Source organism: Antechinus flavipes, chromosome 4 (assembly GCF_016432865.1).
Source record: "Antechinus flavipes isolate AdamAnt ecotype Samford, QLD, Australia chromosome 4, AdamAnt_v2, whole genome shotgun sequence".
NCBI lineage: Eukaryota > Metazoa > Chordata > Mammalia > Dasyuromorphia > Dasyuridae > Antechinus > Antechinus flavipes.
The window spans coordinates 3,602,527-3,674,615 of NC_067401.1; the positions used below are offsets into that span (position 1 = coordinate 3,602,527).

At 44.3% G+C, this 72,089-nt stretch overlaps 1 protein-coding gene across 1 annotated transcript; it reads right to left on the bottom strand.

The window, feature by feature from the left end:
* Window positions 1-27,726: 27,726 nt before the first annotated feature.
* Window positions 27,727-49,837, bottom strand: ASB1 (ankyrin repeat and SOCS box containing 1). Its single transcript, XM_051998726.1, has 5 exons — window positions 49,633-49,837; window positions 45,400-45,541; window positions 44,733-45,035; window positions 41,189-41,574; window positions 27,727-36,004 (listed from the first exon to the last, which is right to left on the bottom strand). Exons 1-5 carry the CDS (start codon window positions 49,763-49,765, stop codon window positions 35,871-35,873), a joined length of 1,098 nt encoding a protein of 365 aa, XP_051854686.1. The 5' UTR covers window positions 49,766-49,837; the 3' UTR covers window positions 27,727-35,870.
* Between the last annotated feature and the right edge of the window lie 22,252 nt (window positions 49,838-72,089).

Sequence of the window (72,089 nt, forward strand, 5' to 3'; positions counted from 1 at the left end):
AAATGTTTATCAAAATGTCATATGCAATGGGAGCTTGCCATGTTCTATGTTTCTATCCCAGACCTTCAAACACTGTCCCATTGTTCCAAAAAAAAAAAAAAAAACCCTTAAAGTCTTCTGGCAATTCTGAGATGTTGGCCAACAGGAATTTGACTGAATTGGGCTGGGAAGCATGACAGTAAGATTATGCACCAGTTGCCAAACAAATCACAGGCTGAGGAAACTTCCCTATCCCTTGTGAAAGTGTCTACACTAACATTCATTATATACATTGAATGCCATGTCAGTTGTGTGCAAGTCTATGAAAGTACATGAGCGTGAGGGGGGAGCGGTTGTGGGGAGAGACTATTGTGACTGGCATCAATGTTCCGTATAGTAAGACTGGTGAAAATGAAGCTACTTATACAAATGTAAAAGTTCATATGATTCTACCAGGCACTGGGAAGACCAGTCCTGAAGAAGTTCCCTTTTAGCCACCACATTATAGGAAAGACACCAGTTTACTAGAAAGTATCAAAAGGAAGACCATCAACATGGTGAGGGGACAAGAGTTCTTGCCATATGAAACTTGGTGGAAGAAACCAAGGGCTTTCTCTAGATAAGAGAAGATCTGATTGCTATCTTCAAGCATTGACAATCATTTAGCTCCCTTTCTGAGGTTATACCTCCTCACTTGCACTCACAGATTGAGGTCCCCAGATGGTGGCTCACTTTCCCATTTTTAAAGTTCTAGGAGTAAATAACCTTGATGAGGTGTTATACTAGTACTGTTGCTCCTGAGCCCCTACCAGTGTCTGACAGAACAAGAATCAATCGGTTGATCTTTAAGAAAATGGATACACTTAGAAAATGCAGCAAGAAGAGTTGGTAGAAAATAGATTCCCTTCAAAAAGGGTGTACTCTGCTGTTGTACACTGACGGTTTCTAGGGAAACTGAGCTCAAACTTGAAATAAAAAGGCAATCTACATATGAAGGAAACAGAGGGCAGTTGGGTACCTCACAACTCCAAAACTAGGGACACATTTCCCCCTCTTTATCAAGTTGCTTTTAGCTATAACTCCTGGCTAGAAAATTATCCCAGCTGGCCTCAGAGGGTCTATGTCTCTTGAATCCACAGCTGATACTTCTTGAGGGGGTCACCCACCCAAAAGCTATCTTTGCTCAAGTGACTATGTCTCTGCTCCCATTGTAGCTGCTTCTCCTGTGACTGGCCACTGCTGCTTCAGGAATTGCTATGACCAAGCCATTCAGCTCCAAGGGTCCTTTGATGGAACCTGTTTTCCCACACTCACAAATTCTTCTGTGTGTTTTCCTCTCATAATAACTATTCACCTAAGATCAAGAAAGAATAAAAACTGAAATGGCCATATGATCACAGCTACTAAGGCCAGGTGAGAGACAGAGCTGTGCCCTCTCCTAACTGACTGTCGGGCCAACTTAGTACAGCCCTGCCTCCCTGGAAGCTAGAGTTGGGTGGCTCCTTTGCATGTTCACTCAGTTCTGGCTCAGCATCCCTGAGTCACTGGGTCCTCTGGCTCCATCACCAATTAGAAAACATTTTGTCCTTATGCAGTACAAGTTCCTTAGTCACAAATGACTGACAAATGACTCTCCATCCATCTCGGAGACTTTGTAATTCTGCAGCTTCAAGGGAAAATCATCCAGAATTTCAAGGACATCAAGGGTAAACCAGGGCCTTGTTCCAATACATGGCAGCAAACACACAGACCTCTCAATGCTTTGGTCAGAGAATGAACAATGGGAGTCACCATTGAAGTAGAGGAGATTGTAGGGGGGGAAGGTTCAGTCATAGACTGGCCCCCAGGCCATTCCTTCATCATGTCTTAGAATGCCCAGCTTTCTCCAGTTTACAAGTCAAGCATTGCCCTGTCTCCCTGCAAGGTCTTTCCTATCCCCCTCCTGCCTTCTCCCCAATCACTAGTGCCTCCTCAGAACATATATATATATATATATATATATATATATATATATATATATATATATATATACACATTTTCTTGCCTTCTTTGCAGACTTTGAATCAATATTTGTGAGCCTGCGATAGGTCAAGGGCAGTTTTACCCACGTGTGAACAGTGGAGCAGACAAATTCTGATTTCCTTTCCAGCCATTAAGCCTTTCAGGGGGAATAACTTAGAGAAAGAGATGTCCCAAGGGGAGTGTGTGAAAACCGAGGACTAAACCTTCGATTTCCCTTCTTGTGGCACTGAAGTGTGGGATTTAAATTCAATTGAAAGGAGAATAGGTCATTCTTCCTAACTCCTTCCTGTCCTGTCCCGGCTCCATCCTTGCAGCCCTCAACTCCATGACAAGTGTGTGATGATTTAGGAAGCATTCCTCTCTTACTCTGTTATGAGAAATAGAGGCTTTGAGAAGGAGCTCTCCTGCAAAAGCCATTGAGAACATTTCCTCAGGACTGTGAAGGATATCTGTGCAGATCCCGAGCCTTTCAGAGGAGTGGTAAAGGAAAGAGGGAAGGAGAAACATGGAACCGCTGCACTGGGGCTGTTTCTCCAAAAATGGCCAAAAACGCGATTGGATCCCTCCCCAAACCACACGTCCTAAATGACATTCCTGCTCATGTTGTCCTTTCCACAGTGTGGCTTCCTGGCCTGGGGGACGGAAAAGGGAGGGAGGTTCAGCATGGAGAGGGGACTTCTCTTCTAGCACACTTTGGAATCATTGCTCTGTCTCCCATGAATGTCCTGGATAATGAAGGCCGGAGTCCCCACTGGATTGCTAAGCTTTAAGCCCCTCTGTTGTCGCAGGAGATAATTTGGATTTTTTTAAATCAGTTATCTGCTACCTAACAATAGCTCTGCCTGTTCTGTTCTGTGTGATGTTGCCCCTAAAGTAAAGCCATTTCTGAACATTGCTGATTAATCTTTTCAGTCCTGTTTGATTCTTAATGAGCCTATTTGGGGTTTTCTTGATAAAGATACTGCAGTGGTTGGTCATTTCTTTCTCCAATTCATTTTACAGATGAGAAAACTGAGGTAAACAGGGTTAAACCATTTGCCCAGGGTCACATAGCTAGTAAGTGACTGAATCTGGATTTCAATGCATGTCTTCCTGACTCCAGGTCCAGGGCTCTAAGTCATTGGCCCCCTAGGAAGGAGGAGGAGGAGAAGGAAGGAAGGAAAAAGAAAGGAAGGGAGGAGGAAGGAAAATGAAAGAAAGGAAGGGCAGGAGAAAGGAAAGAAGAAAAGAAAGAAGGAAAGAAGGAAGGAAAGAAGGAAGGAAGGAAAGAAGGAAGGAAGGAAAGAAGGAAGGAAGGAAGGAAGGAAGGAAGGAAGGAAGGAAGGAAGGAAAGGAGAGAAGGAGGGAAGGATGGAGAGAGAGCTAAGGGAAGAAAAACAGATGGGGAAGGAGAAAAGGAGATTTAATCTTTGTTCTTCCTTTCCTAATGCAGCACCCAGGACCCATTTTTCTTTCTGACATCTTTCACTTTTGTACATGGGGCACAGTTAGCAGAATAGCTATTCCTGAAGACAGACTTTATTTGGGCACTATAGGTTTTTTTTTTTTTTTAATGCTCCTCACAGCACAGACCTTTCCCTCATATTTTTATAAGATTTCCTGTACTAATAGGTCTGCTTCCAGGTGAGTGATATCAATAACAGTTGAATTTGTTTTCAAGTCTCAGTTTGTTTTTTGATTCGACAGAGAGACATTTCCATGTGTTCTCTCCCTCCACCCCCTCTCTCTCCATTTTAACACATACCTACAGTGGAGACAGCTGAAAAATATGATTTCCCTGTAGGACCTGCCAGGAAGAATTTGCAGGCTACATAATTCTACAGGGAACCAAGAAAATATCTCTTACAGTCTTCAGCAGGAATGTTCCTTGCTTTTCAGTTCCTCCCCTGTTTGTGTTATTTCATTGATGACAGAACAAACTCACAAGTTATTAAAAGCTTAACAGTGTTTCTGTTGGCTCTGTTCAGCAAAGCAAAGACTCGGCCTTTGTTAAATTCTAGAATAAAAAGAAAAGCAACCCAGGGCCTTCTCGTCCCTCCAAGGGCTTCCCTGCTGTCCAGCTTCCCAAAGTCTTAAAATTAATCAATAGAAGCAATGGGGTTTTGGTTGTTTACATTTGAATCATGGTGGGAGACAAGAGAACAGCATATTTATCTCCTTACAAAAGGGACTTAAGTGAGTAAGAAAGGGCATCTTAAGTGATTGGAGCATCGGATCTGTGGTCAGTGGGCTGAATTTGTGGGAAAAAAAAGTGGGTGTCCATTAATTAGGGAATAGTTTAGCAACTTGCAACATGGGAATGAAATGACATTATTATACACTGAAATAAAATGGCTGAGCTCATCCCTTGACAAGAGAGGTAAATATTTATATAGCATCTGTTATATGCCAGGCACTGAGCTGAGCGCTTTACAAACATCATCCCATTTGATCCTCACAACAACTCTGGAAAATAAGTTCTCTCATGATTCCCATTTAATATTTGAAAAAAACTGAGGCAGAGAGAGCTCAAGTGACCAGCCCAGAATCATACAGCTTCATATTTGAGTTCAACTCTTTTTGACTCCAGACCCGAGCTCAATTTCCTGCACCATTAGCTGCCTCTGGTAGATTGACCTACGCTTATTAAACACCACATGGTACAATGGTTGGTGTACTAGATTTGGGCTCAGGACAATATAAGTTTGAATCTGGTCTCAGACACCTACTAGCTGTGTGACCCCAAGGCCCAAAGCTTTCTGGAAATGGGGGGGAGGGGATCTGAATCCCATATTCTGAATTATGTGAAGCAGTCCTGTCTCCCTCAACAGCGAGTCAACACTGATCAGCCCTTCTGGATCTCTCTCTCTCTCTCTCTCTCTCTCTCACACACACACACACACACACACACACACACACAGAGAGAGAGAGAGAGAGAGAGAGAGAGAGAGAGAGAGAGAGAAAGGACCTTAAAGGCTGGCATTGAGAAATAAGCCCGGGGAGGTGAAATTATTTTCTTAAGGTCATAAGGTAATAAACAAGAAAGAGAGGTTTACAAGGTAATAAATAGGAAAGAGAGGCTTTTAAATATACATATATATTTGTTTCATTAAATATTTTCCAACTAAATGTAAAAAATATTTTAATGACTTTTAAAAATTTTGAGTTTCTTCCAATAGACTTGAGATGGAAAGTGCCATCCCCATTCAGAGAGAGAACTATGAAGACTGAATGTAGATCAAAGCAGAGTATTTTCACCTTCTGTTGTTATTTGTTTGTTTTTCCTTTCTCATATTTCTTTTTTTCCTTTTTGATCTGATTTTTTTTTTTGCCCAGCATGATGAATATGGAAATATCTTTAGAAGAAAGAAATGCACATATTTAACCTATATCATATTGCCAGCTGCCTTAGAGAGGCGGGGAGGGGTAAGGAGAGGGAGAAACATTTGGAATGCAAAGTTTTGTGAAGATGAATGTTGAAAACTATCTTTGCATGTATTTGGAAAAATAAAATAACATTACGATTTATTTTAAATATTGAGTTCCAAATTTTCTTCCTCCCTCCTTCTTTCCCCCTTGTGAAGGCAAGTAACTTGATATCAATTATATCTGTGAAGTCATACAAAACATTTCCATATTAGCCACTCTTCAAAAGAAAACACGGACCAAATAATAATAATAATAATAATAAATAAAACAAGAAAAATCAAGAAAGAAGTCTGCTTCAATCTGTGCTCAGAGTCTACTGGTTTTCTCTCTGGGACGAAAAAAAACCTTTCCCTTGGGTCTTTTGATAATGTCAAAGGAAAGATTTGAACTCGGGTCTTCTGACACCAGCTCCAGAGCTCTTTCTACTGCATTGTACTTTCTCTCTTCTTTATAGGCACTGTTTTACTATTTTCAGTCCCTCCCTTAATAGTGTAAAACAAGAAAGTGCTTTGCAAACCTCCACACACCCACCCAAATATGAATTACTTTAGCCATTAATCTCATTATTGGCTAAGGTGTTGTCCCATTCTCCAGTTGCTCTGAGTCTGCAAACCTTCTCTCCCAAATGAGAATGGAAACTCCATTAACCCTGGGCCTTGGCTACAGCACACACTTAATTAATGTGTGTTGACAGGCATGGAATGGAAGTCAGATCCTGTTTGGTGCCCTCTATTGTGCTTCCATAACAGCTAATGATGGGCTAGGAGCTCAATAAAATGGGGATGTAGCGGGATGTAATAGGAAAGGGACCCTAGAAGGAATATTTAGAACCTGGTTCCATTCCCAAATCTAAGGCCAATGTGAAAAATCATGTAATTTTCCAAGACCTCAATATCCAGTCTCTGTTATCTCTATGTCTTAGAATCCCTACCTCCCTTCCCAGCTCAGCTTATAGCTCAACTCCTTCTGAAGGGCTTCCGGCTACAAAAGCCTCCTCCACCTCCCCACTCCAATGACCCATTGTCTATCTATTGTTTTGCATTTTCCCTATTTATTTATATATTTGAATTTTGTTTCCTTAGATGAAAAAGAAATGCAAAAATATTGAATTGAATTTCTAAAATCTTCATGCCCCAAACCAAGTGGACCCAGAAATGTGGAGACACAATCTCAAAGCCACTGTACCTAATCTTTGAAAACACAATTTAAGAATTTACTAAGTACCTATTATTTTTCAGACATTGGGGATAACTAATGGGAGATGTATGAAAGCTGAGGAAATGAAAGTGACCTACCTAATTTTGCCAAAATGTCAAGAATTGGATCTCATAAAATATATCCAGTCAGTCAACAAATATTTATTAAGCATTTACTATGTTCCAGGCACTGTGTGCTAAGCACTAGGGATACCAAAAAAATAAGATTATAGACCAATAAAAGCTTGACATAGCACACCAAGAAAACTGTAAAAAAATGTTTAGAAATTTAGAAATGAATGTGGTAATTGTTATGACACAAACTGGAGTCACTCAGAACAAATCAGGGAAAACTCACTGCACGGCCTTCTTTGACAGAACTACTAAACTCAAAGTTCAGTTAAGTTGAGGCTCTGTCTGTACACAACTATGAAGAACTTACTTTCACTCATTATAATATGGGCAGTTTCATTCTTTGTGATTTCTTCATAACCATTGACTTCCATCTTTGTTCTTAAAGAAGGTATTCATGAAATTAGAAGACAAGAAGTTTTAGCTAAAGGGAAATAAGACTTAATAGTTTTCTTTGCAAAGGCAAATAAAGAGGCTGGTAGAATTGGTCTTCTTATGCATCCAAGGGTAAAAAGAAGCAATGTTTCAGGGGATACATGGCCATCTCATATTGCAGTGCTCATGATGAACATTTGAAAGACCATCCCGAAGATAAGTGCAGTTTATGTAGAAATGTCTAAAAACAGTGCTTTAGAATCAAGAATTGGAACTGCATTGGTGGGAGACGGTTTAAGGTATAAGAATATCATGCTCTTTTTCAGAAAACAAAGGCCAGTAAGAATGAATTAGCTCACTTTGACAAATCTAAGTAAACAGAAGAGGAAGAGCAAAACATTCTCTGTATGCCCACTAAATCAGAAATCATAAAGAGAAGCTACAGAATAAGAAGAAGGCCAGTGTACAAACGCTACAAAATTCACAGGCGACAAATCCAAGGAAGAGGTTAGTGAGAACATCTATTATCTTATAGGCATGGACATAAAATATGAGTAAAAAGCAGGTGAATTAGTGTGTAAGGTCCTTGAAAGCCGGGACTATCTTGTTTTGCCATTGGTGTCCCCAGAGCTTAGCAGTACTTTGCACAAAGTAAGTGCTCAATAAATGCTTTTTCCATTATTCACTCACTAACTCACTCATTTACTCTTTACAGACTAAAAAGAGCAGCCAACAATTTCTTGTCTTAATCATAATTTTATCCTCCAAATAATGATAGAAATGAAAATAGATCCTCCAGCTTTTCACCAACAGGAAGGGATTGGTTATTTCAGTAGAAATTACTGGAATTTTGGAAGCAAGTGATCAATCCACTGTAGAATTCTTAAGAGAGAAGGAGAAATACAGATGTAGTCTGACACAGATCCAAAATTTTGGGTGGGCAGATAATAAGGGACTAAAATTTTATGAGAGAAGTCAACTCAGGAGAGTTATTCTCTAAAGAATAAAATTCCAAAGGTAGAGAGAAATGATTCCAATGAAGATTACAAGTAGGAGCACTCTCATTTTCCTCTCCTGCCAATCCTCAGCACCAAGACCATCACACAGCATCCAGATCTCTGGTCCTACTCTTATTCTGTTGATCACCTTTTGAGTAAATCATGCAACCAAGCCATAACAGACACATGTTATCTCACCTGCACTGCCGAACAGCAAATCCTGACTCCCCCTCCAAGTCTCTATCATTCCTCCTAGCAGCCATTCTAAACTTTCTCCACTCTTTTCAAGCCTCTATAATCTCCACAACCCATTTGAAGTTTACTGTATTTCTCTATCTCTCCTTCACTGAGAAAAATCAAAGCAATTTATCATACGTTTCCTCCCCTCCCCTATGTCACAACTAAAAAGCTCCTGTGTATAATCACCTGCCCTCTTTTACTTTGTTCTAATCTCTAGGAAGGATGTGATTCTATTTTATATCAAGGTAGCTCTCTACCTGAACCTGGGATTCTCTTCATTCCTATCTTTTCTAGGATCTTTTCTGAGCTATCATTCCCTAAGTCACTCTTTTCCATAATACTTTTCTATGATCTTCAGGCCTGGACCTCACACATCCATTGATTGGGGTGGGGAAAGGCCCTTCACTTGATCTTGTTCCTCTATATCTCCCACTATTTCTCACTGACAAATAGCAGAAACATCTACAGCCACTGATTGTAATCATTACTCATTTAGATTGTGATTGACTTTAGTAGAGGCTCCACTCTAGTATATCTGCAATACTATCACTTCTTACACCAATTGACTTCTCCCAGGCTCCATCATCAAGAAAATTGGCAGCTTTCAATTTATTGACTATGTAGCCCTTTCCTGAACTCAGCCCTTTTTTACACTCAAGGCATGACTTCCATGATCCTCCTGGCCATTTCTTTTCAGTCTCCTTTTCTGGATCATCATCCAAGGCCCACTCACTCAAAGCGGATGTTCCTCAAGGCTTCGTCCTGGGATCTTTTCTCTTTTTACGCTCCACTCTTTCTCGGTGAGCTCCTCAGCTTCCATGGTCTTAATTTTTACCCTTAGGCAGATGAAATCCAAACTCAGAATCCAGTCCTAGTCTTTCTCTTATGCTTCTCTTATGCTTTGTCAATTGCCTGCTGGACAGCTCCACCTGGGTGTCCTATCAACATCTCAAACCCAAAATGTCCAGAAGGAAACTCCTTCCCTTGTGAATTCAGCCCATCTCTTCAAAGGCCCATGTGTCTATAATAGACATCATTATCTTCCCAGTTTCTTCCCAGACTCTTCTGTCTGTTTTTTGCTATCTCCAAATTCTATAAAATTCTCACATCTGTTTCAAATTCACCTCTACAACTTTTCTCACATCCATTCCTTTTGTTCCATTCCTCTAGCCACCCCCTAGTCAACTTTGGATGTCCTCCTCCCTGGGCTATGAGAGTGACCTTCTGCTGATCTCCCTAACTATCCTCTACAGCTTCCAAATAGCTGCCCCAATAATTTTCCTCTGACAGAACTTGCCATGTCACTGCCCTTACCCTTCACAGTAGGGTCCAAACCACTTCTCCAGACTTGTTTCATAGTCTATATTCCAGGCAAACCAATTAATTAATTATAAGCTTCTTGAAAGTAGGAACTGTTTCATTTGTAGCATTGTATCCCCAGATAATGAATACACACACACACACACACACACACACACACACACACACACATATATATATATGTCATGTCCTGTGTACTCACTATTATCTTGTACTTGCTTATTTTTTATCTTCTTATTTGGGTTCACATTGTTTCTGTGCTAGAATATAAGCTTCTTGAAGGTAGGAATTGTTTCATCTGTAGCTTTGTATCCCCAGATAATGAATATATATATATATATGTATATATATCATGTCTTGTGTACTCATTATTATCTAACCCTAACCCTAAATTCGCTTGCTTTCTACTTTGTATCTTCTTATCTGGGTTCATGTTGTTTCTGTGCTACAATATAAACTTCTTGAAAGTAGGAATAGTTTCATCTTTAGCTTTGTATCCCCAGATAATATATATATATAATGTATGTATGTATCATGTCTATTATTATCTAACCCTAACCCTAAATTCGCTTGCTATCTACTTTGTATCTTCTTATCTGGGTTCATGTTGTTTCTGTGCTACAATATAAACTTGAAAGTAGGAATTGTTTCATCTTTAGCTTTGTATCCCCAGAACCTTGTATATTCATTACCATGTCCTATTTACTCACTATTATCTTGTACTTGCTTGGTACTTACTTTGTATCTTCGTATCTGGGTTTGTGTTGTTTCCCTGCTAGAATATAAGCTTCTTGAAGGTGGGAATTGTTTCATCTGTAGCTGTGTATCCCCAGAACCTCACACGATACACAACATTTAACAGATGTCTGTTGTTTGATTGAGTGACATGGATGGAGCCGGTGAAGGGAATTCCCACGCCAATTTTCCCTTTGAGGGAATAATTGCTAGGAGGTGTGTTTAACGAGATATCAACAATCAATTTCAGTTGCTGGCAAGCTTGCATGCCTCAGTTTCCTTGCACCAAATCAGTCGCATTCTTTCCCTAAGAGTCAGACTTAGCATTGGATGAAAATAGAGTAACAGAAAGCATTAAATAAGCTGGAGAGCAGGATGCATTAAAACCAAGTCATTTTTCATTTGGAAAAGAAAGCCAAGTATTGAATTGAAATGTTACTTGTATGGTGAAGGATGCTGAGCTGGACATATCTTTACCCCTGTGAGACTCAGTGTGTGAGGCTGGAAAAGTGTGTGAAAGTTTGTGCAAAGCTGCTGGGAAGCTGAATATAGGGCAGTGCTCCTCGAGCTCTGCGTGCTAGTCCGTCAATATGAGAGCTCGGGAATAAGGCTCCGGTTACATCTGCCAAAGATTAGCACCCAAGGAAACCCAGGAGGATTCTGCAGCGAATTAGGGAGGTGAAGGTGCAGGCAGCCTGAAGCTCATGAGAAATGACACTCCAGCTCTCCTTGGGCAGACACGGCTGCGGGAGGAGGCCTTTGGCTAAGGGATGGCAGGGGCCCTCTCAGCTCAGACATTCCGTGGCCTCTGCTCCAAGAGCCCTTGTAGTTCAAGTCGATTTAACACAAATTTATTCAATATTTATAACGAGCAAAACCCAGAAATCCATTCTGGGGATAGAAACACTCCAGTCTCTGCTCTCAAGGATCTTATAGTCTGTGCTCATCAGACATGCTGTGCTCTGTGTTCCACAATCAGTAATTCTGTACTAAGCACCTATGGGAAACACTGTGTTTAATGTTGGGGACCCAGACAAAAACAAGACAGTCTCTGCCCCGTACAACTTTATTTCTGATCTGTCTTTTTAAGTTCTTTGGTGCCTCCCAGTTTAAAGTAATTCACGCTGCATTTATTAAGTGCTTTTATGTATGAGGTACCAAGTTCAGAACTGAGCAGCGTGCAAAGGGGAAAACCAAACAGCTCCACAGTCACTTTCTTCAAGGAGTTTGCTCTGGTCCCACTCCCTCAGGGGCAAAGCGGCAACAGCTCTCCCTCAAGATTCTGGAAATACCCCTGGGAGTCAAAGGTTAATGGCTCAAGTCTCCATTCTGGTGTGGTCTCCAGGAAGAGGGAATGGAGAGAAAGATAGAGACAGAGACAGACTCACAGAGAAACAGAGAGAAACACAGAGACAGAGAGACAAAAAGACAGAGACACAGAGAGACAGAGACAGATGGACAGACAGAATGAGACAGAGACAAAGAGAGACAGAGATAGAGAAAATCAGAAAGACAGACAGAAACAAAGAAACATACACATAGAGAAACAGAAAGATACAGACAGAGAAACAGAAAAAGACAGAGACATAAAAACAGAAAACCAGAGAGACAGACACACATGCAGAGACAGAAAGATAGACACACTAAGATAGAAACAGAGACAGACAGATGGAGAAATAGAGAGGCAGAGACAGAAAAAGACAGATTGACACAGAGAGACAGAGACAGACAGAGAGAGACAGTGACAAAGAGATAGACAGACAGAGAGAGAGAGAGAGAGAGAGAGAGAGAGAGAGAGAGAGAGAGAGAGAGAGCCAGTGACACAGTGCAAAGTTCCAGAAATCTGGAAGATCTGAATCATACCTATGTCTAATCTCCACTAACTTAAAACGATAAAGAAGAGCTAAGGAGAGCCTTCTGCAAAAAGCCTGTGGGTTCATGGGCCGTGTGCTGGGAACCCTAGTGGGACATGAGTCTCAAGACCTCTCTGCCCAATAAGGGGTTTTAGCAGGTTTCGCCTCCTCCCTGGAATGTGCCCGGAAGAGAAAGGCCCTCCCGCCCTTGTTCAAAGGCCAGCTTTGTCTTTTGCCAACATCTACATGGTCTGTCTCTTGGTCGTGTGCCTGGAAGACTGGAAGCAGCTACAGAAAGTCTGTGTGAGCTCCAGCTAGAGGAACAACCCTTTCATGAGCCCTTCTGAAATCAGATTCTCCATTTTCTTCCACGTGAGGACTACATGTGGTCCGGACGTGGCAGCTGCTCCCCAGCTTCCCCAAATATCCCCCATGAAGGCACAACAGAGTAGATTTCATTCTAAACATTCAAATGTTCTGAACAGGTCAAGAGGGGGATGGACTGCTTGGGAAAGGACACGGTTCTCCCTCTTTCTTGGATGTCTCCTTGTCAGAGCCTCTGACCACCACTCAGGTACGTTGCTGAAGAAGATTCTAACCAGATCTGGCTTGATCTGGATGAACTTTAATATTCCTTCTCATTATAATTCTGTGAGCATCAGATTTAGCTCTAAACCAGTCCTGTAGGCCAACACTATCATGGTCACGCTAGGGCAGATTTTATCCTGCTATAACGGCATAGATTACAAGGCAAGGGAAGATTGTTTTGACTCCATTCCAAACCTCCAACATGGTTAGAGAGTTAGTGGGTGCTTTGGTTTTTGTTCTTTTTTCCTCATAATATCGAAGTATTTACAGTTGTCTGGTAAACTCATGATTTTTCACTTGAACCCTTCACCTCTTGTACCTCTCTGTCATTGGAGAGAGCATCCCCGTCTTCCCACTCACTCTTCCCAGTCAACCCAGGAGTTATCCCGGACTTTTCATGCTCTCTCTCATCACCCAAATCCAAATTGGTGCCAAAACCTCTTACTTCTACCTTCCTAATACCTCATATACACCTTCCCCCATCTGTTGTGGAACCTCATCACCTCAGCTCCAGACTATTGCAATTACCTGTGGGTGGATCTACCCCAATCCATCCTCTACTCAGTCACTAAAGTGATTTTCCTAAAGCACAAGTCTGACCAAGTCTCTCCATCTCTCTCTCTCTCTCTCTCTCTCTCTCTCTCTCTCTCTCTCTCTCTCTCTCTCTCTCTCTCTCTCTCATACATACACACACACACATAGTCAATAAACTCCAGTGAGTGACTCTTTATTACCTCAAGAATCAGATACAAAATCCTGTTTGACATTCAAGCCTTTCATGACCTGCCCCATCCTGGTACAGTGTCTTCGTTTTCTGAAAGAAGAAAGTGAGATTCAGAGGAAGGGTGTGGCTCACACCAATTCCTCCAAGTGGAAAGTTGTAGAACCCACATCCTCTGACTACAAATCCAGCACTCTGGGCATTGCCTGATAATGTTCATGGAGACCCATGAGGGAAGGCAGAAGAGAAAAGTTGGCTGCAGGTAGAGAGGCTTACTAAAGAATCATTTCTGCAAAGTCTCAACTATCCCTTTATCCTAGCTCCAATGTCCTGGTACTTTATGGAGCATGAACAGCTAGAAGGTTGCTAGGGAACACAATGGGTATTCTGGGCCTGGAACCAGGAAGCCCTGAGTTCAAATCCAGCTCCAGACACTTCCTACTTATGTGTCCCTAGGAAAGTCATTTATCTTATATTTGCCTTGATTTTCTCATTTGTAAAAATTGAGGTGATTCCAATAATCTGTCTCTCAGGATTGTCGTGAGAATCAAATGAGATAATAAGTGTAAAATGTGAGGCAGCTAATTGGTATAACAGAGAGAGCACCAGCCCTAAAGTCAAGAAGACCTTAGTTTAAATCTGGCCTTAGACACTTAACACTTCCTGGATGTGTGATGCTGGGCAAGACACATGGCATCAATTGTTTCAGCAACAAATAAATAAACAAACAAACAGATAGATAGATAGATAGATAGATAAATGTAAAATGCTTAGTGCAGTGCCTAAGATAGAGTAAGTGCTATATAGTGGTTAGCTTCTGTTGCTGTTGTTAGAACTCAGAGATAACATTAGTTTCGATCTAATTTCAAACATTCACATTAATTATGTGAGTTTGAGCCACTTAATTTCTATTTCCTCAGCTGTACCGACAAACCAAGGCTCAGCCTTTTACTTCACAAGCATCCAATGAAATAATGGGCGTGAAAACAATTTAAGCATTTTACAATGCAAATGATGGTTATTATTTGGAGAAGAAAAGGGGCAATGAACAAAAGAGAGAGGGGGTCCCTTCAGCACTCCGATGTTTGGGGAGGCCGAGAGGAAGCTACCAGAGAAGAAGCAGCAGTCTGTGTGTGTATCGAGTGACATCCAGGTCTGGGACTCCTTTTCTGAGATTCCAGGATGAGGGCCCTTCCCATGAATCTCACTGGGAATCAGTCTCCAGCCTTCCCTAAGAAGCTGCAGAGATGGAACAAAGATCACAGTTCCTTGGCCGTTTTGTCAGCAGGAACTTCCTTTATTCGCGTGGAATCTAACTAGTTGACTCAGCAAGGTAGTGCTGTTTGTTTTCTCCTAAACATAAGACGGAGCAGGGGGCTGAGTTTCTCAAGATTGGGGATGCTGAGCAGGATTAAGAATCAGGCCCAGCTATTCTCTGAAAGGCTTCAGTGAAACAGGAAGGGGACTCTAGATCAGCATGGATATCAACATAGCACCACATTGGGACCACCGGAAAATCTTCAACACCGGATTCCCCCACCCCCAGCTGGATAAACATGATCCTGGGGCTGGACATAGAGAGGATGCTGAGACAGCCAGCACTTCAGCAAAGCAAAACAGAGAACTCCTCCAGTAAATAAAAGATCCATTTCATGGGAAATGTTCAGGCCATTCAATCACTCACCTGCCTTGGGATATCACGGACAAAGGCTACAACAGTGGGACTTGCAGTCACTTCTCTGATACTGTGCCAAAGCCGACTCCTTCTGTGATGAGCTTTGACCGGTCCATTGAAAGACTCATCCTTGCCCGAGAATCAGAGTAGCTAAGTTTTTCTGGATGATGTATGATCATGGATTTTAGGGCAGAATCATGGATTTGGGACAGAGCTTAGATGTCATCAAATCTATGTCCCTTCGCCCTTCCACCCTCATGAATCCTAATCATGAAGAATCCAAATTGTATATGACATAAAAGGAAATTCACAGTAGATGTAGAATAGTCTAATGTAGCTTAAGTGACCTTTTATGACTAGAATTCATATTTCTTGTCTTTGTTTTTTATCATTTCCCTTTGTATTCTGTCATTCTTTTTTTCTCTCTTCTTCCTTTCTTTATTTATTACTCCCTCTCATTGTTTTCTCCATCTTTTCTTACTTCTTCCAAGTAGCCGATCTGTATCCCTTAAAGTGTTTCCCAAAGAAACAACCTGAACAGCCTTTCCCACAGCTTTTGGAAATTTTATGCAATAAAAATGTCAGAGTTGAAATAAGACAATGCATTTTCTCAGCCCTGCATCAGGCCAAATCTCATATTAAAGAAGCAGAATTGTAATATTGAAATTCAGGTTAAGAGGAGTCTTTAGTTCTCTGGAATGCTGGCTGAGTTCCAGATGGAAACAGCAAGGGGAATCACAAACGGTTTTTTCAGTCCAAAGACTCCTTCTGTGGGCCAAAGTCTCATTGGATAAGTTTCCATTCCATCCTGCAAAAATCCCCTCACTACAGGTAATGAGACTTCTGCTGCTGCATCGTATAAAATGCTAATGAGACACGACATTGGGAGAGCATTGATTCCCATCAGAAATAAGTGACTGGTTTATTAGAGGAACGCGAATATCCAAAATTTCATTCAACATAATGGCGGATGATGAAAGATTCCAACCTCTTGCCCGCAACCATATTGAAATCCTTTGGGTCCTTATGGCCAGGAACCCTGTTGGAGATCTTTCTTATAAGCAGATATGGCCATATCCTATAGTTTGTAATCATATGATTCATAAAAGTGTTGAAGTCCCTCCAGCATTTAGTATGTACCCTGGGATCTTATGTAGTCTCATTGGATTTATGCCCTCTATAGCCTAGTTCTGTGCTACCCAAGTCAGATTGTTTAAAAATAACTTAACACTTTCAAAATCACTAATAGGTCCAGTATGAAGATAAATGTTTGGTTGACAGTCATTTTGTTACGCAAGTTCTACTAAATTACTAATGTTAAAAAAAGTCCTACATGGATTTTCTCTGTTTAGACTTTAGTCTCCACCGTAGTCTTCCCCAATGATAAACATTTATTAAGCATTTACTATGTGCTATGGATTGTACTAAGCACTGAACACAGAAATAAGGGGGGGAAAGGATATCTCTTTCTTTTAAAAGCTTGTAATGTGGGGCAGCTAGGTGGTGCAGTGAATAGAGCACCAGCCCTGAAGTCAGGAAGACCTGAGTTCAAATGTGATCTCAGTCACTTAATACTTCCTAGTTTTGTGACCCTAAGGAAGTCACTTAACTACAATTGTCTCAGCAAAAAAATAAAAGCTTATAATGTAATGGCATGGATAGGGAGGTGAGAGGGGAAGCAGTTTTTAAAAGGAAGTTGAGAGAGAAGTGGGGCAGAACTTACCAGAAAGGGGGCATAACAATGGTGGTGCTAGAGTTGACACCAAGCAGAGCAGCTTGAAGCAAATGAAGAGATGAGGGGGTTTCTGATGGTTCAGAGGGTCTCATATTTTGGGCTAGATGTTGCCTTAGAAATCACTTAGGATCTTTTGCGCAGGTCTTTGTTGCCTTACAGGTCACCTTAGGACCATAAATGCACAGATCTGGACCTGGAAGTAATCTCAGAAACAGAATCCAAAGTTATTGTCATTGTCATTGGAGTTGGTGGTAGTATTTTTGGTAGTATTGGTGTTGGTGGTTTGGTGTTGATGTTGGTATTACTGTGAGTCGGGGTAATTTGTCAGATGAGGAAATTGGACATCAAGAGGTTAGACCAGTGAGCTAGGATTTGAATCCAGAAACACTGACACCAAATCCCTACCTCCTTCCATTATACCAGGCTATCTTCCTTAAAGTGCTTGAACAAGACTCATTGAGAAGAAATTCCCTCAGGCTTTGGGGGATGAAATTGGGAATACAATCTCTTCCAGTAGCTCTGGATATAAATTTTCTTTTACATTTTAATTTTTTTTTCTCAATTACATGTAAAAAAATTTTTAACATTCATTTAAGAAAATTAGTTCCAAATTAACTCTGTTCCTCTCCCTCTCCCTTCTCTGAGATGGCAAGCAATTTGAAATAGGTTATACATGTGCAGTCATGCAAAACATTTCCATTTAACCTTGTTGCAAAAAGAAGCACAGCCATGATATTTTTAAAAGGTTAAAAGGATGCTTCAGTCGACAGTCAGACTCCATCATTTCTTTTTCTGAAGGTAAATAACATTGTTCATCCTAAGTCTTTTGGAATTGTGTTACTAAGAATAGCCAAGTCATTCTCAGTTAATCATTAGACAATAATACTTTTACTGTTTCCAAAGTTCTGATTCTGTTCATTTGCATCAGTTCATAAAAGTCTTTTCAGACTTTTCTGAAAGCATCAGGTTAAATCATTTCTTATAGCACCAAAGTATGCCATCAGCCCATCCCAATCATCCACGACAGCTTGTTCAGCCATTCCCCAATGGATGGATCCCCTCAATTTTCAATTACTTGCCACCACAAAAAGAGCTGCCATAAATATTTTTGCACATATAAGTACTTTTCCTTTCTCTTTGATCTCTTTGGGATATATTATTAGTATTGCTGAGTTAAAAGGTATGTATATTTTCTAGCCTTTTGGACATAGTTTCAAATTGCTCTTCAGAATAGTAGGATCAGTTTACAATTCCAGAAACAGCACATTAGTGTCCCTATTTTCCCATTTTCCCTCCAACATTTTATTTTTTCTGTCATGTTAGCCAGTGTGATAAGTGTGAAGGTACCTCAGAATTATTTAAATGTTCATTTCTTCAATTAATAGTGATTTAGAATATTTTTATAATTGCTTTTTGCTTTTCCAAATACATGCAAGATAGTTTTTAAGATTCACCTTTGCAAAACTTCACGTTCCAAATTTTTTCTCCTTCCCTTCTTTCCCTAGACAGCAAGCGATCCAATAGAGGGTAAATGTAACAATTCTGATTTAGAGCATTTTTTTTCACATGGTTATAGATAGCTTTGATTTCTTCTCCTGAAAAATTCTACTTTGTATCTTTTGACCATTTATCAATTGGGTGATGGTTCACATTCTTATAGACTTGACTCAGTTCTCTCTAAATATATTTGAGAAATGAGGTCTTACTTCATTTTCAAATATGCACCAATCCTTTGTGAATAGGTCTCCCTGACCTTGGATTCAAAAATATTATCATATAGGCTTTAATCTCATAGACGGTCCTTTCCAAGATAAATAGGCTGTAAATCAGAAGTTCTGGAATGAAAATAAAGGCAACTGACAGCTATAGGTCTCTAATCAGCCAGGGTGAACCCACACACTTTTCAGCCTAAGAAGATCCAGCCCACTCAGCCTTCATAAAAGGGAAATGTCAGAATTAGCCTCATTCAGCAATGCAAGAGTGGGTTCATACCTTGATGACAAGCCCTCCTCTAGAAGAGTTCATTTTCCTTTGAATAAGAGTTCTAAAGTGAGCATGGTTTTTCAGATGGAAATTAATCTGTTTTTAGGTTTAGGGGAATAGAAGCAGAGAAGAGATAAAAGAATACAAGCTTTTATTAGGATGAATCCAGTTTAGAAATATGCAAAGAAAGCAGACAATGATTTATGGGCACCAAAAATCTTATGGAGCTTTCACGTGATTTTCCGTGACCTTGAAAGGTACCAGAAGAAAAAAGCCATTAACCAATCATCATTCATTAAATGCTGATTATGTGCCTAGGGGGAACACAAAGAAAAAGGTGAAACAGTCCCTGCCCTTAAGGAGATTACATCTAGCTGAAAGAGACAAAATATGTGTGTGTCTATGGGTATATGTATACACATTAGGGGAGGGCATCAGCACCGGTGGGCAGGAAAGTCTTGTAGTAGGACAGATAGAGCTAAACCTTGAAAGCAATAGAGAGAAACCTTGTCAGTTCAATTTGCTCCAAGCAACATTTATTAAGCACCTACTATAAGCTAGATACTGGATCTAGAGACAGAAAAATGAAGCTCTTCAGAGAATGACCTGGCTTCAAAGAGCTTCCATTGTACTCTCTATAGCCTGCACATCAATCAAGGCTGGTTGACTAAGATGATAAAATGATAAATGCAATAAAAACCAGGGATGAACAAGCTCAAGGTTAAACCCCTATTTTAGATGATTGACTCATCTTCCTCATCAGCACTCTTATAAGCTAAAGGCCATTATCATCATAGAGGGCAAGAACCTTTCAGGTGGTTGGTTACTGTCCTCCCTGATGAAGTAGTTGTCTGCCTCCAGGTCATAGAATTGTAGCTTTTAGAGTGAACAGGGACCCTGGAGACACTTGGTCCCATATGATCATTTTACAAGAGACCTTTCTAAAACCATACAGCTAGGCAGAGGCAGAGCTGTGTCACATGCAAGTCTTCCACTTTCCCATTGACAGCCATCAAACTGTGACAGAATGTCCAGATAGGAAGACATTCCCTCAAATCCCACCTTCTGCAGGAAGCCTTTGTTTATTCCCTCTGGGCTCTGGAACCCTTCTCCCAAGTTACCATATGATTAAGGTATTTCCCATATACTTAAATATATACATATTGACTTTTCCAGTAGAAGGTCAATTCCTTAAGGACAGAGACTGTTTTCCATTTATCTTTGTATCTCCCAAAGCAAAGTGCTTGGTTCATGGTTAGTGCTTAATAAATGCTTATTGACTGATCAAAAAGAATCCTAGAAATCATTTATTCTAACAGCCTTGTTGTTGAAACTGGTTCAATGGAAAGGACACTAGATTTGGGATAAGAGACCCTGTGTTTGAATTCCAGTTTCTCCACTTACTGCCCGAGTGACTTCAGAAAAGTCACTTTTCTCTGGGTCTCAGTTTCCTCATCTGTAAAAATGAGAAAATTCCGTTAGAGGAGGAGGATCTCTTCCAATTTTCAATCCATGGTTCTACAAAGCAGAGAGCCAGGGAGATAGAACACTTGAGGTAGTGGGGTAGGTACAATAGAAAGAACACTGACTTGGGAGTCCAAGTAACTGGTTCAAATTCTCATTCAAACTCTTATAACTAGTGGGGCTTTCAGCACATCAATAAACCTCTCTGAGTTTCTGATTGCTCATCTCTGAATAGAGTGGGTTGGACTGGAATGACTTCCAAAGTCTTTTCCAAGTATAAAGAGAGGACCAAGATAAGAAATGCATCCATAAGACGTATAGTCCAATATGATTTCTCTAGTGAATTACTTTCTTCCCTAAGAGGATATTCTGGCTTTTTGAAAAGTGAAAATACTCTTCTCCCTTGCCATCACTCATTCTGTAAATCACTGCATCATTATCCTCAATTCGTTCATAAATTATCGTCTAAATTCCCTACTATGTTCTAGGCACTGAGCTACACACTCTATCCCTAAGTATTTAGTACCTACTATGTGTCAAGCATTAGGCTAGGCACTCAAGGAAAAAAAAAATACCACTATCCTGCTTATACACACACACACACACACACACACACAGACTTTTCTAAAACCATACAGCTAGGCAGAGGCAGAGCTGTGTCACATGCAAGTCTTCCACTTTCCCATTGACAGCCATCAAACTGTGACAGAATGTCCAGATAGGAAGACATTCCCTCAAATCCCACCTTCTGCAGGAAGCCTTTGTTTATTCCTGAGAGAGAAAGAGAGGGAGAGAGAGAGAGAGAGAGAGAGAGAGAGAGAGAGAGAGAGAGAGAGAGAGAAAGAGAGAGAGAGCGCTAAATGGAATCATTTTCTCAAGTTCTCTCTAACTCTGCTGCCCAGTTTACAAGAACTGTGGGGAGAAAGGGAAGAAAGAAGGAAGTGGGGAGTGTCCTAAGGAGTGCAAGTGAATGAGTCTCTGGCCAGCAGCTCATACAACATGGAAGGGGATATGTTTCACAGGCAACCCGGGGCTACTTGCCTAATAATAAGCTGAATATAATTTTACTATTATTTCAAAGCTCATTAATCTCACACCTGGAGGAAGGTGAGAATTCATAAAATAAAACTTATGAAACTAACTCAATGGGAGGCTGGAAGTACGATGGGAGGGATGTTGGATTAAAGCCTAGTACGTTGATGAGACCTCAAAAACAGGCAAAACTTAGACTCTGGTCCTGCACTGTGGTCTTTAATAATATTATAATAGTTAGCATTTACACAACACCATAAGGTTTACAAAGTGCTTTATAGCAGTTATCTTTTTTGAATCTCCCAAAAGGCCTGAGTTCAGTGATATTATTATTTCCATTTTATTAGTGAGGAAATTGAGGAACAGAGAAATAAAGTAACTTGTTAATAAGCATTTAAGGCAGGATACTAACTCAGGTGTATTCCTAGGTCTGGGTCCACTCTGCCATCTCGAAGCCACTTTATCTCGGTGGATCAATTCTCTCAAAAACAATAATGAGGACTTTTAGTTTGGATATAAGAAGAACATGTCCATTGGACTACCTGCCATCTAGGGAAGGGGGTGGAGAAAAGGAGGGGAAAAGTTGGAACAGAAGGTTTTGCAAGGGTCGATGTTGGAAAATTACCCATGCATATACTTTATAAATAAAAAGCTTTAGTAAACAAAATAAAATTTAAAAAAAAAGAAGAACATGTCTAAGTCATTAATTGTCCCAAGGAGGAATGGGCTATTTGGAAGGGAGTGAGCTCTCTGTCCCTGGAGGTCTTGAAGCAGAGGCTATGAACACTGGGTAGAGCATTGTGGGAATTCTCATTCAGGTTAGGGTTACACTGAATGATTGTTGAGGTCCCTTCCTCCTTTGGGATTCTGAGACTGTGTGAACAAGCCATTCCAATTCTCAATCTCCAAGCACTGTCTCCATTCCTCCTATACTGTGTAGTCAGGCACTGGGCTCCTTTGGATCTCTTCCAGCTCTTATGTACTGGATTTCAAGTATTTTCTATCTCATTGATTTTCCTAATCTCATTAATAATGGTGATGATGATAATGATGATGAGGAGGATGACAAAAACATTTATGTAGCACTTACTATGTGCCAAGCTCTGGATGAAGGACTTTCTATTTTTTATCTCATTTTATCCTCTCAAAGTTCCTGAGAAGGAACTTTATCCTGATTTTAAAGATAGAAAACTGAGGCACAGAGATGAAGTGTCACATAGGGACACACAGCTAATAGGTGACAAAGACCAGATTCGTACGCGGGTCTTTCTGACGCTAGCTCTGGCGTTCCCTATACTGCCTCTTCCATCTGTCTAGCATAGCTATGGCCAAGCATTTCTTTTTCTTATAACAGAGTGGCTCTAGAATGGAAGAGCACTGACCATTCATTCAGCCAGAGTTCCATCTTCAGGGAACAAAAATCTCCAACTAGCTAGTCAGAGGCACGGCTTCCTACTCTTGCCGCCAGAGAATATGTTATTAGTTATGTGTACTTAGTTTGTCCATCCTCCCTGTCCCCCTGTCTCATCCAATTCTGGCTCAGACTTGTAGAGAGTTTAAATAAGTACAAAACACAAGTCCAGAGAGTTGTTTTAAAACACAACCCAAGACAAAGAAGTGGAAATTGAGTGGATGCCCATCAATGGGGGGATTGGCTGACCAAGGTGTGCTATACGAATGTAATGGGGTACTGTTGTTCTATAAGAAATGATGAACAGGCAGATTTCAGAAAAACCTGGAAAGACTTACATGAACTGATGCTGAATGAAGTGAGTTGAACCAGGAGAACATTGATGATAAACTTTGATAGCCTTAGCTCTTCTCAGCAATACAATGATCCAACGCAATTCCAGTAGACTTTGGATGGAAATTGCCATTCACATTCAGAGAAAGAACTATTATGGAGACTGAATACAAGTCAAAGCATTCTATTTTTACTTTTTTTTTTCTTTTTAAAAAACTGTTTAGTTTTTTTTCCCCCCCTGAGGCAGGTGTGTGTGTGTGTGTGTGTGTGTGTGTGTGTGTGTGTGTGTGTGTGTAAAGGCCCAGGGTCATACAGCTAGTAAGTCTTAAGTGTCTGAGACTGGATTTGAACTCAGATCCTCATGACCCCAAGGGTAGTACTCTATCCACTGTATCATCTATCTGCCCCTAAAATTTGTTTTTTAGTTTTTTTTTAAATTTCTTGTGGTTTTTCGCTTTTGTTCTGATTCTTTTTTCACAAAATGATTAATGTGGAAATATGTTTCACATGATTGTACATGCATAGTCCATATTGGATTGTTTACTTTCTTAAGGAGTGCAGGGAAGAAGGGACAAAAATTTGAACCTCAAAATCTTACAAATATGTATGTTGAAAACTATCTTTACATGAAACTTGAAAAAAATACTATTAAGTGAAAAAAACACATGCAAGTCAAACATTGCCTTCTGCATGAAGCTTTTCCAGGTGTTCCTACTGCTGGTGCCCTCTTTCCCTTACCACCCCACCATATATATATAATCCAACAAATTATATATACATTAACTTATATGCTGTATATGTACTGTATATATAACAAATATAAATTCAACTACTCTGTAGACATTTGCCTTTATTAAATTTATATTCATGCTGTATATTAAATTTATGTTGACATTAAATTTATATTTATGTTATATATACACATAAATTATATTTATGTGTATTTACACATATATAGCATAAACATAAATTTAATAAGGCAAATATCTACAGAGCACATATAGATACCTATATACACACATATATGCTCTGAGGTATATGTATTGTAGATAAACACACACAGATGGGTATATATATATATATATATACCCAAGTCAAGAATTAGTTGGCAGGAAATCTCTCCAGGTGTTCCTTTCTTTTCTGGTTCATACAAAAGAACTTTCAAAACTCTGAGATTCCTGCACCATAACCTGTTTTGCTGAATCAAAACTTTTAAGCCTTCTCTTTCTTTAAGAAAGTTCTGTGTTTGTGTAGCTAACTAGATAGATACAAACATATATGACTACTTATTGCCTCTCCTGTCAGATTATAAGATCCTTTTACATAGGAATTATTTCCTTTTTGTACTAATATAGCCAGTGCATAGTATGATTCTTGTTACATAGTAATAAATGGCAATTTTATTTCATTTGTTAGTTTATTTGTTCATTCTTCTCCAGACTCTGCTTTTCCTGAACCTCATTCTCACACCTCAGCTTCTTTCTCACTCTGGAAGAACCCTCTACCCTGTAGCATTTTCTTCCTATTGATGAATTCTTCCTAGAACCTCCATTTTGAAAAAAAGTCCAGGACAACAATACTTCATTTCTCTTCAAGCCCTCCTTCTGACTCGTCAGCCTTACCCACTATGCTTCTGCCCAGATACTTTTTCGTCTCTACCCTCTGTTTAGTACAGTGCTTAGAGCATAGTAACAGCTTAATAAATGTTTGTTAAATGACTATTTCTCAGACTTTGATGTGTACCACACCATGACCAAAAATAACAAGTCTTTCCATGTATGGCCGTGATTGAAGCCTGAAGAGTTAACTTGAAATAATCTGCCCATAGACAATTTGTTCTCCATGCCATATTTAGTGTGGTTATATCAGAAATTTCTATTAGTTTGGGGATTCTAAAATTTTGTGGCTGCTCACCAAAAATATAGTACTGTCTGGAAGAATGTGATCACAAAATAAAAAGGAAGGAAGAAAGGAAGGAAGAAGGAAGGAAGGAAGGAAGGAAAGAAGGAAGGAAGGAAGGAAGGAAGGAAGGAAGGAAGGAAGGAAAAAAGAGGATTAAAAAGAAAGAGGACAAAAAAAGAAAGAGAAGAAAAAGAAGGGAAGGAACAAAGAAGAAAGAAAGGAAAGATTTGTGTTTATTTTGGGATGACACATTTTGGGAAAAAGAATCCAGAGAACAACTATAATAGTGATGGTTTTCAAGATCTAAGCAACAGATTATAAGGTTTTAGTTTCTAATTCAATCCCATCAATTTTTTTCTTTTTATTAGATTAATTAATCCCTTTGCATTTAAAGTTACAAGAGTTGAGTTGTTATTCTTCTTCATCTGTCTCTAATATTGCTTTTAAAAAATATTTTTATCCCCCCCCATCTTTTCTGTTACTAGGGATACAAAACAGAAATTAAAAGATCCCTGAACCCAAGAATGTTATATTCTACCGAGAGAGGTGGCAAGATAGGGTCAATATGTGCAAAATAAAGTAAATATAAAAGAATTTCAAGACACAGGGAATGGTTGGTGGATTCAGAAAAGACCTTGTATGGCAGGTGGCATTTGACCTGAGCTAGCAATTTCAAGAATTGGGGACAAGGAGAGAGAAGGACTTCAGACATGGAGGACAAGTAAGGACACAGTAAGGGGACATGGAATTGGTGTATTGTAAGTAATTCAGTTGGACTATGTGAGGGAGAATAATGTACAACACATATGAAAAGACAGGTTGACATTTAATCATTAGTGAGCATTCTGACTCTGGCTATTCAACCAGTCTTGTACCTACCTGTGACATAATCATCCATCCCATGTCTCACCATCTTTTCTACAAGAGCATTAGAGACTTTTTCAAATGTCAACTACTGAAGTTCAGCTGATCATTATCTCTAGTATCTTCCTGTTCCACCTGCCCAGGTCAAAAAAAGGAAGGCAATCAATCTGGCAAGTCTTGTTTTTGATGGAATCAAGCTGGTCCTTTGGGATCTCCCTGTCACTTTATATCACTAATAATACAATCCAAAATTAAAGTCAAACTCAGTGGCTCATAGTTTGCAGGCTGCATTTTTAGGAGATTGAAGAAAGTCAGAAAAGGTAGCTGAGCAAAGGCTATGATAATCCCAAAAGGAAGAATCATTCTTCACATGAGTTCCTGGACCAATCTCCAGCAGAAAGGAGTTCTGCCTGAACATCAGAGGAGAGCTTCTCCTTCTCGGGTGGGAAAAGAAGAGGAGAGGAGCAGATAGTCCCCAAAACTGAAGAAGCCACAATGTCCAGAGCTTAGTTTTTCCATCCTCAAAAAGAAGAAATTAAACGAATTTGCCCCTAAAGTCCTTTGGCTTTAGGATTAAATTGCCTCTAAAGTTTTATTTTGCTTTATCACTAAGTCTATAGATAACCGAAAACATGAAAGGATAAATCTACGGGAACTTGGCCTCCACTGATTTGGAGTGTTTGGGGTTACTGTGAGCTATGTGGACTACACGGGTGGTTCACTCTGTAGTAATCCTAGGTCTGTCCTATTTTTGGAAGAACCTTGTTTGGGTGGCAGGGCTCCCTTAAGACCAAGAGTGTTTCCCTTTCAGAAGAACACCAACCTTCTCCCATCACCACCATAAGGGATCTAGATGATCCTTCACATCTACATCGAGAGTCATTAGCACCAGATAGCTCACTTGGAGCAAACTAACTTTCATCATCATGCTTTAAGGCCATTAATTTAGCAGCATTTCTTAGCATCCAACTGTTCTTATTTGGCTAACATCTTCCTGCTGTAATCACAGAGTTTTCTCTATTATCACTTACTCCAGGAGTTCTTACTGTTTTGTATGAACCCTTTTGTCAATCAACCTGATGAAGACTATGGATCCCTTCTCAGAAAGATGTCTTTACTAATTGAATAAAATGCTAAATTTCAGTAGCAGATTAGTGAAAATAAAGATGCAATGTTATTCTTATCTAAGTCCATATACTTGATGAAATCTATTCATGGGCCCCAAGTTATGAAGTCATAGTCTAACCCTAACCAAAAGAAAATCTTCTCTATTATCTGAAAACTGAAGTGTTTTGGGTTTGGGTTTTTTTTGGGAGACTAAGTCTCTCCATCTCACTAGAAATGCAGTTATTATTCTCCACTTCAGGAGCTTTGCTCAGCTCTGTCTCTAACCTGAAATGGTTCATCTCTCCTTAGGCAGCTTGGTGACCCTCTCCATATTTTAGCTCAGACCCCAATTTGATATAACCCCAATTCAATTCAGAACCCCCCAGCTGAAATGATCCACGAGCCTCCCTATATAGTTGGGGTTATATGTGTATATCATCATTTCCAATTGAAGATTTCTTCTTTTCCCCCCAAAATAATCTCAGTCAAGGATCAGATTTGAGTATATTAAAGTCCTTCTCTTTTTTAAACTAGAATTTTCTTTAAAATGTCTTTTCTAGTTGAAATGTGTTCACCAAGCACTTGCATAAGTATAAGCATGGTTGTCTGCCTAAATGAATGGTCCCAAGAACAAAGGAGGTTGGCAGCAGCAGTTAGGGAAACGCAGCCTTTATTGAGGTGACAGCACGTTAACACACAGAACAGGCAGTCTTATCCTTCCGAACGGGGTGCCAGAAATAGTGAGAACGAAGGCCGAGGAAATGCAGGTTAATCGGCAGAAGGGAAATGGACAATTCACCAATGGGTCACTCCTTCATCTGATGACCAACTATCTTATTTTAAAATTACATCATTTACTCAGAGCTGAATATTCACCGGGGAACCCTTGAGACCCGGCACTCCAAGACCAAGTAAATAAGAGAGTACAGAGTATGTGTTCAAACAGAGGCAATAATTGTATGATAAATTACTATGATATATGATGAAGATGTATTAAGCGCACACTCCCCAAATCAGGGCACCCGCAATCTTATTTTCATAGGCCACACCCTCAAGATTGTCTCAGATCAGACCCTTAATAGAAGGAAGTGGGACTCATACATTGCAGAGGCAACAAATTCATTTTAAGGCAAAATGAGCCATCTACAGAAGAGCCTCGGCTTCCCAGAATTCCTAGTTCAAGGTGAGCGGGACTAAACTTGACTCCAGGATAATCATCTCTTCTCCCCCTCCCCCCATATTCCCCATCACCTCCAGGAGAAGATCGTAACATTTTTCCATCTCTACAGCTTCACACATATCTTATATTTACTTCTCTGTGCACATGTAGGATTGTCCCAGTAAAACAGAAGCTCCTCAAAGGCAGGCACTGATGCATTTCTCTCAGTGTTTTTCCAGAGAAAGCAGAGTGGCACATAGTAGGTGCTTAATAAATGCTTGTTCGTTGACTTGTGTCTCTGAGAATCTAATACTTGCTTCAGGCCTCAGTTTACTTGCTCTCTCTAAAAATCTCCTTGATCCCCTTCCCCCAGTCAGATAACGTATTCCCATCCCTGCTTTTGAAGGTCGGGATGGCTGATTTGTTTGGTGGCCTTCCAAGAGCTTAGCACAGTGACTGTCCCATGCTAAGTACTTGTTGAATTGGACGGGTTTGAGATATCTCAATCAGGCAGCCGGGAGCTTAGATTGAGATCAGAGACCAGGAAAGGTTAATGTGGAAACTAGGGAGCTTCAGGGAGTGCAGATCTCCTTTGGGGTCAACTTTGGATGACCACAAGGTCGCACTAGGGGCTGGACATTGGAAGAGAGGTGGGCACGGGGGCAAAGTCACGGCTCCATCTACACAAGAACTATAAAATGGGCTAACAGGTTTGTCAAACTATATTTTTAAAAATTCAGTCATGGAAGGAGAGATCTAACAGGTGGCCTCAGACAGGAGAACTAAGGTTCTGGGTGATAAGAGACCTCAGGACAGTGGATCTCATGGATAGAAATCCAGAGTGAAGGGAGCAGAGCAAAAATAAGTTTGGTTCCTTAGATGAAGAAATTCACCCCTGGAGAGCTCACTAGCTTAATTCTGCTTGTTGAGTAGAACCCAAATTCAGTAGTTTCTACTTCCTAAAAGGATTCAAATGTCACTGGCACCCCTTCTAAATTTTGGCACCCCTGAGCAAAGTGCTTCATGCCCCACCTTGGCTTTTGGTGGGGTTCAGAAACTTTCTGCTTTCATCTAAGACCGTGGCTGAAGCCAGGGTCCAAGAAAAAAATGATTTCTGGGCTAGCCTGGGATCCCTGCATGGTACTGAGGCCCAAATCAAGTTACCAGTGCTAGGATGGGAGATTAGAAGCTCAGCATGAGCATCACTGGACAGAACTCAGCTTCTGTCTGAAAAATGAGGGCATCCGATTAGATGACTTCCGAGTTCTTTCCAGCTCCAGAGAGAGGACCCTGTGATTGCCCTCATCCCAGCAGAGCATCCCCTGCAGAGGCAGATTCGGGGGCCTTCCTGCTCAGGCCAAAATCCCAGGGAAGGCTATTGTTCCACAGGATAGAGCCTGGGTCAAATAGAAGGGGAGCAGCAGCAGAGATCACCCCCCGCCCCCAAGCTGAAAAGAGCTCACTGTTTGGAAGTCGATCCCCATTGGAAGGTGAGAAAATGAAGAGCTCCCACATGTATTAGGGGAGATCCCTTTGAGGAAATCTCATAGTATGGACAGTCCAGACTTTCCTCGGACACTTCCTTGCTTCTTTATAAGCTAGGAGGGGCAGCGCATCTCACAGAATTCATTGATCTGACTTTGAACAGCTGTGATCCTGGATACAGTTTTATCCTCTCTGTCTCAGTTTCCTGATCTGTAAAAGGGGGATAATGCTAGCACCCATCTCTTGGGGTTGTTGTGAGGTTTAGTAATGGTAATAACAATAATCAAAAAAAGCAGAATGGGACAGTTGAGTCCCATTTAAAGTCAGAATGTCTTTTAAGTCTTGCTTCTGACCCATGAGGGTGGTCTGACCTTAGGGAGTTATTCCCCTTTCAGTTTTTGTTCTATAAAATGACAGGTTTGGCTCCTAAGGACCCTCCCTGCTCTAAAGCTTAGAATGCTATGTAAACATGGGAGTTTGAGCCATAGACATGCCCTGCTGTGTATCCCACTGAGGTACCACCAGGCTCTCATGTTCCTGAAAAACACAAGTCATTTCTGGAACTATCGTCTTCTCATAGAAAAGCTTAAGGTCCCCGCCAGCATTGATGGCAGCCCCTGACATCCCCTGATCACTCCCGCTCACAAAGATCGTCCCCCAAAACCATCACCTCTATCTGATCTTCTTATTCACAGATGAACAAACTGAACCGACCAGCTAACGCGATGTCTCTGAGGGCCATAGATTTGAGCTCAGAGGCTGCAGGTCTTGGCTGGAGGGTGGCCGAGGGGCCCTCATTTAAATCCAGCATGGACCTGCTGTCTCTGGTTCCCTCCAGTCTGGAGCCTCTGTTTTCCAGTCATGTCATCCACTACATGTTTCTTTCCTCCCTCTCTCACTATCAGCCTTTTAGAGTGTCAGCCTGCAATCGGAAAGGCTCAAACACCTCGAAAAGTTGGCCTTTCGCTCAATAACAGGAGCTGGCACCAAACATTATAGACCTGGGAAACGGCGAGGGTTGGGCAGGTTCACAAAAGGCCCCAGTTTTGAGGAGTCGAAATTTTAATTAAATTTCCCAAATGTCCAAACTGGTAACGAGGTATAAATCACCCCAAGGTGAGCAGGGGATGCTGGATTCCTGACCACCCAAAGCCTGGAACCTTTTATAAAATAAAAATAGCCCGAAGGGGGGATGCTGCCATTTAAGCTTGTCGGTTCCCAGGGATTAAGAACTAACTGATAGGTTTTAATAAAATATTGTTAAAAGAATATGAATGAATGAATTGGAAGGAAATAGAAGTAAACTGAATACAGTTTGACATTGTGAAGAGAGGACTAGGCTCATATCCCCATGTTCTTGCTGATTTTACTGATTGAATGACACCAAACAAGTCGGTCATCTCTCGATGGACCGGGACACTCTCTTGGACCATAGGGTGCAGATGAGTGGCTGATCTGTCTCAGGGAAGTGGGGGTCCACACATCCATGAAACCATATGTACAGACCAAAATCAATACAAAGAAAGAACCAGAGACCAGATCTAAGGGATTCTTGGATGAGGAAATTCCCAATAGAGCTTGGTGATTTTTCTACAATTTTTAGTTTTGGAGGGAAGCTTAGAGCATGAATAAATTAGGGGACTTGTCACCCCAGCCCTGTGTATGTCAGAGTTAGAATTGAACCCAGGGATTCTTGACTTTGGGGCTGCTCCCTACTTACTCCACAATTACATGACTAAAAAGGAGCCCCCTGCACCCCTTTTTGTCAGTCAGCAACATGAAACCCCAAAGTTTGCAAAATCTCAATTCCAAGCACCCCTATCATCACCCAGTGCATTTATAGTGCCCATCAATCACAAGCGTGCACTTGGGAAGGTCTCCAGCTCTCCCTCAAGGTTTCGGGCCAGTGGCCCAGCTGGACCATGTGCTCCCTGAGGGCACATTGACAGTCTCTCTTGGGCCTCTCATAGGTGACCCATTCGCTCCCTCGTCTCTGCATCTTGTCTCCCTCCATGTGAAATCGTTCACAGCCACCACAAACAGGATGTATGTCTATGGGCCAATTTTAATGGTTTCCAGTTTGTTTGTGCAGCCTGAGATGGGAGACGCAGGACCTTACCTGCCTCCCAATTCATTCACCTAGAAAACCAACATCTATGGCAAACCTGAGGTGTCCAGGAAAAGAATAGGGGGTGGGCTAGGAGGAGGTCCCCTCACAATACTTTGCTTGAGGACCCAGAATTTAAACTTGGGAACTTGGTAATGAGTTAGTCATGGCCCTGGACCCCTTCAAAATTTGTTAAATGTATTTTTTGAATGAGTTCATTTGGATTGAATCTTTCTCTTCTTCCTGAATCCTTACTGAAAATCGAATCATCCAAAGAAATATTTATTAATCGCCTACTATATGTTAGGTACGGATTAGGCGATGAAGATTGGAGACCAAATGAAGACCGAAGACCAAAAAAAGTGGTGCCCGTCCTTGAGGAGAGCACCTTCTAGACTAGAGAGAAACAGAGGCAATAGAAAAAAGACATAGATCATTAAGTCAAAATGCGGACAAAGTAAACATGAAGTAATTTCAGGGAAGAAAGCCCAGGGGAGGCTCCATGGAGATACAGCCCTTGAACTGGGAAGAGATCAAGGTCTAGTGGGAAGAATCTGGGTTTCGAATTCATGTTCTAGTATGGCCAACAGCAAGTGCTTATGGTTCCATAGGATCCAATTTCTCCATCTCTTAAATGATCATATAAAAGAAGGGCTCTGGATCTGGAGCCAGAGGGTCTGGCTTCAGAGCCCACTCTGTGGTACCATCAGCAATTCCCCCCTCTCTTAAATCCACTTTCTTCATCTGGAAAATTAGCTAGGGAGAAGAGACACTGACAACCATTCATGTCCTGGCCGATTGTATCTTTCCATCCCTGCTTACGATGGACCAAGAGCATTTTATTGAGTAATGGGGCCAATGCCATAGGCAGATTTCAAACCCGAAGAGCGCGGTAGAGTGGAAACTCCTCCAAGGCAGCGATGATTTTGGTTACAGTTTTGCATCCCCATTACCCCAGCGCCATCGCATTCCTAATTAAGTGCCTGCAATGGCCATCACAGCGACAGCTACTGGGGATATAATGACAAAAGAAAATGGCCCCATTGCCCTCGAGCAGCCTATATTCCTTAGACGCTGAGATCCTTGTCCATGTTACCCGAGGCACTTGATGAATGTTCAGTGAATTGAGCTAATCCCAAGGAAAAATCATAAATATCAGCCTGGAAAGAACCTCCAAGCTCAGCGAGATGTGCACTTTGTGGGGTGGGGAGGGCTTGTGACTTTTGACCGTCCCAACTAAAGAAGAGGCTCTACTTTTCTGCCCACAGTGACCAGTTCAATTAAATAACTGGCTTGATTGACTTTTTTCCCTCTCACTGGATCAATTGAATAAATCACCATTTGCTTTCACGCTGAGCAGTCCCACCCTCAGAGACTCAAAGGTACCCAAGGATACCAGGATGCCCCCGAATCCATGCACAGCAATGAAGATCAAAGAATCATGGTTCCCAGGAAAAGAGAAAAGAATTTGGGGGCCGGTCACCCCCTCCTAGCAAGAATCTGCTTGTCAATAAATCCAAAGAGCAGGATATGAGTCTGAGAGTCAGAGGGAGAAAGGCTTTCGTTGACGACATTTATTCCTGGTATGACTTCAGGTGGGTCACTTATATTCTCTGAACTTCATATTCCTCCCAGTAAAACAGAAGTGCTCCCTCTAGTATCTGTGTACCTCAATGGGCTGATGTGATCATCATGTGGGCTAATGTACATGAAGTGCTTTGTAAACAGTACCTGAAAGTATCATAGAAATGTCACTATTACAATATCGTGGGTGTCTGGGAAAGTCTCTTCTCCCTTCTCAGCCTCAGGAGCCACCCTTTGCCCTAGTAAAATGCTTCAGAGATTCCCTCAGAGATCAAAAGAGGATCCTGTAAGCTTGATCTCATCACTTCTGCCTTTGCATCCCTAACACTAAACATAGTAGGTTCTTTTTATTTTGTATTTTTTTTTTTTTTTGCTGAGGCAATTGGGGTTAAGTGACTTGTCCAGAGTCATACAGCTAGGAAGTGATAAGTGTCTGAGGCCAGATTTGAACTCAGGTCCTCCTAACTTCAGAGCACATAGTAGGTTCTTAATCAAAGCTTGTTCCTTGACTGATTGTCCTATATGTGATGGCAGTGAATGCTGTTGATATAACACTTGTTCCATCCATAAATAGGTGCAGATGGGAGAATCCCTACATGATGAAAAGTTCTAGAGGGTGGGTATTGTTTCATGTTGTTATTTTATATGCTCGGCACTCAGGGCAATGTTTTGTATACAATAGGTGCCTAATAAATGCTTAAATATCGATTCATTTGTTTAGTTATAGCCTCTGAAACTGACCCACCTGTTCTTGAAATCTGCCGCATCTGGGGCATGGAAAGTGGAGAAATTGAGAGGTGTTCTAGGCCCTCACACTTGGACTGACAGGTCAGTGTTGTGACTACTCCATGTGTGAAATGAGGGGAGACTGAGATCAAGGTTAACCTGCAATAAATACAATTGACAAAGGATCTTTGAAAGGACATTAAAAGTGAGCAAAGAAAGTTGGTCTGACTCACTCAGGAAGAGAAAGATGATAAAGGAGAAAATGTCAGCGTGGGAGGGGCCTGGAGATGCTGCTGCATCCAGTCCACATCTTAAAAGGAAAGCCATTTCGAACCTCACCCCAAAGTGGCCAATCAGAAACTACGTAAAGACCTTTAGGAAGAGGAAACTCTCCACCTTTTATGAAATCCCTTCCATTTTGGAAGAGTTGCATTTCTTATAAAGTTTCCCATTAACTGAAGGTAAATTTGCCTCTTCAAGTACCACTCATTGGGCCTTGTTTGGACAAAGGGAACAGGTCAATCTGCTCTTCCATGACCTCCCTAAGGTTTCTTTTTTCCAGCCTGAACATCCCCAATTCTTTAAAATCATTGTCAGATGGCATGGGATTCAACGCCATTTCCGTCCTGGCTGCCCTCCACTGAATATATCCTACTCTGTCTGTCTTGTCCCTAAAGTATTTCCCCAAGAACCGAACTGAACCCAACCTCCCAACTCCACCTCTAACCCTAAATATTCCAACTGGCCTGAACAGGGCTGAGCTTGTGCTGGGCCTTGGTCTCCCTTCATGACATCTCTGGCCGTCACTATAGGTGTAGCTGGAAGACGCATATTGGTTGACTATGTGCTAAGAAGGATTCCTTGGAGGTATGACTTGGATGATCCACAAGATCACCCACGAAACGATTCCTGACAACTCCCACATTGTGATTTTGTGATATGTGGCGCCTCCAAACACCAAATGCCAGGGAATCTCTCGACCGAAGACGAGAACGGCCTGTTCCTGCTCGTCGGCCCTCTAAGATAACCTTTGACCTATTCTGCCTGTATCTTGCTTGTCTTGCTTTTTCCAGGTGATCTCCTCCCTTAGAACATAAACGCCCCAGACCAAGACTGAGTTTGCCGGTCTTTGTGTTCCCAACACAGTCCCTGGGGCAGAGCAGGTATTTAATAAATGCTTGTTGACTAACATTTACCTTTGGTTAAATGTATTTCCCCAAAATGAAGTATTTTCCCCCATCAGATGTTGAAGTAAATATTTCACTTTAGAAATATAAATATATATACAGAAGACTATACATCAGGAGGTTGCTAACTGCCCTATCCTTACGGAGATGTTCGCCGACCTCTAGAACCCGACCCTTGATGCACCATCCATCCCCAATTTGAACATTTGCAGGTGGGTGTAACTTCTCAGCTAGGAAAATTCCCTATAGGGAAATCAAGGGAAAAGGAAATCATACATCACAATAGCGCCCTCCCCCCAACACTGAATTATTAAGCCAAGGCTAGCTCAAAGCCCCCGAGAGCTCCTCCACAAAATACAGCGCATCGACAAAAGCACCGGAGCTGGTTAACGACAGCGATAACCAAGGCAGGCCTTTACCAGCAGCTACTCGGGACACTTCCTAACGGTTCCAGGGGCGATCGAGAGAGTAATGAACGGACACCGAGTTGGTTCTTTAGATCGCCTGCGTTCCCCCTTGAGAAGCAAACCCACAATCCCGTCCTGCCTCTTAACTCTGCTCATAAAGTAAAAACTGTTTGATGGCGTCGGGGAGGGGGAGAGAGGATATAAGGTACAGCCGACACTTGCCGAGAGCCTTCCTCACGGACACCCGGCACAAACACAGCAAGGTCCTGGGGGCACCTGGAGGGGAGCAAAAGCAAAGAGAAAAGAAGTCACTTAACTGAACCTGGGCATTACTGTGTCCCTAACCCTAAACCAGACTCAGCCCATCTTTCCCTGAAGCTCAACAGGTTTCCTGAGTCACAAAAAAGTGCAATGACTGTCCCAGAGTCATGTCATTAAGAAATGGCAGAAGCAACCCTGGAACCCGAGTCATTTTCAGTCGTAACCAACTCTTTGTGACTCCATGTAGGGTTCTATGGGCAGAGTCCGCCATCTCCTTCTGCAGCTCATTTTATAAAAGAGGAAACTAAGGTGAAATGAGTTGCCCAGGGTCACATGGCTAACAAGTGTATAGAGCCAGATTTGAACTCGAGAAAATGAGTCTGACTTTAGAGGGAATGTTCTGTGTATTATGGCACCCCTAGTGGCCCAAGTCTTACCGACTCCAAGTTAAATGCTCTAGCCGTTCCAAGCTGCTTCTCAAAATTAACATGTGTACGATGTATTAATATACTTATATAGTCTGTATACATGGAGACAGAATTTTGCTTCTAACAATGGTTTTACTTAGTACTGAAAACAATACTAGTGGGAGATGATTATTTAATTATCATTCATCTTTTTTTAGAATAGAGTTCAGCTAGAATGGTCTAAGGAGAAGTCTTTAACCCGTTAGCATTTTTTTTTTAAATGCAATGTTCTGCACACGGCAGCTGAAGGGAGAAAACGACTATTAATAATGGAATGAGAACGGAGGCTCCCTGAAATTGCCTTTGGGAGAAATCAAGGCACTAGGAAGGACCCAGGGACCCACAGGTGCCAGTGCTTTCTACAAGGTCTTATTATGAAAGTTTTTCATTTTGTATGAGTCTTAAATTGGGTCTTAAAGACCTTTGAAAGATGGAAGAACTCTGAACAACGCCATAACCAACCACGCTTCCAAAGGGTTTGTGATGTTAGCCACCTCTCAGGAGAGCACTGAGGAGCTCACACTTCATTTGCACTGCTCAAAGCATTTGCACTGCTTTTTCTTCTCCCTCAGCCCAACAGCTATGTGGGATATTTCTTATTAGTTTCTTCCTTCCTTCCTTCCTTCCCTCCTTCCTTCCTTCCTTCCTTCCTTCCTTCCTTCCTTCCTTCCTTCCTTCCTTTTTTCCTTCCTTCCTTCCTTCCTTTCTTCCTTCTTTCCTTCCTTCCTTTTTTTCCTTCCTTCCTTCCCTTTTTCTTTTCCTCCCCTCTTTCTCCCTCCCTCCTTTTCTTTCCCTTCCTTCTGCCTTCTCTCTATCTCTCTCTGTCTCTTTCTCTGTCTGTCTGTCTGTCTGTCTCTCTCTCTCTCACACACACACACACACACACACACCCCATGGTTGATGAAGAAATGTATTCAGCATGATCCTCCATTTCTGTAATGGGCTTTGTTTTTCTCCCCTTCTCAGTGGGTGGGACAGAAGAGGAGAAGAGGGAGGGAGAGAATTTGGAATGGAAAATAAAATAAAATGGAATTTCAAGGGAAAAAAAAGAAGTGGAGTCTTTAGTATGATGACATCTGTTAAAAACGCTGCTCCTAGTTTTTCTGGCCCCAAGTCCCATCTGAGCAGCAATTCTAATGGTCCTGATCCTTTAGTTCCAGTTGGGTTATTTACTCACCGAATTCTTAAGACTATTTTTTTTTTTTTTTTGCAGTGTGGAGATTTGTCATCTGCTACTTCTGCTGTCTAATTCTCACAAGCTGACTATGGTTCTCTGGGCATCCAATAGATGAGAACTTTCTCTTACCTACTGTTCTACCTTACATAATTCCCGCCACTTTATTGTATAATCTTCAGTGACTGATGAGTCAGATCTACATAAGGATACCTCCTTTGTAACGTCTGGTGACAATGATATAATCATGAATTACCATCCTGAGTCTTTTTATTTCCACAAACAAATATTCATGACTCAATGAATCCATCATCAAGCATTTATTAAACACCTACTATGTACCAGATACCGGAAAGATAGGCATTTCTTCAAGATTTCTTTGTCGAAATGTTGTCAGATTCTATCGTTATTATTATTGCAGACCTAAAGTTGAATGGTCCATGGTTAGATTCAACTGGATGGCGGATAGAGAGCTGGGGCAGAAATCATGAAGACCTGAGTTCAAATTTCTTCTCAGACTCTTACTAGCTGTGTGATCCTGGACAAATCACTTAACCCCGTTTACCTCAGCTCAGTAAGATGAAGATAACAATAGCCAGTGCTTCCAGGATTGTTATTAGGATAATAAAAACAATTCATGTAAAACACTTTGCAATGATGATTATTATTAAAGTCATCCTCAGGCCCTCATCACGGAGCGGACAAAAACCTACATTGAAGAGGTGCATTCTGGAAGGCCTGGCCAAGTCAGGAAAGTTTCAAGCAAAGGTCTATTGATGTGGCTTGGTGCCTATGATCCTCCTGTCTAAGGCCCAGCCTCGCCAAGTTCAGAGAGGGTGAGCCCCAGGCTGAATTCTTCAGCAACTAAACCTTAGGAGACCATGGACTATGGGGTAGGGGGGGTAGGGTACAATCTGCACCAAATGCTGCTGAGATCATAGAACTTGGGAGTATGTGGGATTATTCTTCTCATTGTTATTGTTGTAGCAAAAAGAAAACAAAGTAAATCACTGATGGTCACAGGAGAACTTTGAGTCTTGGTCAGAAGGAGAAGCAAGGCTTTCTTTGGCCAGCTGTAGGGTTCTATGCCTGTTTTCCCCTCCTTACCCTATGATCCTCTGGATCTACTTCATTTGTAAACATCACTTACTCACTGAGAGAATCCACCATCAACACCCTGGCCAACACACACACACACACACACACACACACACACACACACACACACCATTCCCTCATCCCCAAGGAGACCAGTTCCATTTTTACAACATAAATGATGTTCTGTCATTTAGAAGGAAACCATTAGGAGATTTGGTTCTTATTCCAAAAAAGACAAATGAATGGTCATGTCTGGAAGGGGAGGAGGTCCAAGATGGGAATCTAAAGGAGCTAACCAGACTTAGAGAATATACATGAAGAAATGCACCTGCTAACTTGCAAATACACATCATAACCTCTGGCTCACCAAAAACCCAAAGATTTGCAAGGGAAGGGCCAGCAGGGCCAGCTTTAAGGAGGAATTAATGGACTTCTCTGGGGTGAGTGATTATAACCCTATTAGCCAAGGCAAAGGAGAATCCCTCGTGGAATAACTGAAGCACAAACAAATAAAGGGAAGGCCTCTAGGGTCAGCCCAGCAATCTTATTTACTTGAATAACAGCCTCCATCCTAACTACCGCAAAGGTCAACAAACCCAACCCATAGGCTTTTCTCACACAACTCGAAACAAAGGAGTTGGAATTAAGCAAGGCTTCCATGCAGAGCTAGTTCAGAGGGATCTTTTAAAAGTAATAAATTAGTCTGGGGAAAGATTGGAGGGAGAAACAGAATTTGAAACTGAAATTTTTAAAAATTCATTTAAAAATAATTTGGAAAACCAAGCGTGTTTTGGTGAAGACCACTTCCGCAGAACGGTGTGGATTCGAGAAATTTGAGAAATAATAAAGCAACCGAATACATAGATTGCTCTAGAAACTGAGGAAACTGTGGCAAGCATTCCCTCTCTCTCTCTTCTCAGTCTTTAGCTCTGGAAGTGGGAAGATCTCATGGAAACCTCAATGTAAGGGTTCTGTGTCAAAGAAAAAACGAATTTCTTTTTCATTTCCAAGGTCACTTTGCTTGGTGTTGTTTTGTAAAGAAAATATTATTTGTTTCATTTATGTACAATTTTATAATGACAATCCTGCCATTCAATGTCCTCTACAGACCATTCATTCAGTAAAGATTATTTCTTTTTATTTTGTTATTTATTATGATGACCGTTTATTATCAGAGACCGGGGAATTCAAAGTTTAGAGAAGACCTGGCCCTGCCCTCATAGAACAAGATGGTTCACCGCAAAGAGTTTAGGATTTGGGATCAGCAATCCAATTTGAGGGAGCGTGGAGAGAGCCCACATTGGGCAGCTTTGCTCTTCTCAATGACAAGTACTGGGATTGGGGTGGCTTGGAGTTACAATAAGGAGAGAAGTACAGAAAAGAAGGGGTTCCTGAGGAAAGGAGGCAGGGGGTTACAAAGGAAGACTAAATATAGTGGAAGCTCATTAATACATCTGCAGCAAAGTTACGGAAGTTGCCTAAGGGCTTCTTAAAAAAAAATCTCAGCACCCCAGAGTAAGAGAAAAGGAATAAGATGATCATGGGCATTATGGGAAAGTAATGTGTCATCCTCGAGGACAGAGCCTGGATCCCATTTGTGAATACAGAAAAAAATTATGGCCGAGGGAGGAGAGGCAATGGAACTGGGATGTTTTGGTCTGAAGTCATAAAGATCGTCAATGCGGTTCTAAGGCAATGGAGCCATTTTCCCCAGAATAGTGGTATTCCTTCAATTACTGTTCCTCGAGGAACAGGGCCAGCTCTCTCTAGTGCAGTCTGACACATGATCTCTCTCTCTCTCTATATATATATATATAATCTATATCTATATCTATATCTATATCTATATCTATATAGCTATATAGATATATAGCTATATAGATATAGATAGATAGATATAATATATTCTATTTATTTAGTTCTAGAGTCAGAAACATACCTGATTGTGTGGAGCAGGAGGATGGGAGAGAGCTTTAAAGCTTTTCTAGCTTTCTCTCCCATTTCTCCTCATCTTGTACTCTCTATCCCAGCCAAAGTCGGGGACGCCCCATTTCCCATTCTCCCCGGACTTTCCTTCTTCTCTGTCATCACTGCACTTGAACTTCGCCCCGCCCCTATGTCTGCTAGCACCTTGCCTTCCCTTCTTGGTATCTCCCTCCTCAAGTTTGTGCTTGGAAGTTTCCTTGCACTGATCTGAGGCAGCGCGGTGCTCAGTACATAGAACAGAGGCTGGATTGATTTATCTTATCTATTACTACACTTTGTATCATAGTTCTATGTGAATATATCTCCACTCACCCTGTTCTCTGACCCACGATCTGTATATCGTAACCTCATGAGGATAGGGTTTGTGTTGTTCATTTTTTTTATCCCAGCACCTGACATAGTATACACACAATAGGTGCTCAATAAATGAATGGACATAAAAGCAACAGTGGGTCTTAAGCTCGTTGTACTTACTCCTGGCTTCTTTGAAAACCTGCAAAGCTTCCGGATTCACTTTCACTCTGCCTCTTGACTCAGCGTTCAAGGCTTCCCATTTCACCAGATTCAGGTTGGCACCAAAGTCGATCAGCAGACTGACAAATGCAGCTTCGCAGCCATGACGCAGGACGGCATCCATGACGCAGACGGGGGAGCCTCGGCAGAAGCCCTGGACGTTGACAGGGCCGTGGCAGTTGAAATCGGGGTTGGCTCCGGCTTGAAGAAGCAGCTTGAAGCATTGGAGGTTGTGGTAGGCGGCACTGATGTACAATGGGCAGACCACCAGGGAGGTGAGGCGCCGGGAAGAAGGGGGAGGCATCCCGGGAGCCAGGTAGTGGTTGACGTCCACATCCGCCCCGTACCTGCGTGAGAAGCAGAAGCAAGGTCAGAAATACTCCCAAGACTAATGGAGGCTCTCTCAGAGACGTGTGTTCTACCAGGGACACAAAGCGAGTAACAAAGCTGTCATCGTATTCACCCTCATATACATCCATCAAGGCTGCCATTTTGGTTAACTCTACAAAGTTGACATCACATTCAGCCTCATACATACCCATCAAGGCTGCCATTTTGGTTAAACCTACAAAGCCGTCATCATATTCACCCTCATATACATCCATCAAGGCTGCCATTTTGGTTAACTCTACAAAGTCGTCATCACATTCACCCTCATACACACCCATCAGGGCTGCCATTTTGGTTAATTCTACAAAGCCATTGGTTAACTCTACAAAGCCATCATCACATTCACCCTCTTACACACCCATCAAGGCTGCCATTTTGGTTTAACTCTACAAAGCCATCATCACATTCACCCTCTTACACACCCATCAGGGCTGCCATTTTGGTTGACTTTGGTTTCAATCAACTTTGGATATAGCCAAACTAAATGGATGAAGCTATGACCATTCTCCTGGGAAGGAGAACCCAGTAAGTGATGACATACGACAGCTATTAGCCATGGCAAAGAATATATTTTTGAGAATGTAAATCAAAGTTTTAGGAGTCCCTGCTTTGACAAAGGGGAGCCTAAAAATGTGGCACACTGCGCCGCCTGGGGACGCAGGAAGCTGGTCCTTCCCGGAGATCCGGCAGCCGGTGTCTGCCCGCCCCCAGCTCGCCTCTCCTCCTATCTGATGCTCTTGCTCTAGCTTATTGCCCAAATCTGGGCCACCATCTGCTGTCTGTGGTGAGAGACTTGCCCGTGGCTAGGGAAGGACCAGAGCTAAGACTTAGTCCAAGGCTCAGGGCCACACTCAGCCCAGGCAGCCTCGGAGCACACGCTCGGCCCGGGCAGCCTCCAGAGCACACGCATGCAAAGTGCATGGATTAGATGTCCTTCTTCCCTATCCCCAACTGCACAGCCGGAGGCACGTGTCCCTGGGTACGGCCTTCCGTGCTCCCGGAGGGCAGAAGCTAAGTCCCGTCTTCGACCACTAAGCAAATACAACATTGAAGGCAACGGCCAAGGCCAGAGGCACCGAAGAGGACCGGAGCTCATTTATGGCTTTTGTTTTGAATCTTGTTCCTTAGATTTCCTTTATGGAAGCCAATGGCTGCATGAAGGAGAGGGAGACTGATAGCCATGGACACGTGTGTGCATTTACACGTGTATGTGTGTGTGTGTGTGTGTGTGTGTGTGTGTGTGTTTCCAAGGAAGACCCAGCCTCGGGGCTTCAGGGGCTCAGCAGGCACATAAAAAGAGACTTTTGTTGCTTTTCAGTTTGGGCTTTTGTGAGACATGGGGGATGGGAGGGGCGAAGCCGTCCGTTCCAGAACGCAATCCGCTTTTATGACCTCTTCTGCACTAGCCCAAGCCCATTCCAAGAGGGTTTCTCCTTTGGGAGACCAAGGAATCGCAAGCACGGCTGCCAGGCCCCGGCTATTAAAGCAGCCCCCACCCCACCGCGCCCCCTTGTCCATCTGGGTGAGCGGGAAGTGTCTGTGCGAAAAGGAAGGCCTGGTCTCCCCTCGTGGACCTCGCTCATGCGTGGCCCTCACAGCAATTTGGAGGAGAAAGGCCTCCTAGAGCCGGGAAAGACCTCAAAGGGCACCTGATCCAGCCCCATCTTACAGATAAGGAAAGTTGAGGCTCAGAGATTAGCCATCTCAACAAAGGTCACGAGGCCTATGAATGTCCAAGTGGAATTTGAATCCAGGCCCTCGATTTCAAAACTATTCTCCCTTTTTTCCCCACAGAAGTCTTAAAAAACATTCTAAAGCTAGAGTAACAAACCAACCGACCAAGCGAAATCTGCCCATTTACTTCACATATTAAACTCATTTTAAAAAGGAGACTTATCCAAAGCCCGTTAAAGGGGGAAAAAAAAAAAGGGGAGGGGGGAATGGTTTTGAACTAAGTCAGAGCTGGTTCGGAGCGAAGGATCTTCCAAGATATTTGTATTTTTGGGCAATATGACAATCTGGTATTAGCTTCACTGTGGAAGAGACATCCCTTCATCCCCTCATAAAAGCTCCTGGATGGGCGCCAGTTAATTTTAATCCTGAATATTTTCCAAAGTTCCCCTCTTGCTTTTAATATTGTTGGCAAAGCGTAGCCGGGGAGAACTGAATAAATCAAGGCCTCTCACGCGTGCACAGGGATACCGCTTGTTACGGGCTCTTGTATTAATATTATTGTTCCTCGGGAATCAGGGAGGGGAGCTTTACAAGCAGAGCCTGGGTGTCCCGCTGAGTTGAGTTCAAGGAGGACAGTGACAGGCGAGAACCCGGCCCCATCTGCTGGAAAGGAGGGATGGCGAGAGATCACGGGAGTATCGACGTCAATCGAGAGGGGGCCGTGGGGGTTGGAGAATCGGATTTGGAGTCAGACAGGGCCTTAGAGAGCTTCTTGCAAACCTTTCCATTTTATAGACGGGGAAACTGATTCCCGAGGATCCTAGGGTTTGGGATTGAGGTCAGTTACCCGTGGAACCACCTTCTCTTCCAAGGGTGGAGCCCAGGCTGAGAGAAAACAGTTAGTTTGCCCCAGGGCAGCCAGGGAGACTCAAAGGGCTGTCAGGGATTGCAGAGGACTCTATGACTGTGACTTAAGCTCTGTTTACCTCAGTTTCCTCAACTGCAAAAGAAAACAATAACAGCTCTCTCTCTCAGGGTGGGCTGGGAGGATTTGTCAGTGCTCAGCACCGTGCCCGCACACAGTGGATGTTCAACAGACGTCGGCATTGTTGATGTTATTGTATTCTCTAAGGAGCCGTAGGACTACAGAAATAGGGATTCTAAGTCACCAAGATGGCGGAAACACTGCATGGCTCCCAAGGCCTTCCCTCAGTGACGAAGAACTGATTCATGGTCCAGTTTTTTGGACTCTGCTTGGGCCAGCTCGAATTAATAGAGTCCAGAATGATTTGACGTTAGTCAAGATCTGGGTTCCGATTCAGCGTCTGACACTTAATGGTTACACGGCCCTGGGCGGGTCACCGACCTGGCGGGAGCTTGTTTCCCCTCTGGACAACGGGGGTCACGCAGCCACGGCCCCCGCCTCCTCGCCCTCACCCACCTGATCAGCTCTTTGAGAATGTCGGCTCTGCCCACCCGGGAGGCGTGGTACACCGGGGTGCTGCGGTGATGCCGGCTGCCGTTGGGGTCAGCGCCCGCCTCCAGGAGGATCTGGGCACATTCCAGGTGCCCGTTCACCACCGCCACATACAAGGCAGTCTGCCCCTTCACGTCCACGAGGTCAATCTCAGCGCCCTTCTGGATCAGGAAATCCACACAGTTGCCGTGGCCGGCGGTGGCCGCAATGCGCAGCGGGGTGCAGGGGAGCCAGCCGCAGCACCACACTGACTTCTCATTGATCCGGCTGGGGAGAGCGGAAACAGAACGTTTAGCTTCGTTGCGGGAACCCTGAAAGTAGGGGAGACATCTTTATATGGAAACAGACTGAACAAAGACACGGCCGGGGCTAGAAATAGACAAAGGCGCAGACATGGATGAGTTCCAGGCATAAAGAGGAACTGTAATGATGAACGATCTCCCTCAGAGACAGAAAGTGACTTGCTTATTATCTGTAGTCTTTTTATTTAGTCTTTCAGAATCTGGCTCCAAACTATCTTTCTAGGTTTGCTTCCATTCACTCCCATGGGGAGGGGAGCACTCGCCCGTGGGGCGCAAAGGAGAGGGAGGGAGCACTTGCCCATGGGGCACAAAGGAGAGGGAGCACTCACCTCTGGAAGCTCTCCTCCTGCAACAGGCTGCGGATGGTCTGGAGGTCGCCCACGTAGGCTGCGTCGTGCAGTCGGGTGTCCTCACAGTGCTCAATGGGATGATCGCAGAACTGCTCCCGCAGCCACTCCTTCAGATTAGGACCTGCTCTGGAGAAAGGGGGCTCCTGTTAACTGGGGAAGGGCTGCTGGAGCCCATCTCCCAAAGGCTGGGAAGCTCCTACCAAGAGCTCAATAACCGCCTTCGTCCCTGTGAATCCTCACCTCGTGCCAACCCTGCATCCTTCCATTCCAACTCCACAGCCCTCTCGGAGACATGTCTGAGGACCTGGGTTCAAATCCTGATCCTACGTGACCTTGGACAAGAAACCAAGATCGCGGGATCTCACTTTCTCTAGGTGTAAATTGAGATGGGCTAATGACCTCTGGAGTCCCTTCCGGCTCAAGGGCGAGCCTCCTGTGATCCTGCACTGCCCAGAGCCTCAGCCCTTCATGCCTGGATCTCTGCAAAAGGCAGCCAAGGCTGCCCATTCTCGGGAGCCAAATCCCTCGCTTCCAGGGCAATAGGAAGGCCTGAGCAGCAAGGCCCGGCCAGAGTCAGGCCACATCCGGCTCCCCCATTTGTTCCCAACGCTTCCAGAGGTGGAGACTGAGCTGATGGCGCCCGCGGAAACGTTGGCAGGGGCCCATCCCTCCTCTCTGAGCTATCCCATTCTCTCACCTAATGGGAAATTTTAAAAGGCGAGTGGGCCTGGGGCTGGGCTGGGGCTGGGAGGAGAGGTGGCCCAACCAAGAGTTAACCGGCCGGAAGCTCGACGTGAACATTAGGGCAGGGAAGGTCACACTGGACCCGGGCCGGCCTGGAAAGCAAAAAGCCAGCTTCCCATTGAGATTCCCCTGAAGGAAGCAGCATTAAGCTAAGAGGAGAGCTTGATGAACAGCACCCAGCTGGAAACTGCTCCCTCCGAATCCCCACCCATCTGGCCTAATTCTCCTGAATGGAGGAACAAGAAGCCAGTACCCCTGGGCCAGGACAGGAGTGAGAGTCGGTGAAGACTCCCATCATGAGCACCGGCCTAATGGCCAGCCTGGGAGCTGGTCCCCAAGTGCGGGTCTCCTGCTGGGGGTGCATGGGAAATCTGCCCAAGCTTTCTGGGCTTGATTTCCTTAAGGATAGAACCAGGGAATCCACTAGAGAGCTTTGAAGATCACTTCTTCGGGTCTCGCCTGCCATCTCCCACCTGTCTGGAAGGGTCTCCCATCTCACCTCAACTTCTTGGCATTCAAGGCCCAGCTCAAAGGAGCTTTCCACAGGAAGCCTTCCTTTCCCTGGTTCTCCCGCCCCAGCCCGTTGTCACTGGGGCCTCCGAGTCATTTGGTATAAGTTTCGCACTTGCTTAATTGCGGACATGTTGCTGCCCTTCTCCCTCATGTAAACTTCTTGAAGTAACAAAAGCCTGACCCACAACTGCCGGTTACAAATGACCGCTGAACTGAACTGAAGCATATTTATTTGACAATTGAGCGGGAAGTGCTATAGCCTCATGGCCAAAGAGCTGGGCTGGAAGCCAGGAGACCTTAGGTCCAGATTCTATTGCAGGCCTGGCTGTATGATCCTGAACAAGTCATCTGTACTCTTCCTGTTTGAGCAATTCTCTAAGATTCCAAATTATGGAAAAGGTACCCACAGGAGTTTCCTCACCTGAACCTTCTTTCCATCAGCGCAGCCTCGGGATCAGGCCTTCTCCCTAACCCAACATTTACCCCCTTCCTCACATCCCCAAATCAGAAGAGAAGCTCCCAAAGGGCTCTGATCCCAACTAAAGCTCTCTGCCATGACTTGGGCTAAATAAAACTGGAAGAAAAACACAGAATTTACCATTCCCCTGCAAAGGTAAGGAAATGGGGAAATTGGGGATGTAGCGGAATATTAGTGTCCTATAAGAAATGAGGAATGGGGGGTAGCGAGATGGCACAGTGGATAGAGCACCGGCCTGAAGGCAGGAGGAGCCGAGTTCAAATCTGCGTGACCCTGGGCAAGTCACTTAACTCTTATTGCCTCAGGGGAGAGAGAGAGAGAGAGAGAGAGAGAGAGAGAGAGAGAGAGAGAGAGAGAGAGAGAGGAGAGAGAGAGAGGAAGAGAAGAGAAGAGAGAGAAGAGAAGAGAAGAGAAGAGAAGAGAAGAGAAGAGAGAGAAGAGAAGAGAGAGAAGAGAAGAGAGAGAAGAGAAGAGAGAGGAGAGAGAGAGGAGAGGGAGAGAGAAGAGAGAGAGAGAGGGGGGAGAGAGAGAGAGAGAGAGAGAGAGAGAGAGAGAGAGAGAGGAGAGAGAGAGAGGAGAATATGCTAGAGAAGCAGGAAAGATTTATATGCACTGATGCAGAATGAAGTCAACAGAACCAAGGGAACAAGAGACACAATGACTCCAATCATGTAAAAAACCAGAAGGGCACGTTACAAAGTTATAAAGAGCAAGGATGGTTCAGAAGAAGAGATTCTCCCAGGCCCGCCCTGTGCAGGAGCAGGAAGGCCATGAGGGCACCACACATATGTTTGGAGTCTTTTTCAATGTATTGCTCAATTATACTGATTTCTTCCTTTTTTTTTTTCTTTTCTTTTCTTTTTTTGTCTTTAAAAATATAAGCCCATTGAATAGGATTAGGATTAGAGATTAAGAACGACCAGGGGCTTTAGCAATTATCTCATGCAGGAATTCATCGCTTGGCAATCAGGAACATTCTGGAAAAATAATTCTATTCCAATATAATGGATTTATTTGTGATCCTATATGGTTATTTTATGCATTTAAAAGCATGAGGCTTGAAAGGATCTATAGGATTGTTCAGCCTGCCTAAGAGATCTATAGCACAAGAGAGATTACTCTGTGATCTTTGATCTCATCAAATCTTCTCATTTCACAGTCCAGGAAATTGAGGCTCAAGAAAATGAAATGACCTATTGGGGCACAGACTCTTAATAAATGCAGAACTGGACGAAGTCTGGGATTATTGATGGACTAGTCAGGGGCTGGAAAAGAAAGGTTTTCCAACTTAGTTCCTTCAACTTCCAAACTCATGCTCCTCCCTCTTGTCTGGATTATCAAGGACAGCTGAAGAAGGCCATAGAGAGTCCGGCGTATACCTAGAATGGGAGAGCTGGAAGGGGTCAGTTCGGATGGGGAAACTGAGGCTGAGAGAAGGAAAATGGCCCGTACAAGGTGATGCAGACAGAGCCAGGCCTGGAGTCACTGACTCCCACCCCCTCATCCTGCCAATAAATGTGACTTCTCCACCACAAGAAGGCTCTTCTGCTCCGTTCTTGCTCCCAAGTGCTTAAAGACTTTGCCCAAGAACTCTGAGAAGGCAGTGGGAGCATCAGGGTTCCCTCGGCTGATCAATAAACATGTTTATGCTCCCAGCCAGCCTTGGAAGAAGAGTCTATTAATAGGCAGACAAGGAAATTGGGGTTGGGGAACTTGTCAGTATTTGAGGCGGAATCTGAATCCAGCTCTCCCTGAGGTCCTGTCCGGCATTCTCAGCACCACAGGCCCTGGGAGCTCCGGGTCCTTAGCCAGGCCCTCGGCCACTCAAAGGCACAAGAAGCAGCCCTGACTGGAGCGATTCCAGCCTGGGGGCCACGGTGGGAGTCGCTTCTATGTAGCCCCATTTTGCGGAGGAGAGCACTGAGGCTCAGATGACCCACTTGGAAGGGCGGGGCGGCCCCCGGGTTTGGACTCCAGGTCCCCAGCTTCCTTTACTCCCCCGGCGGGCAGGTCTGTGTGGGCCCGGCAGCAGTAGCCGCCATTTCTAGCTGCCTGAGGCTGGCAAAGCACGTCGGGTCCCTGCACCGGCAGCCTCGCCCCGCGTGCCCGCAGAGCTCCAAGGGGGAGGGCGCGGGCCCCCGAGTGCCCCCTGGGCCCCGGGCCAGCGCTCCCAGCGCTCCAGGCAGGCCCGAGCCCAGACTGGCGGCTCCAGAGAGGGGGCGGCTCCGCCCAAGGCCGGCGACCCCTCCCCCTTCCTCAATTCCGCCTGGGAAGAGCGTCGGGTGTCAGGGGGCAGGCCCCGAGGGGAGGGCGCGCTCCCCCCAAGATTCGGAGCGCCCCCCCCCCCACCGGACATGCACACTCGCACACGCGCGCGCGCACACACGCACACACACACACTCACTCGCACACGCACGCACACGAACGCACACTCACGCTCACGCAGGTGTGAGGGGCTCTCCGGCCTGGCACAGTACCTGCATTGCCGTCCGTGGCTCCGAAGGGGGCCCCCCTCCAGCCACTGGGCTGCGTTTCCAGGCTGTCGCCAGGATCCCCGGGCTGGGACCCGGGGCCCGCATGGCGGCTGTCCGGGCAGCTCCCTTCGGCCATCTGTCACCCGGCTGCGGCACCGGCCCCGAAGCTGCCCCTCCCCCTAGGAGGGAGCCGCGGCCAAGGCCGAGGCCATGGCCCGGCCGGCCCCGCCCCGCCCGGCCCCCGCCCGGCCCCCGCCCGGCCCCCGCCCGGCCCCCGCCCGGCCCCCGCCCGGCCCCTGCCCGGCCCTCCCCGCGCCCGCTCGGCGCCGCGAGCGGCCCAGGCTGCGGCGGGGCTGCGGAGGCTGCGGGGGCTGCCGGGCGAGGACCGGCCTGCGCACGGGCTCCTGCGGGGAGCCGCCCGGGCGGGGGAGGATCCCTGGGGGGGGGGGGGGCAGTGGGCGGCTCGCTGGAGCCCGCGCTCGCCGCCTGCTTAAAGGGCACCAGCCCCGAGGCCCCCCCGCCGGGACAACCCCCGCTGCCCCCTCCCCCCGCCGGCTCCTGGTGTCCGGTGACGCCCCGGCCCAGCGAGCCCATGTCTGGCGCCGCTGGGAGCAGGGCGGGCGGGCCGGTCCCGAGGGCCCCCGAGCCAGCTGCGGGAGCGGCGGGGGTGACCCCTGGGCTCGCCCCCCGCCCTTCCTTCCCGGTGATCATATCCGGGGCTGGGGGTGCGGTTCTGCCCCGGGGAACAAGTCCCCAAGAGAGGAGAGGGGCAGCCCCGGGAACCGTATGAGGAGGGCGAGGGCGAGCTCGCCTCTTCCTTCGTTTTGCCTGGTTCGGAAGGGCAGCTTTGGGATGCAGAACTCCGAGCCGGGCCTCAGAGAGAACACATCGCCTCCACTCGCCATTAATCGTGTTATCATTATTATTACTGTGATTTCAGCCCATAGATACAACATTCATTAAGCGCCTACTGTGTACCTGGTACTGGGCTGAGCACGGGGATGGCTAGGAAGAGGAAAGCCCGTCCCTGCCCTGGAGCTCACAGTCTGCTGGAGGACGCAAAGGAGAATGGAACTCCAGAGGGATGGGGCAGGACTGCAGAGGGATCGGAGGCGGCTTCCTGTAGGAGGTGGCATTTGGGCTGGGACTAGTTGGAAGCTGGAGAAGCTGGAAGACAAGAGGAAGAGATCTCAGGCCAGGAACTGGGGGGGAGGGCGGGAGAGGGGGGAAGGAGGGGAGGGGCAGCAGAGAAAATGCCCAGAGAGGGTGTTTTGTTTGACGATCTCCCAGAAGGTCACGTCAATGGCCCATACCAGGGGGAGACAGGGAGGCTGGCAAAGTGGGGGTGGAGTAGGTGAGGGAGGCTTTATATTTGATGGGGAGGAAATGGGAGCTGCTGTGTTTAGCCCTTTTGGATTTTTGAAAAGCAATCTCATTTAAACCTCTTGACAATCCTGGAAGATTAATGATAACAACAACAATAACTTTATGTAGTGCTAACTCTCTTCCAGGAACTGTTCAAAGTGTATTAGCTTATTGCATCTGCACAACAACCAGATGCAGAAGCTGCTATTATTAACCCATTTTAGAGATGAGTAAGCTGAGGCTGAGAAAAGTGAAATGTTTTTCCCAGGGTGCCCCAGGTGGTGAATGACTACATTGGGATTCCCACTTAGGTCTTCCCGACTTCAGGTCCAGAGCTCTGCACTAGTAAACGTGTCAGCAGGTCACAAAGGACACGGGATAGAAAGAACTTCCGAGAACTGAGAACTCAAAAGGTGAAGGAGTAGAAAGGCCAGGACTCTTGGCTAAAAGCTCAGAGGGTCTCAGTTCTGCCACCACGTTACCTTGGGCAAGGCACTTTCCCTTTGTAAAATGAAGACCTTCTCAGTCAATTGATCAGTCAATTCAATAAGCATTTAATAGGCACCTACTGTATACCAGCGACTGTGTTCCAGGCTTGGGATACAAAGGAAAAATGACAACAGGCTCACTCTCCATGTCCTTGATCCATTCCCTCCCAACTTCTCCAACACTTGCCCCTACTATCTTCAGCCCCACCTACTTTTCAGTCTCTTCCTTTCCACTGAATACTTCCCTGCTACCTATAAACAAGCCCCTATCGCTCTCATCTTAAAAAAGGGAAAAACACCCTTCATCTGATCCCTCCACTCCCTCAAATTATCCCCCCACATCTTTTCTTATTTCAACTAAAGTCTGCAAAAGTTAGACCTACCTGAAGCCTCCCCTTCCTCTTCTCTGCTCTTTTCAACTCTCTGAAGCAGTGGTTCTCAAAGTCTGGTCCAGAGCATCCTGGGAATCTCTGAAATCCTTTCAGAGAGAGAGTCTACAAATTCATAATTAGTTTTGATTTTTAATGGGATCAATATCTCTAACTATAACCCACATAAACAAAAACTCTTTGGACAGATCCTCAATCGTTTTTAATAAGATAAAGATATTGAGAACAAAAGTCTGAGGACCACTGCCTGGCTCCCGTCTTCAGCATTCACCCGAAATGACTTTCTGGGTAATTACCAGTGAGCTCTCAATTAGGATCAAATGGAATGGCCTTCCCTCAATCCTCATCCTTCCCAACCTCTCGGTAGCCTTTGACCCTGTCTGACTTCTCCTTCCAAGCTTCTCATTGGCCAAGTCATGCCCCCTGATGGTGAGTGCTCCCCAAGGCTCCATCTTGGCAATCTCCTCCACCTCCTCTGACTTGGCTAGCCCGCCAGTTCCCACATCACCATCTCTAGGGTCAGTTGCCATCTCTATGAAGAAGACTGGCCTCCCACGGGTAGACTTCCTCCCGTCGTTTCTCTCCAGGCTTCAGTCCCCTATCACCATCTGAAACCAAACATGTCCAAAATCGGGATTCTCCTTGTGGGGGAGGCGATGTGAGCTCATCGTGACTCCCCAAACTGCATCTCTCGCAGACTTAACCGTCAGCATGGAGGGCACCCCTCCCCTCCCAGCCTCCAGATCCTTCTAGTCCAAGGTCAAGATAGCAAACGTCAGAGCTAAGCTTTGAATCCCAAAGCCAGCAGCCTCCTTCCCACCATCCCAAGCTCTCTCCTGTTGTGGAGATTTCCACTGACCTCTCTTGGCACCCAAGGTATAAACCGGGTACGTTGACCTCTCTCAGCATCATTTACTTCTGGTTCCTTCAGAAACTCCAGCATCATCTAAACAACAACAACCACCAAACGGGAACCAAAAATCCAGGACAAAAACGTTATTATTGACTTTGGAATTTGGGGGGTTTATTTGGAGGCTTTCACTCCAGGGAGGCTTTCACGTTTCCAGGGAAACGTGTGGAAACATAGACTGTGGAGGTTCCTCATTAGAGAACTGAGGCAAAGTGATACGATTTGAGGAGTTTTGCCTCCTCCCACCCCTTAAATCCAAGCCACTGATCAAACCTTCTCTCCTCTGTTCATCAGCGGCGTTCCCTCATCTCTGAGATGCAGGTGGAGACATGATCGAGTCCCATCTGAGAAGTGTGTGCTTGGGCCCCAGCTCTTCCTGTGTGGAACAGGCTGTTTCTTTTCAGCAGCAGCAGCTCGTGATCCAATCCGTGTCCTTTGCTTTATTTATTTTATTTTTTGTTCTATACTCGCTGGGAATTTCTTGTAATTAGAATTCACTTGGATGACAGGATATTCTGTGGAGTCGGTTGCTGCTTCTTCCTGCCATGAATTGCTTCTAGTGGATTGTGAATAAAAGTGTCTCCGATAAACTTTAAATTAAAAACAACATACTGGTTTGTCTCCTGAACTGGAAGCTCACCCACCCAATCAGAGTGGATGCTGGGTGATTTTTCTGCACAGCTTCAGCAGATTGCCCGGCTGATGCTCTTTCCCGTGATACCTCATAAGGGAGGTGCCTTGGGTGATTCGTACCTTGGTGAGGTAGAGCCTTTTGGCTGCAGAAGCACAAGTGGGCATGTCTTCAGACAGGTCTCGACTTCAAAAGGGCCTCAGTCAGTCTCTGTGCCTTCACGTTGTGTCTTTCACAGACTCATCTGTGGTATCTGGAGAGAGACCCCACAGCGAGGGGCAAAGTCCTGGGGCTTCCTCCCTTCTGTGACCAGGTGGCCCCAAGAATCAAACCATGGTCCTTAGCCTTCTGCCTTTGCTGTGAAGGGAGGGGGGTTACCCTTCCAGAGGACTCCACTCTGGGGGAAACTCAAAGGAGCCATGTTACGTTGGCTCTATGCCAGAGTCCATGCAGCTTTCCCCAACACAGGCCCAGGGTTCTTGGTTTCATTTGGGTAACATCCACCCCAGCAGAGAAAGTCCATGTAGATCACCATCCGTAATGGTCCTCGGAAGGCTGAGGTGGAAGGATTGTCTTTCCCCCAAACCCTCAACAGGTCAGGGATGGAGGGTTTGAGTCGTGCAGTGCTTGAAGGAGTCTCAGAAACCATCTCACCTGAACCCCTTCATTTCAGACAGAGGACGTCCACGGTGCAAAATGTCGCACACTTTGATTACACTCGAGTAGAAGGCAGAACTCGGACCCGAGCCCAACGGGGAATCCGGTTCTCCTTCCACACTCCCTTGCTGCCTTTCACTGCTTGGGGGGTTCTGGGGGGTTGGTGGTCCTTCGTGTTCAAGACCATGGAGATGCCTTTCAACCCCTCCAGAAAGGAACCAGAGCTGGTGAAGGATTGACCTCCCCAATGGGAAAATCCTGCCGCCATTTCATCTATAAAAATGTGAGCCCAAGAACAGGAAGCAGACACGAGAGAAGGCCTGCTCTGTGTCTCTGGGGGCAGGTCTGGAGATCACAGGGCCCGGGCGGGCTGGCTTTCATGTAACACCCTGCAAATGCTGGAAGGACCAAGTGTGGGAGAGAAGTTCCAGCCTGCTATCGCCAGCAGCCTGGGCCTGGGCTCTTGCTCTCATCCAATGCTCTCTCTGTGTGTGTCTCCCCTTTTTCCTTTTCTTCCTCCTCCTCCCCCTCTCTTCCTCCTCCTCCTCCTCCTCTTCTTCCTCCTCCTCCTCTTCTTTTTCCTTTTTTCTTCTTTCTCTATTCTCTTCTTGTTGTTCTTCTTCCTCTCTCTCTCTCTGTCTGTCTCTGTCTCTTTCTCTCTTTCTGTCTCTCTCTCTCTGTTTCTCTCTGTGTGTGTGTGTCTCTCTCTCTCTCTGTCTCCATGTATGCGTGTGTATACATATATATATATATATATATATATATATATATTCTCTCTCTCTATCTCTCTCTCTCTCCCTCTCTGTCTCTCTCTGTCTCTCTGTCTCTGTCTCTGTCTCTGTCTCTCTCTCTCTCTCTCTCCCCTTCCCTTCCTCCTTCCCCCCTCCTATCCTCTCCTATTTCACTCTTCTCTCTTTCTCTCTGTCTCTCTCTGTCTTTCTGTCTCTGACTCTGTCTCTGTTGCTTTCTCTCTCCCCCCTCCCTCTGTCAAATGAAAGACCGATGTACCATACAGATGCTTTTAGGATCTGAAAGAAAACCCAGCAAATGGCCCGATGATTAAACGCCCCACAGGCCGTCCTTTAAGTGAGGGGATGGAGAGAGAAGTGCCACAGTCACTTTATTTAGAGCTCCTCAGAGGCCTTCGCTGGAATATTTCTGCATTGCCCTGGGATCCACGGAGGTGTCAGCAGAGGGACCAGCAAATCCTTCAACGGGGGCCATAAATCAGGCGAGAACATGGAGCAGGACGAGTCTAGGACGGGGCAGGCTTGCGTTTCCAGCAGCCATCGGAGGAGCCGAGACGCGATCGGGGCACGCATGGGGACGTTGGGGCAGCGCGTCTCCTAAGGATGTGCACGCGGACAGGAGGCAAGGCAGCCGCGGTCCCCACACCTCCAAGACCTTCCCAGCCTTGTCTGTGAATAAAGCCAACATCAGTCACACTTCCTCGGCTGTGGGGCCCAGCCGGCTTGCCCAGATTCCCACTCCTGCCCCGGCAGTCAGTGCACAGCATTTAATAAGGGCCTACTATGTGCTAAATGCTGCTGATACAAAAGCAAGCAAATCTCAGTGCCTGTCCTCAAAGAGCTTACAGTGCGATAAGAGGAAAGATGTACGAAGCACTATGTGCACGCAGTATTAATGGAAGGGCATCCTTAAGGGAGGCACGAGCAGCAAACTACTGCTGCATGTTCCCCTGCACCCCATCTAGTGTGTTAGCTAACTCTCCTGCTCGGGGTTCATCTGAAAGTTGGGTGAGCAGGCTATGGATTAGTTTATCTTTAATCAAAAATGGCAAACAGAAAGGCAGCTAGGGGGCACAGTGGATAGAGCACCAGCCCTGAAATCAGGAGGACTTGAGTTCAAGTCTGACCTCAGACACTTAACACTTCCTAGCTGTGATACCCTGGGCAAGTCACTTACCCCCAATTGCCTCAGCAAAAAAAAAAAAAAAAAAAGTTAAATAGTATTGCTCCCCAGGATACTCCTCTAGAGACCTCCCGCCACAGTGACATTGAAGGATTAAGGAGCCAGGCTTAATTCTGGTCATTCAACTGGTGGAACCTGGGGTGTTGTGCTCAGCTGGGGGTACCACACTGGAGGAAGGTCATTCAAAAGTACAGGGCAGCAGGGGCGGAGGGGGCTTCCAGATTGGATCATGTGAAGAGCTGCTGAGCGAAGTGGGAATGTCTGTCCCTGAGACAGAAGGAGAGAGGCAATGGGTCTAATAGCAGAAGGAAGGACTGTCATCGAGATGAGGAGTAAATTTGGCAAAGAGCCAGATTTAACTTCCTGAGTGTGAAAGTTGTGCCAGAGTAGAAAGGGCCCCAGACTGAGACCCCACTTATAGATGGCTCTGCCATACCTGGCCATGGACTTGGGTGCGGGTTAGCAGAGATCAGAGGGCCACGTTGTGGGATGATGTTGGACTAAGGGAGGAGCATCGGGGAGCCAGATCTGTGGAGAGAGCCCAAAGCCCACCCACTGCCCCAGACAATCAAGAGTTTGGCTCTGCCTGGGGGGGGGAGGGCCTACAGAACTTCCTAGACTTCAAGCTGGCTGGCTCTTTAAACCGGTGTTAATTCACTGCCCTTGCATGTCCAGGTTGCTCCATAAAGCCCCCAATAAGGGCCGTTAGGCAGGGAAAGGTAGGACAAAGAACAATGCGGTGGGAGCCAGAAGCTCTACATTGAAATCCTGCTTCCTAGCTAGTGCCCTGAGACAAACGGCTCGTCACTCTGGGCCTTTGTTCACACAAAGCACACGCCGGCCTCCCCACTTAAGACTGTGGAAAGGTCCGTGGAAACCGAACAAGACAACGTTAAATGGGCTGCTGCTCGCCTCCTGGTCAGTTTGGGCACGGAGATTGACTAGTTTCAAGTTGGTCTTCCCCTTGATTTGTGAGGGTTTTTCTTTTAGCCTTTTGATAGAGAGGAAGAGGAAAAGGTTATATCTTTCCTGAGCTCATGTTAGAATGGCCCTTTCCAGCTCCAAAGGACCAGAGACGTGTTCGACACCCTCAAGCCCATTCTGGTGACGTGACGCAGGATCACATTCACGCTGAAAAGCAGCCCAGAGGTCAGATGGTCTGATCCCCTTATTTCACAGACAGAGGAAACTGAGGCCCAGGGGCTTGCCTAGCATCACACAGGTAATAAATTACAATGATGGGATGCAAGGGAGTCTGGTTTCTTTACTGCATGTATGAGGAGATAAGAGCCAGGGGTTACGGTGTCTTTCCCAAGGACATCCAGTGAGTTACACAGAAAACCAGAGCTAGAAGTGGGATCTTTTCTGCTCTTTCTGGAAGACCGCATCGCCTCTCTCCAGAGGGCTTGTGTCCACTTTTCTGTTCCGTCCCGGGCCTACCACATAGCAATGTTCAGCAAATGTTTATTTTTTCTATTATCATAGCAAAGAAGTCCGAACTTTCGCCAAAGTTAATATTTCTTTCTATGAAAGATTAATAATGGCTCATATTTATACAGCCACATTTTCCTCAGGAGGCCCAACTGAGTAGCTTACGCACACCAGCTCATTAATCTTTATAATACCTGAGTGGCATAAGGAGGGCTCGGTTAGAACATCTACTGAAAGCGAGCATTCCTCCTGACCTGAAAGGTCTTACTTCTGTCTTAGGGGGAAGGGAGGGACACAGACTGTGTCTAAATGCCAAATTCAGCTGAAGAGACCATTGGACCAAAGGTCAAACTTGCCTCTAGGTAGACACAGAGGCAGGAAGGCTAGTGGGGGGAAGGGGGAGTTTCTTCCAGAATTCCCATGCTTTCATTCCAGGGTAGTATGTCTCATCTTTCTCCTAAACACCAGCAAGGACCAAGGACCGAATCAGTCATTCATGCTGCTGTGAATGTTGGTATCCTCGTGGAGTGAAACACAGGGCCATCTTGAACAAGCTGCCTTCCATTTCATTTCCAAACTACAAATAAATGTCATTTCCTGGAAGAGAAAAAATATCTTTTCAAAGAGCACATAAAAGTGAAAAATAAGATTTTGTTTCAGAAAGGAAGAGGATGCATGAGGATGTCTAGCTATTTACATAGAGTTTTAAAGTTTGCAAAACTGTGCACATATCCCATTTAATCCTTATGTCAATCCTGTGAAGTGGGTATTGTTATTATCTCCACACGACAGTTAGAAATATGGAGGTAAACAGAAGTGAGGTGATTTGCCTATGATCACAAAGCTAGAGAGAATCTGAGGCAGAATTTGAATTCAAGACTTGCTGCCTCTGGCTTCCTGAGCTCTATCGACTGTAGTAGAGATAGTAGTGGTAATAGTGGTAGTAATAGTAGTAGTAATAGTAGTAGTAGAAGAAGAATATGAAGACAAAGAAGAAGAAAAAGGAAAAGAAGAATATGAAGATGAAGAAGAAGAAAAAAAAGAGGAAAATGAAGAAGAAGAACAGGAAGAAAAAGAATAGGAAGAAGAAGAAGAAGAAGAAGAAGAAGAAGAAGAAGAAGAAGAAGAAGAAGAAAAGAAGAAGAAAAGAAGAAGAAGAAGAAGAAGAAGAAGAAGAAGAAGAAGAAGCCCTTTCATAAGCAAGAAGGAAAATAACGAGGAAGGAGAGAAAGGTACAAGAAAATAAGGATGGGGAGAAAAGAAGAAGAGAAATAGGAAAAGAGAGGAATAGGAAGAGTAAGAAGACGAAAAAGAAAGGAGGAAGATGGGAAGGACAGAGGAGAGAGAAGAAGATATAAGGGTGAAAGAAGATGAAGTAGAAGGAATAGGAAAAAAGGAAGAAGAAGGGGATCACACTGTGCTTCCTTCAGAGTTCTCACTACCAGAGACTTAATTTAAACTCATTTTCCAGCGAAGGTTGAACAATGCTATCCTGATGCCAAGCACCACCTGGACACCCATCTGCTGTCCAACACCCCTGGGTATGAGAGAAGAAGGTTTTGTCTTCCCCCACGGCAGTATAAACCTTCCAACTGGGCACTCTATAACACTCTATGAGCACGTTCTTTTTTTCACATTGGCCAAGCCAATAGTTCCTTCTCCCTTCTCTCTGTCATTGTTGCCAGTACATAGGACCTTGGATAATAGGTTACAGACTGATATAATAATAATTGACATTTAGAAAGTGTTTTACAATTTGCAAAACATCTTCTGTATATATATCTAATTTGAACTTCACAACAAACCTGTGAGACAGGTGCCATTTTCACATTACAGACGAGGAAACGGAGGCCAAAAAGGTGACATGATTCCTAGACAAACCCAAGCCCTCCTCACTCCCAGTCTAGCACTTACTCTACCAGATCACACCCTGCTCACATTTGGAAAGTATAAAGTCACAGGAGAGGCAAGGGGGGCATTTTCAGGAAAGATCAGTGAAATCAGACCTGAAATTAAGAACATCCCATTTTTTTGGCTCCATTCTAATACCCATAGCAGGTCCACATTTGCCCTCAATGAAAGCATGACTCTCAGAAAGGACCTGAATACATAGGAATTGATGGGGCTGCTTAGAAATGGGTCACTGTTCTCTGCAGAAGGATGTTACACACACACACACACACACACACACACACACACACACACACACACACACACCCCTGCTGGATCCTTTTTGACTCAGTCATCCCCAAATGGGCTCACGTGCCAAGAAAATTGAAAGCAAACACAAAGAACCAACGTGTTCCATCGTTACATTGCAGCAACACTTCCTGTGATAGTCAAAAACTGAAAAGGCTACAGTATCTTACTTTCGAAGAGGGAATGACTGAGAAAATTGTAGAACACGTCATGAAATGTTATCATGAAATAACAAGTGCTGAATGTAAGGAATTTGGATGAATATGACATGAATATGGATGAATTGTATAATTAATGTAGAGAAAACAAGCAGAGTCAAGAGTTCGATTCATGCAATGATGACAATGATGTAAACTGAAAGATCACTGAAAGAAGTCAAGCTGGGAATTACTGAAAAGCCCATGAATGTCCCAATGAGAGGAAAATCAATCATCCCTCCCTCTTTTGGGTGGGGGAAGGGAATGATAGGGCACAATGCTACTCCATTGGGTGTCGGGTCTTCTTCTAAATTACAAGAAAAGATTCAGTTCCTGGTAGGAGAAAAGATAATATCCCCAAATGATAGTGATAGAAAAAAAAAAAAGGCACCCAGGAATCTTCTTTGTTATTTTTTTTAAAGGAGAATGGAAAGTAAAAGAGCAAGGTCAAGTCCATCCAAAACCATTCCATTCTCAAGATCACCTCTTTGGAAACACATTCAGGGCTATTAATAGAGCACAATCTCTATGGAGCTACTGAGAGAGCCCTTTTGTCTCGGCAGGTAGGAGACCAGCAGGAATTGACAGAGAGAAAGCTTTCAGGGTGTCCATTTTAATTTCATCCGAGGTCATTACTGCCGATCCAGAGGAACTCCAAAGAACAAGACTTCTCATGTGTTTCTTATTACAATCCCATCATGCCCCATAGCTGCCAGATCGATCCACTGAAGCATGGCCCTGATCATGTCTCCCCTCTCTCCCACACAGATCTTCAGTGAGTTCCTGTGACCATTAGCGTAAAATCCAAAGACCTCAACGTGGGCTCTCAGACCTACAATATGCTTCTCTCTTCCTTTGCACACCGACCCGTTCATCTTCCTCCCCCTTATACGCCCCCCATTTCAGTCGAACTAGAATGCTAGCCATCTTGTTGGTATGACAAATATCGAGGCTGTTTTCTCACAAAAGAATTCCCTGATGTCACAGCACGTAAGTTTGGATCCCAGCATTGCCTCTTACATCATGTGTGATCTTGGGCCACTTCAATTTTCTGAGCCCCAATTGTTTCATCTGGAAAATGAACAGATTAGACTATATGACCTCCGTACTACCCAGATCTATGATCCGATGATTTAATGATCTTTCCTGACCTCGCCCTCACAAAATTCTTAGCTTTCTTTAAGGCACAATTTAAATACTATCTCCTATGTGAAACTTTTTCAGTGCTCCATCCCACCCCTCTTCCTCTCTTCTGAAAATACTTGGTACATGTCATCCCTCATCCAGTAACATTTTCACCCAGATTGAGGAAAACTACTGGCTAGAATGTACTCAGATCATCTAAGAAACTCTTGAGGTCTTTCAAGTTCCCAATATATTTAAAAGTTATTTTGAGGAGAGCTGTTATATAGCCAAGGCAAAAGCAAAGGAAGAGAAGTCTGATCCCAAAGCCTTCAGTAGGAAAAAAAAAGGGTCTATTTTGGGTGTATAGACCCACATTGAGAGAAAAAAAGCTAATCTAATAAGGAAAGTCAGAGAAGATTTTTTTTTTCCAAATCAGGCTAGAGCAGGAGACAATAAACTGATTAGGGAGAGAGTTTCTATAATTTTAATTATCCTCCCAGAGCCTATTCAAACCTTAGCTTTGAAGCCAAAGAAAGATTTAATGAGGAAACCAGCCAGTATTAGTAAGAGGTAGAAACTAGCCTGGTCTGACTTCAGAGGTCTTGGGCTCAAGTCATAAAATCATAGAACCTAGAGCTGGAAAAGCTACCAGAAGCAGATGTCAAATTTGTCTCTGGGCAAGAATCTCCCATCTTCCAAAAGGGATCCTCCTCCTTCTGAGGAGAAGCTTGGGGGGGGATCCCTTAGGGCTTGAGCTGGCCAATTCTGCCTTTGGGGAGCTCTGATTATTAAGGAAGAATTTCCCCTTCCCTCTCCCTGACATTAAGGTTGAGTCCTTCCATGTTTTCCACCCACTGCCCATTTGTCTGCCCTCTAAAATAGTGAGCAAATGTATCTGATTGTCACCACATAAAAGTTCTCATCTTCTCTATTTCAGACCAAACATCCTAGTTCCTTCTTTGGTACTGATAGGGCATATGTCCTAGGACTTCCATCATCCAAACTCCCCTCCTTCAGATCCCCTCCTTCCTGAAATGGAGCACCAAGGACTGAATACTACACTTCCAGGATGGTCTGACCAGGCTAAAACACAGTGGGATTGCTACCTTATTTCCTAGTCCTAGAAACGGACTCTCAATTCACCTCAAATAGAAAATTAGCTTTCTCATTGCCTTCTCACACATTATCGAGGCCGTCAAATCCCCCAGACTTTTATCAGACAAGCTGCTGTCCAATCAAGCCTCCCTATCTTATAATTTTTAGAGCCCTAGAGTAAGAGTTTAAAATGTGTTTATATGAATTACATCTCGTCGGATCCCTCTCAATACTCCGTCCTGGACAGAATTTTTGGTCCTCGATTATCTGGATCTCCGCTGTGATAACAATCTCTTCCCACGTTTATCTGAGAAGCTCACCTTTATGCCAGGTAAGAGATGTGTGACCCAGGACTTCGGGAGCAATCAAGGGCAGCACGGTTTAGGAAAGACGCTGATGTGCTGGAGGGTCCTGGGGATGTTTAACCTGAAGAGGAAAGTCTCATGAGGAACATGGTAGTCGCCACATGGAAGAGAAAATTAAGGTCTCGTTCTATATTGTTCTACTCGGCCCCAGAAAGCAGAACCGAGAGAAATGAACGGCCAGAGGATGCAAAGACGAAGCAAACATTTCCTAACAGCTGAGAAGAGCTGTCTCACATGGAATGGACTTGGCTTTAGGAAAGATGGCCGGTTCTACTTCATGGAAGATCTTTAAACAGAGGCTACGTGTCCAGGGATATTACAGAAGAGATTACAGTTCAGGTTGGTTGGACTAGAGGGTCTGAGGTCCTTTAAATTCTCACCTATCTTAAGATCTACCCCGCAGAGCCCAGCACAGATCACCCCACTTTTCCAAATGATGTTGAGCCATTAATCACAACTTTTGGGCCTGTTTGTCCAATTCATGCCAAAATGGCAGAATACTGGGTCTGGATTCAGATGATCTGCCTCCAATTCTGTCTCTGACCCAAGGACAGAGTTATTGATGGTCTGTGGGCCTCTGCTTCCTCATCAGCATGACAAAGGGCTGGGGCCCATGTCCCTTCCAGCCCTTCTAACTGTGACCCCAGGATCATAGTGAAAGGTTCTGGTTGCAAAGACTCTACCCATAGTCTAGGGGCTCCCCAGAAAGTTAATCCCCGCCCATGAGTGCTGCTTCTAAAGAGGATATCAAGGAAAGCAGAGCCCAACTGGAATCCTCAGGTTGCGGAGACAGGAAAGGGGTCCTCTGGGCAACAGACAATATTCCTTTTGTTTCACTCGATTTCTTTCCCAAAGTTCTTTTCTTCCCTCCATATGAAGTGATGATTTCTTTTTACAACAAGGGCCTGAACCCAGCCCAGAAATCCCCAAATAAACATCCAGTCATTCATGGAATTCCTGGAGTCTTTCATACGGTCTCCATTTATCGATCAGGCCAATCCAAAGCCAGGACCTGTTTTTGCCTCTCGGGCTTCGCCTGGAAGACCAATCTATTTCTGAATCAGTCCAGTCCGGGTCTGGTTAAAGGCAATTTTAGTTCCGATAAATTAACAGGAGAGTGTCTCATTTTATAATTAATAAATATCGGCATTAATAGAGTGAAACAAAGCTGGCTTTCATTTCTTCGCTCAGTGGTCCATTTGGTGAAGCACTTAAGAGGGGGCCAGTCCAACATACACATATAACCATTTTAATTACATCCTGTGAATTTATTTTTCCAGGGAGAAAGATTTCTCAGGGAAAAATGTCGATAAAAGTAACTTTAGAAGCCCTGTAATTTTGTGTGTGTTTCCTATAGGAAATCTGTTTAGTTTAAGTCCCAGGTTCGAACACAACTTCTTATAAAGCAAAGAGAGCTTTGGACAGAGTTGCTGACAGTCAGGGAGAGCCATGCAGTCCTGGTGGAGCCTGGAGGGCTTGCTCCATTGGGACCTCTCCGGGATTCTGTCTCTGTATCTGTTCCTATTTGTTTGTTTGTTCAAAGGTCTTCCTTCCTTGGACCTTGGAGAAAAAATGAACAAATGAGCCTCTGGCTCTTCTTTTCAGAAATGGGGGCCTATGGGTGCAGAAACATTGCATGTGGAGATTTGGTTGATATGCGGGTTAGCTTCCCTAAAATACTTCTTATTTCATCTCTTATTCTTTATTACCACATCATGTAATTCATTGGGGAGAAGAGAAGGGAGAATATATCCAGAAATTAATGTTGTACAGGGGGAAAAAAAGAGTTTTTTTTTAAATGAAAGAAGAATGAGGAATGAGTTTTGTTTTTTCTTTTTTTTAAGTCTTTTTTGCCTTTGGGGTTCTTAAAAATTGACATCCGTTCAAGTGAACAAGCATGAATTTCCTAAGTGCTCACTCGGTATCAGGTACAAGTTGCTTTTAAATATTAAACACTGAGGAGGTCATCATGCACTTCAACAACAACACTATATGATGATCAATCTGATAGATGTGGCTCTCTTCAACAATGAGAGGATCCAAATCAGTCCCAGTTGTTCAGTAATGAAGAGAACCAGCTACACCCAGAGAGAGGATTGTGGGAACTGAGTGTGGACCACAACATAGCATTTTCACTCCTTCTGTTATTGTCTGCTTGCATTTTTGTTTTTCTTCCCAGGTTATTTTTACCTCTTTCTAAATCTGATTTTTCTTGTGCAGCAAGATAACTGTATAAATATGTACACATATGTTGTATTTAACATATATGTTAACATATTTAACATGTATGAGACTACTTGCCATCTAGGGGAGGGGGTGGAGGGAAGGAGGGCAAAAGTTGGAACAGAAGGTTTTGCAAGGGTCAGTGTTGAAAAATTGCTGCCCATGCATGTGTTTTGTAAATAAAAAGCTATAATAAAAAAAATAAAAAATAAATAAAAATTAAAAAAGAAGAAAAAAAAGTATTAAACATTGGGTTTAAAGGTCCCAAGTCTTGGTCACTCATATGTACATATGTATACTTGCCTTTATGTGGGGAAAGGCAGATTTCTCATTGTACCTTCCTGGTTGTCAGTGGGACTTCAGGTGTCTGACACCCATTTAAAGCACTTTATGGGAACTGGATATTTGGAGTAGCTGAGATGTAAGGAGAAATTATTTATCCCAGGAATAGAAAATACCCCACCCTGGGCAAATGGCATCAAATTCTTGTTCATTTGGAAGTGGGGATACGAGAAGAGGTCCCTATTGTAACTAATTATGATTGGGCCTTTGCTGATTCTAGTTCTGAGGGTCAAGTGTTCCATGGCTCAGAACCCCAACTTCCTTGCCCTGAGTACTGCTCCAGGGGAAGGGCACCGCCAAGGCACCCAATTCCAAAAGAACCATCTTTTTTGGTTTTGAGTCTTTCTTAAAAGTGCTTTTCTTACCCTAGAGCCTATCTGTTGTTCTCCAGAGGTTGGAAGGATCTCCAAGCTGCTCACCCAGGGGTTGATAGTTTAGGTCATGGACCCTCTGGCAGGCTGGTAGAGTCAATGCTTTCAAATATATAAAATCAAATATATCACATTATAAAATACAAGGAAATACAGTTATCAAATATAGGGAAAGATAGTTATCACAATATTTTTAAAGCTTTTTGTTTTCAAAACATATGCACGGATAATTTAATAATAGCTTTGTGTTCCAAATTGCCCCCCTTACCGCCCCCCCCCCCCGCAGATGGCAAGCTGTCTTATTTTATACATCATAGAATTTTTCTCAGTGTCCTTTTCTGCTCTTAAATCCATTCTGTGTGAGAAAGAATATTTTTTAAAGAAAAAAAGAATAAAGGAAAGAAGGAAAAAACAATAGCTAACATTTGTATAGATTGTTAAGTTGTACAAAACATATATATTCTCATCATTTGATCAGAAAAAAAAATCCAAACCTTCAATGCGTTGAAAAAGTCTGAAAGTCTATAGAAAGTTTCACATAGGTGGACTTCCTGCTTCAGTGATATGATGTATATGGGTATCTTTGGTTTCTTATTGGGGTCCATGCATCTGGGTCATTTTGCTACATTCATTTTGGATTGGATCGCACATTTGTTTTTTTTTCCCCTTTCTATTTTCACCACTGTCTTTTTTTCCCTTGGCTCTGATTCCTTCCTTTTGCATCAGATCATGTAAATTCACTGAAGCTTTTCTAGGGACTCAAGAAATACTAACTCTCCCAAGTAGATTCAACAAACATTTATTAGACTCCTATGTACAAGGCAACCTCGAAGATCCATTTTTTTGCACTCATGTCTGTAAATTGCTTTGCTAACTTTAAGATTGAATAGAAATGATATTTTCTTTCTACTTCTTGTGTAGAGGCAGGTGACCTGGCCTTCTAGATGATGTTCACACACAATGACTCACCTCCCACCACAGGCTGGGCCCCTTACCTAGATGCTCTTCCTCCCTCTCCCCCACTTCTCAGAATTTCTGGTTTCCTTCAATCTTTTCTCCCTTCTATATCGAGAGAATCATATGAGTTAGTCCTGTGAGTCCATAGGAGTTAGTCCATAGGAGTTAGTCATGTGAGTTAGTTCATAGGAGTTAGTTATGTGAGTTAGTCCATAGGTGTTAATCATGTGAGTTAGTCATGTGAGTTAGTCCATATAAGTTAGTCCATAGGAGTTAGTCATGTGAATTAGTCCAAATGAGTTAGTCATGTGATTTTGTCCATAGGAATTAGTCAATATTAGATCTTGTCTAAGGTCCAGTGGCAGTTCCTTCCATTCACTCTCTCCAGACATTTGTTCGGGGTTTCTTGAGTCCAGTTAGCAGACCACTGTTGTTCTTCTCTGTGTCCAAGGCATAAACTGAATGGAATATGACTAAAATGTTTGAGGATGAGGAGGCATTCACAGTGTCTGAGGTAGATGGGACTGGTCCTGAAACCTCTTTGACTACAGTACCTTGGAGAGCAATCTCTGCTTGGATTTCTCTCACCAAGTCAACAACCAAGCATTTCTCCAACACCTCCTATGTGCCAGGCCCTGGGGATACAAAAAAATAAATCCACTCATATTCCTAAGGAGCTCCCAGTCTTCCTATTGGGGAAGGCAGTGAGAACATAAATGCAGCACAAATAGAAAGTCAGTGATTACAAACCAAAGAGGACAATCCGAGGGAATGGAAATCACCAGCAGCTGGGGGAAGCACGTCAACTTCCTATAGGAAATAGCACCAGGTCTTCATCTTAAAGGAAGGGAGATGGTGGAGGGAAGGAGGATGGGCATTCCATGAATGAGACAGTATCCTCACAAAGCACAGAAGTGGCAGATGGAATGGGAGAAGGGAGAGAGGTCAATTTGGCTAGATTGCCAAATGAGGAGGGCAATTATGTTCAGTAAGGCAGGAATCAATATTTATTAAGTATCTACTGTGTGTGTCAGGAACTGTGTTAAATACTGAGGATACAGAAAGAGGCAAAAGGTAGTCCCTCCCTCAAATCTAATGGGAGAGACAACAAGCAAATCAATATATAGAAAACAAGGTATATTCAGGACAAATAGGAAATGAGAAACAGAGAGACTAAGAGAGATTGGGAAAGGCTTCTGGGGTTCTTTTTTGTTTTGTTTTATACATCATAGAATTTTTCTCACTGGCCTTTTCTGCTCTTAGATGCACCCTAGGAAACACAGAATAGTATTAAAGAAGAAAAAAATAAAGGGAAGAAGGGGGGAATAGCTGCAAAATAGCATTCGTATAGATTGTTAAAGTTTACAAAACATATTATATATTCTCATTCATTTGAGCAGAAAAAAACCCCCAAAATTCAATGCATTGAAAAAGTCTGAAGGTCTATAGAAAGTTTCACACAGGTGGAGGTTTTTGTTGGAGGTCAGCAGGTACAAGTCATACCATGATTAATCAGCTTCTTCTCCACATGTAAAAAAGAATATCAAGGGCTGGACCTGGAGTCAGAGGATTTCAGTTCAAGCACCAGCTTAGGCACATTGTAGTCTCAAGCAAGTCCCTCCACTCCTCTGAGACTCAGTATCCTCAATTGTCAGATTGGCCTTCTGAGATGTCCAAGTTCTCTTCTAGTTTTAAATCCATTTTTGCTCCAATTTCCTCACTTTACAGAAGAGGAAACCGAGGCCCAGGGAAGCTAAGTGACTCGCTGCAGAGAAAGTGGTGGCCAGGGGGGACTCCAAACTCGGCTCCAGCACCTGTCCTGCCACTACCTGCAGCTTAAGGATTTCAAGCTGCAAGATCTCTTTTTGAAAGAGAAGCGCACTATTTATTTTGAAATTGTCCCAGAGACTCCATTCTCCATAATCCCTGAAAATAGGAAACAGACCAGAGGAATCCCGAGTATGCACCCACACCCGGCGAGGAAGCAATAAGGCTTAAGGGAGCCGCCGTGGACGTTCGGCCAAGAACCGCCATCGGCTCGGGGCTCGCTATTGCACCAAAGTCAGGGGCTGCTTTCCAGCGTGACGATTCCGCGTGCTAACACCCTCCATTTTTCAGTCCTGCTAAATGCACCCCGGTCGGCTAAAAGGTTGTTCATGCTGAAACAGGTCACCTGGGTCTAGATCCAACTTTTGGGTGGCCAGGGAGCATTTCCCAGAGTTCATTGTTCCTGACGGAGAGAGGGGGCCCTGGAAGATCTGGAGAAGAAAATGGCCGACCACTCCAATATCTCTGTCGAGAAAATCCTCAAAGGGGACACAGAGTCAGAATTGACTGGAAATGAAAACAATTATTAGGAAGACTTTTCTTAACATGCCCAACTCTGCCTTTTCCAGCACTCATCCATTGCTCCTAGTCTGGGACAAGGAGAACAAAGTCAGTCCCCCTTCCGGGATTATCTTTTGGGGGCAAAGTCTCAGAGTTCAAACAGCATTTGCTCTTCTTAAAGGAGGATCCATGATGCATCTCGAACAAGGAATCAGAAAACCAAATGTGTTCAGGTCTCAGCCCTTCCCATGAACGACTTGGTTCTCCTTGCTCCAGAGAGCAGGGTCAGGAGCAATCGGTGAAAACGGCCAAGAAGTCAATGTAGGGGGGATGTCAGGGGCAACGGCCCCTCTGAGCTGTGCCCCAGAGTGGCTGGGCTGCAAGGGGAGATAACGGATTTCCCCTTCGCTAGACATCTCCAGTATAGGCTGGAACCACGTGCTGGGTGAGTGATGAGGAGATCCCTTTTTATTATGTCTTGGGGTGATTGGCCGCTCAAATCCCTTCAGCTCTGAAATTCTGTGATTCCTCCTCATCTCAATCAACAAATAATTAAGCACCTGCTACAAGGAAGACATCTTGCTAAAAAGACCATGGGATACAATAGCATAAATGGAGCACGTCTGCCCTCAAGGAGCTTACCTTCTCCTGGAGGAAAGGGGGGCAGGGGGTGTGATATACAGCTTGTAAACCGCCAGGAAGGTATGAAGACCTGAGCAGAGGAAGAGAGAGAGTGTTAATAAGCTTGGGACCATGAAAGGGTCTTTAGTCTTCCTCTGTGGGCTGAAGCTATTTCCAAGCTCCCTGCCAAGTAATTCTGCCTTAAGAGAGAAGCCAGGCTGGGCCAAGTCCTTAATAAGCTTGGTGAGTGCTGGACACATCGATCTCGAGTAGGAATTGGCCCTGGGTTTCACCAGACATTTGTGAGATTCCCCCAAAGGGGCGTAAGCCCCTGAAGGGTGTCTCTACAGCAGATGCCTTGGAGCTAAAGTAGGAAACTTGGCAAAGGCCCTCATCCCCAGATCTTTGCTCCTAGACAGCCATATCCTGTAGGAAGGCTTTGGTGGCCCAGACAGAGAGTATTACCTACAGCTGCCTCGAAGGTCTGTTCTAATTTCCCTAGACTATGATTTTTCTGGAGGGGAAAGAAAAAAGGATTCGGAATAGCAGTTTCTCTTTGAGAAATAAACTCCCTTTAACCACACTCCAGGAAGGGCCTGCCCACTCGGTTAGGAAGGGAGCAAAGGACGAGAATGTCCTGGGACTTCCAGGACAAATTCTTGGCACAGGTCAGGAGTCAAAAATAATTCCAGAGGTCCCAGAAGGGGATCCACTGGCATTCTGCTGCCAATCCTACGTGATCACTTCCATCAGAATCTGTTGGCAATCTCCTGGCATTGTGAAATAACCCATGGGTGTCACTTACACTTGTAGGGAAAACAGGAGGAAAAGAGAGAGAAAGAGAGAGAGAGAGAGAGAAAGAGAGAGAAAAAGAGAGAGAGAGAGAGAAAAGAAGAAGAAGAAGAAGAAGAAGAAGAAGAAGAAGAAAGAAGAAGAAGAAGAAGAAGGAGGAAGAGGAGGAGGAGGAGGAGGAGGAGGAGAGGAGGAGGAGGAGGAGGAGGAGGAGGAGGAGGAGGAGGAGGAGGAGGAGGAGGAAAGAAGAAGGAGGAAGAGGAGGAGGAGGAGGAGAAGGAGGAGGAGGAGAGGAGGAGGAGGAGGAGGAGGAGGAAAGAGAGAAACAGAGAGATGAAGAGAGATACAGAGAGAAAGACAGAAATAGACAGATATAAAGAGAGAAGAAAGGGGGAAGAGAGAGAGAGAGAGAGAGAGAGAGAGAGACAGAGAGAGAGAGAGAGAGAGACAGAGAGAGAGATACAGAGAGAGAAAAAAGGGGAAAGAGAGACAGAGAGATAGAGAGACAGAGAAAGAGAGAGACAGAGACAGAGAGAAATAGAGACAGAGGAACAGAGACAGAAAGAAATAGAGACAGAGGAACAGAGACAGAGAGTGAGAGAGAAGGCAGCTGAAAGATCCCACTGTTTCAGACAGTGCTCAGTGGAGCTGAAACCAACATGGAGAATTAGATCTCAAAAAGAACTTGTTGGTGAATGTCTCAGTAGGGCTGACTATTAGCCTTGGAGCTGATGGTCCTGGCTTCTCTTCTAATCATCCTACGAGTCTTTATTGAGTAGAGTTCCTTTTTAACTGAGGGAATAAAATGCACTTTTCCGTACTTGATTCATGCTTGGATTCTGGTTACCTTTCATTTTCTCCCCCTTTCTGGGAGTGAACCCTTATAATAAATCCCAAAATAGAACTGTCTCCCGACTAGCCAGATGGAGCATAGGCCAGTAAGTATGAGGAGAAGCCCTTATTTCCTTTATGAATATTATTAGGCTGAAGCAGCCTGCTCCGGGAGCACAGAAAGTACAGAGATGGCTCCAGGCCACCAGCCCCTATGGTTCCTGGCTTGCCACGGCACTGGCGAGGGAGCTGACGTTACCACCGAGAAAACTGGGAAAGACTTAATCAGAAAGCGATGTCTGAGCTGAATTCTGGGAGATGAAGTCAAGAAGGGAGCTCAGGGCAGCCAGGGAAGGAGGAGGCAGTGAGAGCTCGGACATCAGGAGGTTCGCAAAGAGCTTTGTGGGTATCAGATCACTTGATGACAGCTCAGTGGAAGTGTCGACTGCAAGTATTACAGAGGAAGAAATTGAGGCTGAGAGAGAGAAGCCATTACCCAGGGTCATCCAGCTACCAATACCTGAAATCCCAGATTCTGAGCTGGAGTTTGGACCCAGTTGTTACTGACTTCAAGCCCAGCACTTTATCCACATCACCCCACACTATTACTTATCAAAGTATAGGAAGGGGACCCTAATCAGTAAATGAGGGGGCCAATAGGAAAGGTTCTTGGAAGTGCTGTTGCTTAATAACCACTGGCGCTACACAGATACTGGCTTGGTTGGTGGTGTTGCAGACTTCCAAAATGGATTTTTCGGGAAGGGAGTGGAGGTCGGGGAACACAGGACCACCACCAGGGCTTAAATAGAAATTATAGGGAATTGTCTAACCTTAAATCAGGTAGATGGTTGGAATCCTTGACTTCAAATCAGCAGCACCCAGGCAATCAACAAGAATAAATAAGCTTAGTTTGCAGGGGAAAGGCCATGTTTTGTTAGTTTTTGCTAAGCTCAATGGCTAGTGGCTCCCGAGTCAGGACACTTTCACTTGCTGTTCCCCAGGCCTAAAATTTCCTTCCTCTTCCTCTTCCCTTAAGTCCAGCCTTGTCTCTCTTGATTATCTCCAGTTTATCCTGATACCGAATCATTTGTATGTCACTTCTCACTGTGTGAGCCCCTTGAGTCCAGGAACCTTTCTTTGTCTCCCCTGATGATTAACACAGTTCCAGTCACATAGTAGGTACTTACTAAATGTCTGCTGAGTGATTGACT

Bases quoted from the DNA above. Each gene is read 5' to 3' on its own strand.
- ASB1 (XM_051998726.1), bottom strand. From the start codon at position 49,765: ATGGCCGAAGGGAGCTGCCCGGACAGCCGCCATGCGGGCCCCGGGTCC. The intron at 45,036-45,399 runs GTGAGTGCTCCC...CGCTCTCCCCAG, and splicing joins CAGGAGGAGAGCTTCCAGAG to CCGGATCAATGAGAAGTCAG. The intron at 36,005-41,188 runs GTAAGTACAACG...GCTCCCCTCCAG, and splicing joins GGTTTTCAAAGAAGCCAGGA to GTGCCCCCAGGACCTTGCTG.